The sequence below is a fragment of the Scaptodrosophila lebanonensis genome, unplaced genomic scaffold (assembly GCF_003285725.1).
Source record: "Scaptodrosophila lebanonensis strain 11010-0011.00,11010-0021.00 unplaced genomic scaffold, SlebRS2 tig00001412-arrow-pilon, whole genome shotgun sequence".
Lineage (NCBI taxonomy): Eukaryota > Metazoa > Arthropoda > Insecta > Diptera > Drosophilidae > Scaptodrosophila > Scaptodrosophila lebanonensis.
The window spans coordinates 12,823,971-12,884,918 of record NW_022060739.1 but is presented as its reverse complement, the minus strand read 5'-3'; the positions used below and the strand labels follow the sequence as shown (position 1 = coordinate 12,884,918).

General features: G+C 40.3%; 8 protein-coding genes across 9 annotated transcripts; 5 read left to right on the top strand and 3 right to left on the bottom strand.

The window, feature by feature from the left end:
- The first annotated feature begins 1,872 nt into the window (after positions 1-1,872).
- On the top strand, positions 1,873-5,716 carry LOC115631904 (WD repeat-containing and planar cell polarity effector protein fritz). Its single transcript, XM_030528752.1, has 8 exons — positions 1,873-2,295; positions 2,584-2,884; positions 2,947-3,271; positions 3,338-3,963; positions 4,024-4,535; positions 4,598-5,088; positions 5,156-5,315; positions 5,372-5,716. Exons 1-8 carry the CDS (start codon positions 1,893-1,895, stop codon positions 5,491-5,493), a joined length of 2,940 nt encoding a protein of 979 aa, XP_030384612.1. The 5' UTR covers positions 1,873-1,892; the 3' UTR covers positions 5,494-5,716.
- LOC115631907 (39S ribosomal protein L48, mitochondrial) lies at positions 5,609-6,462 on the bottom strand. The gene is made up of 3 exons (XM_030528757.1): positions 6,371-6,462; positions 6,220-6,315; positions 5,609-6,158 (listed from the first exon to the last, which is right to left on the bottom strand). Exons 1-3 carry the CDS (start codon positions 6,380-6,382, stop codon positions 5,727-5,729), a joined length of 540 nt encoding a protein of 179 aa, XP_030384617.1. The 5' UTR covers positions 6,383-6,462; the 3' UTR covers positions 5,609-5,726.
- A 317-nt stretch (positions 6,463-6,779) lies between these two features.
- Positions 6,780-8,533, top strand: LOC115631624 (F-actin-capping protein subunit beta). The gene is made up of 2 exons (XM_030528430.1): positions 6,780-6,941; positions 7,268-8,533. The coding sequence occupies exons 1-2, from the start codon at positions 6,939-6,941 to the stop codon at positions 8,087-8,089; spliced, it is 825 nt and encodes a 274-aa protein (XP_030384290.1). The 5' UTR covers positions 6,780-6,938; the 3' UTR covers positions 8,090-8,533.
- A 510-nt stretch (positions 8,534-9,043) lies between these two features.
- LOC115631623 (transmembrane protein 87A) lies at positions 9,044-12,009 on the bottom strand. Its single transcript, XM_030528429.1, has 11 exons — positions 11,786-12,009; positions 11,582-11,697; positions 11,457-11,517; positions 11,313-11,395; positions 11,050-11,220; positions 10,655-10,816; positions 10,307-10,590; positions 10,034-10,249; positions 9,855-9,975; positions 9,633-9,786; positions 9,044-9,583 (listed from the first exon to the last, which is right to left on the bottom strand). The coding sequence occupies exons 2-11, from the start codon at positions 11,687-11,689 to the stop codon at positions 9,354-9,356; spliced, it is 1,590 nt and encodes a 529-aa protein (XP_030384289.1). The 5' UTR covers positions 11,690-11,697; positions 11,786-12,009; the 3' UTR covers positions 9,044-9,353.
- A 500-nt stretch (positions 12,010-12,509) lies between these two features.
- On the top strand, positions 12,510-20,922 carry LOC115631090 (disks large homolog 5). Its single transcript, XM_030527738.1, has 10 exons — positions 12,510-12,646; positions 14,255-14,356; positions 14,424-18,305; positions 18,368-18,688; positions 18,746-19,000; positions 19,061-19,280; positions 19,339-19,577; positions 19,643-19,872; positions 19,932-20,148; positions 20,214-20,922. Exons 2-10 carry the CDS (start codon positions 14,302-14,304, stop codon positions 20,315-20,317), a joined length of 5,523 nt encoding a protein of 1,840 aa, XP_030383598.1. The 5' UTR covers positions 12,510-12,646; positions 14,255-14,301; the 3' UTR covers positions 20,318-20,922.
- A 186-nt stretch (positions 20,923-21,108) lies between these two features.
- On the bottom strand, positions 21,109-28,065 carry LOC115631716 (protein spaetzle 4). Its single transcript, XM_030528550.1, has 3 exons — positions 28,020-28,065; positions 22,611-23,689; positions 21,109-22,455 (listed from the first exon to the last, which is right to left on the bottom strand). Exons 1-3 carry the CDS (start codon positions 28,047-28,049, stop codon positions 21,984-21,986), a joined length of 1,581 nt encoding a protein of 526 aa, XP_030384410.1. The 5' UTR covers positions 28,050-28,065; the 3' UTR covers positions 21,109-21,983.
- A 1,651-nt stretch (positions 28,066-29,716) lies between these two features.
- Positions 29,717-31,799, top strand: LOC115631323 (equilibrative nucleoside transporter 1). Of its 2 annotated transcripts, none has more exons than XM_030528042.1 (2): positions 29,717-29,870; positions 30,043-31,799. In XM_030528042.1, exon 2 carries the CDS (start codon positions 30,173-30,175, stop codon positions 31,544-31,546), a length of 1,374 nt encoding a protein of 457 aa, XP_030383902.1. In that variant the 5' UTR covers positions 29,717-29,870; positions 30,043-30,172; the 3' UTR covers positions 31,547-31,799. The 2 variants fall into 2 exon arrangements, with proteins under 2 accessions (XP_030383902.1, XP_030383903.1); XM_030528043.1 differs by having other exon boundaries at positions 29,717-29,971.
- A 376-nt stretch (positions 31,800-32,175) lies between these two features.
- On the top strand, positions 32,176-34,289 carry LOC115631519 (conserved oligomeric Golgi complex subunit 8). Its single transcript, XM_030528288.1, has 5 exons — positions 32,176-32,329; positions 32,397-32,875; positions 32,944-33,160; positions 33,210-33,388; positions 33,447-34,289. The coding sequence occupies exons 1-5, from the start codon at positions 32,275-32,277 to the stop codon at positions 34,236-34,238; spliced, it is 1,722 nt and encodes a 573-aa protein (XP_030384148.1). The 5' UTR covers positions 32,176-32,274; the 3' UTR covers positions 34,239-34,289.
- Positions 34,290-60,948: the final 26,659 nt, after the last annotated feature.

Below are 60,948 nucleotides of genomic sequence, written 5' to 3'. Positions count from 1 at the left end.
CCAAATCCAAAGTCATTCACTTCAGCTCACGCAGAAGACAACTAAATTTGGTAAGCCAAGGTTTCCACATTAAGGAAGTTGCACAAATCAGCTATTTAGGCAGGAACATAACAGCAAATAACTCGGCATGCACCCATATTAGTCAGGCTATCTCAGAGGCCAATAAATCATGTGCGTTCATCAGGCTCTTTAGCGGCTGTCAATACGGTGTCAGTCCTAGGCAAGGAATCTTGTTGCACAAGGCTTTCGTCAGGAGCAGGCTGGAATACGCGTGCTCCTCTTTTAGCAACCTATCCAAGACAGCCCTAGCTAAGGTCAAAAGCCATACCAATATGCACCTGAGAAAAGCGTTAGGACTAATAAAATGTACCCCCATTCAAATCATCTACCACATGGCAGCAGAGATGCCACCGGATTTCAGGATTTTATTCCTCACAGCCAAAGAATTGGCAAAAGCATTTGCTTTCAATTTACCAGTCTGCGATTTGCTGTCATCCACCAGCACGATAAACACTAGTTATGCGAGGGTTTACAGGAGGTTTGCTAACATACTAGACCACATTGAAGAGATTCCTCTAATACCTCTCAAATGCGCAAAAATGAAAGGAGACACGGATTTTTTGAAGGGCTCAGCAAGAAACAAGCAGTCCATGGATAATTCAACCATGCGCCTGATTTTTAATGAGAAAGCCTCCAGTCTGAGAAGCAGAGGCTTTAAGCTATATTTTACCGACGGATCGGTCACCTCCAGCCACTCAAGCTCTGCTTTTTTGCAGGAAGAATCAGGGTTTGTAGATAGTTTCTATACAAACAAAATCCTCTCGTCTCTCTCCTCAGAGCTTATTGCAATTGAAAAGGCAGTTGATCATGCAATCTGGTTGAGAATTTCCCATGTGGCAATTTTAACGGACAGCCGAGGCAGCGTGCAAACACTAATAAATCATTCGCTTAACAATTCCATAGCAAACAACATTAAAAGAAAAATTAATAACTGTTCCAGTGTTTTAGCTGTAGAGTTACATTTCATACCGGGACATGTGGGTATTCCCCAAAATTCCGCGGTGGACACGGCAGCCAAAAGAGCAACAACAGACGGCACCTTCATGGTGCTAAAATGGAGCTTAAAGGATGCAGTGCGTACCATGTACAGTCTAATCCATGACGAATGGGAACTAGAGTACGCCAGATTCGTGGCAGAGAAAAACTGAGCGTACTGCGCACTTTTTCCGACCACGCTTGGAAAACCGTGGTTCCAAAATAAGAGCTGCAATTTTAACGCAAACAATACAAAACTAATTAATAGACTGCTTAGTGGATACACATTCGATAAAGTCACTCTTTCAAAAATGCATGTTATCGACGATAACAAATGTAACAGCTGCGGCGTTCCCGATAGCGCATCACACATCATATTTGAATGTCCAAAACATAATACAAATCGACAACGCGTCCCATCGCTAACCAAATATAACAATCTGCACTCTTTCTTTAAGCATGAGTCGGTTCAAGAATATAACGCAATAGTAAACTTCATAAATGACACAAAAGTCAAACTGTAATTTCAAGCAACATCCTACATTTATCTAGTGTGGCAATTTCCACTTCACCAATAAGTGGGCGGCCAAATAATTCCACAATACCCAAGGGCATCGTGGTAACTTAAACCCAAAAAAAAAAAAAAAAAAAAAAAAAAAAAGAAAACACGGTGAACAGGGAATAATAAACGTATTAAAAAAAAATTGTTCGTTGTTTACGACGTTTTGTTCATACTTTAAAGGCTGTCGTTGTGACAGTAGACGACATCGACGCGAATGTTTTTCGAAATCAAATTGCTGAAAGTGACACAAATCAAACGGCAGTGCATTTATTATATACATATGTAAAGCACGGGCATGTTGCTACTTAATGAAACCCACTTTTGGACCACACGCGAAGATGTGCGCGTAAAAAACACTGACTTGGGTGCATTTCGCTACATGCGCCAACACCCGCAAGCGCAGGATGTAATAGCGCTGGCAAAACGGGACTACACGGAGCGTCGAAATGGAAGAACTGTGCTGAAGAACAGTCGCAAAACGGCGGGCAGATTAAAAGACAATCTAAAGAAGCTAGAGGAACTGTTAAGGACTCACAAGCTTGTCCACTCGGAATGGCAGGATGCGGCGCAAGTGCTCCTCCTCTTTGCTAACGGGGTCATTGCGCATATATGCGTCGATGTTTACACGGGCGACATACTGCGCATGGTATTTGAGAAGTATCTCGTTGGGAAATTGGCCACCGAGGTCATTACCGATGGTGAGTGCGTTTCTTGTTTGCTGCACAATTATATGTTTATATGTACATATACAAATGTAAGTGTGTGCGCTTGCGCTGGAGAAATTTGCATTTGCACTCGCACTTTCCCACACACATACACAGAGACAGTCAGACGTGCGCATTCACATGTAGGCAGTTGCATGCAGTTATTGTAGTTTTTAATTAATCTACAGCTTGTTTGTTGCAAATAATTGTATGTGTGCCTTTTTTTCTGCATAATGTCCATGTTTGCCTTTTGCCGTACACCCGGCACTTTGTCTTCTTTAGCATTTTTTACACGTTCCCACATCGTCTTGGCCTACAATACAAATCAGTTGACTGTGGTGCATCTTCAGAAGCCGAATGTCCGACCGCAGGGGCCCGAAAAAATTGCGAACATGGATCCCCGTATATTTCATGTCATCATTCCAGGCGCCGCCGAGCGCAAGCTGGCACGCCATCTAACGGTAAATAGTAGCTTTGACTTGTTCGTCGTGTGGACACAGTCGTCCCAGAACGAGGTGTACCCCTGGCGGCCCACTATACGCGATCAGGATCGCGCCAACATACACGTATTCAAAATTCAGGGGTAAGAATTAGGTTCGTCTTCGATGTTCGCATCAATCGGCTAATCCAAATTTATTTCGGCAGCATGCAACTGGAATCGATTGCCTACTGCTGGTCTGAAAACGATCCGCTCTGTGTTGACTTTCTGCGCTCGTTGGAGAGTCAAATAATAACGTTAGAGCAGAAAATAACTCGCAAAGGAGAAATCTCCGCAGAAATCTGTTCGTACGAAGTGAATACAGGAAAGATGGCCCGCATCTCAACTACATCAATACCCATGGGCAGTCAAATTTGCTGCTTCGCGTTCAGTCCGGACCAGGAAAAGCTCTTCTTAGGCACAATTGCCAGCAACATCTGTCTGCATGACCTTGTACTGCAAACAACAAAATACGTGGCTCAAGTCGAGATCGTAAGTTCAGTTATGAGCAATAAGCTCAGTACTCTACCTTTCTAATTGTCTGTATACCCTTTGCAGGTACCCACACAATGTACTTGGCACTGTGATTCGGCGCTAATTATGATTGCAAACGAAAGTTCGCAGTTTCAATGCTTCGATCTGGCTCTCGCACCCGTTTGCAACCAGATGTTAAGTGAAGATGTGACACCGTTTAGTCTGCTGGACCTCTCGCATTTCTTTCCCACACAGCCAACTCTGCTGAGCATTACGTTCAGTCGCAAGCCCGAGCTCATTAATTTTGCGCACAAATACGCACAAACAGACTGCTTTCTGCTGCTGCTTTACGAGCATGGCCCCATTGGCTGCATGCGCCTTTTTTCAGGTGCTGGTATGCGTGGCGATATCCACAACTCGGGCATGACTGTGGACGTAATTGCCGACAAATATTTGCGACTGCATCAGCTGGAACGTGCCGTGAACGTCCTGGCCGCGCTGAACTGGGATACCTATGGAGCAATGTGCCTAATAACGCTGCACAAAATCGCTAACTATGTGTTCTTCTACGCCGATCATCGCCGCTTACGCATCGAGCTAATGGCCAAGGCCATTAGAACATTCACAGACTCTCTATCCGAGGAGACAAAGGACGAGTTTAGCGATCAAATGTTCGATCTGAAGCGGCGTTTTTGCTTCTTTCTGCTCCGGTAAGAAACATTTGTTCGGCTCGAATACTATATATTACTCAAGAGCAATGTATTATTTAGAAAAAATCTTTTCGCTGAGGCCTTTGAGATAGCCCAAGAGATCGAGGACTATGATCTGTTTATGGATATCTTCAACCTTTCAAAATGCATTTCCAGTCTAAGTGAGTTCGCGCAGGCCGCGTTCAGCCAGGCCGCTGCCATAATCCACGAGGAGGACCGCGCTAATGGCAATCTGAGTTTGGCTTGCGAGTTTCGCTCAGAATCGGCCTGTTCGCGATCCACTTGTTCCGAGCTCCGCAATCCCAGTCAGTCCTTGCAGCCAAACGCGCTGAAAAATTATGTGCCACCATTGCCCTCCTTCAAGTCAAAAGTGTTCAATGCGGAGATGATTAAAATCAACATACCGAAGCCAGAGTTGCGTGTAGACATGCTGCAGGAGCGTACACGCCAACCACAACTACCCGAAGTGCGGGCCATCATTCCGCCATCTTCAATGACGACATCTTTGGCAACGCTATCACAAAAAATTGTCGGCAATGTAATGGCAAGTCCATTAAATATAAACGACAATGGTAAGTGCTTTTCATGGCTTGATAGTATCAACATTGATTATACTTGATTGTTTTTATTGCAGGCAACTTTTTGTCCCAGGATGTGCCGGATCAAGCCGTGGGACTGCCTAGCATTAACAACGTCACTTTATCGAGCAGATTTTCGTTAACTACATTGCCGAGAGCTCCAGATGCGCCAATTTCCAGCGAACAGTGCCCGCTACCCATGCCGACTAGCAACAGCAAGAGCTTCTCTGCACTGCCACCGCCCACAAGTCACAGCTATCAGCCGAAATTCTACCAACACCCACTGGTGTCTGGCAATATACCCGCAGTCCTACCCACAGTGATCAATGAAGAGTACCAGAAGCGTTTGTTACTCAAGAAGCCAACTGCCTCCATCCTGTCCAACAGCTTGACTGGGGCCCCAACATGCACTTCAATTCAACCCGCTAATGCGCCGACTATAGCAAATGGCAATGGTAACAGCAAGGATGCGTCCATAGTTAAGTGTGGAAATGGCGAGAAAAACAAAGTCAAATTCTCAGACACAATACAGGTCGCTGTGGTGCCAGTAAGTTGTTCTAAAAGCTGGTTCTTCAATTTAGGGGCTTAGCAGTCGTATTTTTCAAATATTGCAGGAGATTCCACGCAAGGAGAAGCCTATGCCACCCAAACGCAATGGTTATTCACGCCCTGCTGTCCGTCATCTTACCAATCCGAAAAAGGAGTTGGCCGACAGTCTGCCACTATGTCATCCAAATGATGAATACCTTAAGGATTTCAATCCCATATCCACAAGTGAGTAATATCTTTAGATATCAGAAGCCCACATTTTAACCCAATTATGTTTACAGATATGACTCGACCGCCCGCGAGACGAAGAGATGAAGACCAGAGCAACAGTAAAGGCACGACAACGACACCGTCTGCCTCCTCAGCTCCATCCATTAAGGTGGTCCATTTTGGTGTGGTTTAGCAGCCGCAGCTAATTTATAGTGCAATTTCTCGCTAAGTTAAATCTAGATGCCCGTCTTCCCTAAGTTTAAAGATAACCGCTAATTAATTCCGTCCAAGCAGTAAAAAGCTTTAAATAGTGAACGGCGAAGTAAGCCATTGCTTGCATTATTGTTTTTTTCTTTGTTTATACAAATATTTGAACAAAGCCTAGTGGTAATTAAATGTTTTCCTAAATGGCAAAATCTGGTCCAACTATTTCTTTTTTACAACGCCACCCTGCATGCGCTCTAACTCCGCCTTCAAGTCCAACAAATCTCTGTCAGGCACATAACGCCGCTCCTCGCAGTCGTCCGTGTGCTGTTGCACGGTAAGCTTAACGCCTTCGGGCAGCGCTGCCTCTGCGATGCGTAGAAATTGGGGATAAACGGGCGCTTCAACGTTGTTTAGCTGCAGACTGCGCTCGTACGTTGTCAGCTTATACTCTGCTTCCACGACAGCAGAGTTTGGACGGAGCCGCTGTACTTGGGTTTGTTGTGGCGGAAGGGCGTAGCAATCCAAAACGTCAATGTCCAAATATTCAGCTACACTGTGCAAAAAGCTCTGGTAGCTTTCAAGTATGGGGTAATCATAACCCTTAATCTGCACATTTAAACTCTCAAATTGGGGGTATTTGGGTTTAAGCGACTGATTTATATAGAAGTGAGCATCAATTCTTATTAAACAATTCCAATCAGATCTAACTTACATCAAGATAATCCGGTTCGTAAATGCTGCTACTGCTCAATCTTATTGAGCTCAATGGTCTTTGAGCTTTCAGAATAATCTGCACCGTTGGTATAACCTGTTAAAAAATATGTTTGATAAGAAAACCCTCAGCAAAATGTAATATCATTTACTTTGCGAATCATTTTTGGTAACAGTACTTAAAGCTATTTATGTCACAACACCTAAAAATTTGTTCTGCCGAAAGTGTTGAAAAATGCTTAAGTCTTGTACATTTACAGTATTTTTCTCCGATGGTATAGATAACAGTTGCACTTTTGCTGATGGAATTGGTACAAAGCTTTGTATCTTTTTCTTACATTAATTTACATTCAAGGTGTTTTTTTTAAGGAAATATACGTTATATCCAGTAAAAATATTGGATGCAACTGTTTTCTATTGGAATATTTTATGGTGATGGTATTTAATCTCATGTTTTTCAAATATCGATGTATCGACATTACGGAAAACATCGTTACACTAAAAAATCGATGTTGCATGCATCGCCAGCACTGCATAAGTACTCGTATCTAAGAGATTTACAGATTTTGCCTTCGTTTGTTTTAAAGTCCAGGTTTACTGAAAAGCCAAATTGTATAAATAATAACTAAGACGAATAAACGGGCTTTGCGAAACGCGAATCCATTGAATTGTACATTACTCGGACCAGACTGAAAGTAAAGCTCCCAAAACTTCAACACAATGGTGAGTAATTCAAAAGATATGCAAACTAACAAAAAAGGAATTTTTCATGCGGGTGGTATCAGTTTTATTTTGTGGTAAACTGAATAAATGCATTGTTATCAGAGTGTAAGATAAAATTCTGGCAGCTCGAAGGCGGTAGTCACTGACCTCAAAAAATTGCTCATACATACATATGTACATATATAGATATTCACATACATATGTATGTATGTTGTACCGGACTTACATACACATATCTACAAGCAGTGCAGGAATGAGTATTATAGCAGCGTCTTATTCATTTATTATTACCTAAACAAAATGTTATGTGCGCATTCATTTTTTAGTCGGAAATGCAAATGGATTGCGCACTGGATCTAATGCGCCGGCTGCCGCCCCAACAAATCGAGAAGAATTTAATCGACTTAATAGATCTGGCACCAGACTTGTGTGAGGATTTGCTGTCTTCAGTGGATCAACCGTTGAAAATTGCAAAAGATAAAGAGCATGGGAAGGACTATTTGCTATGCGACTACAACCGGGACGGTGACTCGTATCGATCGCCCTGGTCGAATACTTACTATCCACCACTAGAAGATGGACAAATGCCGTCGGAACGTTTAAGGAAGCTGGAAATTGAAGCAAACTACGCTTTCGACCAGTACCGGGAGATGTACTACGAAGGCGGCGTGTCCTCGGTGTATCTGTGGGACTTGGATCACGGCTTTGCCGCTGTAATACTTATTAAAAAAGCCGGCGATGGCAGTAAAATGATTCGTGGCTGTTGGGACTCCATACATGTCGTGGAGGTGCAAGAGAAAACCACTGGACGCACGGCGCACTACAAACTGACGTCAACCGCCATGCTGTGGTTGCAAACAAACAAGCAGGGCTCCGGCACTATGAACTTGGGAGGATCTCTCACCCGCCAGACTGAACAGGATGCCAATGTCAGCGAATCGTCGCCCCACATTGCCAACATTGGCAAAATGGTAGAGGAAATGGAAAACAAAATCCGCAACACTCTCAACGAAATCTACTTCGGCAAAACGAAGGATATTGTGAACGGCTTGCGAAGCACGCAGTCGCTGGCCGATCAGCGTCAGCAGGCGGCTATGAAACAGGATTTGGCAGCCGCAATCCTAAGGCGCAATGTCAAGCCGGAATAAAACACAGCATGCAATTCAATTAAATGACAGAAACATTTACATTTACATGCAATTATTGATGTGGAGCAGGCCGAATGGCATACAAAATAGAATCAGAGCCCTTAGCATTATTTCATCCTTATATGTATTCTTAAATCAAAATGCATTGCAGTTTTTTTCCAAAACTTTGTTAACTGAAATTGTTAAATTCCCATAAACAACCAACACTTTAAATTGTGCATTTAGTTCTTCTAAACGAATTCAATTTATTCGAAGCACATTCATAAAAATATAGTGCTTTCGTTACTAGAATTTTAAAAAAGGCGAGCCCTAACAAATTGGACTACTCTTAAATATTCAGCACACCATGGTGCAAATTATGTCGGGGTTTGTTAAAAGAGCAAAGTAAGTTTTATTGTATTTTTAAACGTACAAGTAAAATAAAGTGCGGTATTTTTCTTTTAATTGAAACGTTCTAATTTCATACGCGAAACAGTTCTTATTGATGGAAACTAATAAACAGATCGTCACTAGATTGTGAAAATACCTTGAAATGGTAAAGGGAGTAATTAGCTAGCTTTCCAATCTTCACAATTTTCTAAATCGGTATAACCTTTTCAGTGTAGATCAAATAATTTTTCACATCAAATTTACATTTAATACATTGATGGTTCATCGCATTTGTATAAGAAAGATCATAGGTTTGCGCTTCTACTTTTTAAATAGTCTGTCTACCTTGTGTTGCCTTAAAAATACATACAATAAGTAAAATAGAAAATACATACATTCGTCGATATATAGTTGAATTTAATTTTGTTTTGCTTGCGTGTTGATGTCATTAATGGGACGTGTGCAAGTTATCTTTTTAACACACAGTCATGACTTCGTTTTTAAATACAAAATAAATAATGTAAGAATACATTTGGATTTGAATTCAATATTAATATATGATTGCATATATAACTAAACCCTAAATTAGTGATTACCAATAAATTAAATTTATTTAAACGAAAGTACGATTACATACAATATATTACATGGCTTAATAGCGCAAATAGACAAGCAAGCAGGCGTCGCAGGTTGTTGTAAGTCCTGAAAGAAATTAATCAAGCGTCGTCCAGCAATTGGTGCGTATTGTGGTCGTTTCGATGAAGGATGTGAGAGAACGCAAATAAATAAAACTCATATCCGTGCCAATGCAAGTTTTGAACTTCTCCGCTTGCTCGCTTAACAACAGATATGAAAGTCTTTAGTCTAGACCTAGTCCTTGTGCAAGAGCAGCGGTCTATTGCATTTTGGAGACTTCAAATTTGGTGTTTATGATCTCCTCATCAGAGTCTAACACCGGCAACGCAGGATCAGCCATTGATGAAGGAATGTTTTCCTCGACCCAGCGCAGATCGTCCTCCTCAGTGGTGGTGGCACGTGCATTCGCCGGCGGTTTGCTGGTTCCATTCTGATGTGAACTGCGCATCTTAACACCGTAAGTATCAGCCACAAACTGATCTTCTTCTTCTGTAATAAAAGCAGTTTGTAAATCTAGTTGAAAGGTTGCTGCTATTACCTTCTTCGTCCTCATCCTCAGGATTGTCTAGAAGCGGTGTAAACGCGTATCGCTGATTGTTGTTCGTAGGTCGCCACAATATCATAATGACAAGCAGTAGCACCGAGAAGAGTATGTGCCAGAACCCAGTGTCCACCCAGATATCACGCCAGCCCTGCGAAATGTGCAAATTATGGATAAGTCTAGTTAATTAGCGAGTTAAGCAGACAGTCCTTCACTTACTGGTGTACAGTTCTCAGTTCTACGCAAACGCAACGCAAACAGCATGAAGATGACAGAAGCAATGACAGCGAATATCAGTGTGTTTGTGAAATGTCGATATAGTGCTAGCTTGACCATGTTTCTAAGAGATAGCAGAGATAGATAAAGTGGGTAGAATATATCAAACGGCACATTTATACCTTCTGAGCCGCAGTGTCCTGGTCGTTTGCACCAAGGAGGTGAATATCCACCAGCAAATGCCAGTGTCGAGCACGGCAAGTGGTATACTGGCTACAAGCAGCTCGCTGCGTTCACTCTTCACATTAGTAATGCGCAAATAGCTCTCGATACAGGCGAGTATAAAATAAAGCAGACCTACACCCACTACTCGATGCAGCATGGGCCCAAGACGCGGTCTATTAAATAGAAGTTAAAGTAATGGGAAAGAGAAGAGTTCATCCTGTTTGTCTTACTTCACAATACCAAAGCCCAGGCTCATGATAATAACAAGCATGCGGGCCAGCGTGCGCTTAGCGCACGAGACAAACTCCGCTACCAGCTCAGCATGCTGTACCGTCACGCCCGTGCTGCTCAGGGTTTGATATTCGGCGTAGAAAAAGGCTTTCTCCAGCATACCCAACAAGATGACGCCACCTATCCAGAATTGTATGCGTAGCAGGTCCCGCCACTGCGCAAAAGAGACCAACAGCCAGATTATGCCAAAAATAACATACACAATGCACATTATCAAGTAGAACTATAAAAAAAGAGCAATTAACATTATTCCTCTATGTGTAGGAATGATGAAAAATTATGCTTACAGGCAGAAACGGCCAATCAATCGCCGATATATAGCCATGTGGTCCCAAGAACTCGATTCCCACAGTAGCTTTGAATGACTGGCCTGCTGGAATAGTCTGTATAATCAGTTCCAATTCGTATATGCCATCCTCCGTTATTTTAATGAACGGCTTTGTTGTGGCCTTAAAAAATCAGTAAATTTTTAAACAATACGGGTCATTAGTTATCATTCATTTTAAAACAACCATGTACATTCGCCAACAACACTAAAACGATAAAAGTACTTAATACTGACAGGTACATTAGTTTGTTTATGAAATTGCTGCCAGCTGAGTCATCATACACACACACATTTGTACAAACACATAAGAAACATGCGCGATAGCCCTATCTTAAAAGCATTTGAGCAAATTACCGAATATGGATGTTTGTTCTGCTTAATGGGGTGTAGATCGCCTGGGGGCGGTTTGATTGTGTCCTCCATTTTCTGACGCAGTGGAATCAGACTGACACATTTTGCTGTTGTGGTTACTGTGGAGATCACTTTACTAGCGTTTGCACTTGGAGTTTCGCTCATTAGACGCAGCTGAAATCACAATAAACCAAAAACATTGTTGACAAACAAGCAAATTACTTATTACCTATGCATGTGCGTATGCACGTTCTTGTCCCACTTACCATGTTGTCGTCATACAAACATGGGTGCTCCGTCAGCGTAAATTGTATTGACAATTCTGGCTCTGCATCGCTTGCACATTGTACTAAAAACATACTCAAATTGTATTTAAGAATTCTAAGCCAGTTGTGGCAATTCGAACTTACTTTTCACATAAATTTCTGTGTCGGCCAGCAGCGGACGCTGCTCCCTAACTTTTGAGAGTTCCTGCCAAAGTGAGAATTGTGCCTTTTAGATTAAAAATCATATGGCCAAATGGTTTACAACTTACCGCGTCTACAGCTATATCTATAAGACCGGGGTCGGATTTTCCGCTGACGGCGACCACCTCCAGACAGATAGCTGCCAACGCCAATAAAACACAAGTCAACGTGGGCATATTTTTTTCTGCGCGTTGCAAAATAGCGGATTAAAATGTATTGCAATTTATTTATTACATGCATATGTCAGTGCAAACCCCAAAATAAAAACCCACCATGGATCCAAAGCGACTGAATGATAAGTTATTGAATTGATAAGTGTTCGCATTGGTGGATATCGACGGTCAACGGCGTAGTCTGTTTTTATTACATCCAGTAGCAGGCATTTTTCAAACGGCCCAGGAAATATACTTTTCAGAAAAGCAATTACGTCTGAATACAAACACTAAAAGCTGAAGTAAATTTAACCATGTGATTTTATTGTTTAATTTGTGTGATTTTTTGTTGATTTTAGTACTACTGCTACTGTTATTACCGATATAAATAAAATGAGCAATTCATCGAAGAATAAAGCAGTGTTAAAAAATATTACAAAATATTAACAGCAGCTGGTTCGGTGAATAATCATTTAGCCTATCGACTTAAATACCAAAATAAATTATTCATCGTGAAAACTTATCGCATAAGTTATGTGTAGTATTTGTATTTGGTGTTCACGGTCAAAGCTTTGTTTTAATCTGATGTTGCTTGTTAAAAATCTCTGGAGTGTTTAAAATCGTGGTATATTTGAAGTTGATATAGTCGGAGATGTGTAGTTTTTAAATTGGGAGTGAAATATTTCTTATCGGTTTTGTGAAAGTATCACCCTTAGTTTAAAGTGACATCGATGCTGTTTTACATCTCTAGTGCAACGCAATAAAAACACATAATTAACAATTGTATTATACATATACGTACGTAAAACTGAATCAGTTAATTATGTTCAAATATAAATGATAGGATTTGCTAAAAGCGCTACTAAGTTATTTGAAATTTTGCTCTGTCGTCGCTGTAACCGTGCATGAAGATCGATCTCTAAAACCAAAAAAAAAAAAATGTGAGAGTAAAAAAAGCAGTGACGTCTGCATTGTGATTGTGTAGGTATTGTGTTGCATTAGTTGGCCCCTATCTTGTTTAAGGCTTTGATTATTGTATGTGCCTGAAATTTTTACCCCTTTCCTTAATTTCTGGATTTCGTTGACCTCACTGATGCGCCTTAACTGCTTTTTGTTGCTCCCCAAACACGGTAAACGTCGCGATCATTCGCCTGTTGCTCTTCCATTCTCGCGCATGAACAAATAATAAGAAGGAGATGCATTGCGCAGGTCCGTTAAACGGCTGAAATAAGAGCTTATTAAAATGACGTCAGATATTCACTCTTGTGACGTTTTTGAGATTAAATCAAGTAGTTGCAGGCTAAATGCTTACCCTATTATCAGCATATTAAACATACGTTTTTTTTTAATATGAATATATTTATATAAACAAATTTTATCATGTACAAAATAGTTGTCGCTGTTTAGAAATCTGCATTTTTAATAAACAAATTCACTATGTTTTGAAAAATAAACTTGAAGAATAATTGAAATCCGATAGGCTACGATAGCGGTGGGCACGACATTTTTAATCCGGAGTACTATAACGTCCACAACAAAAACCCCCGTTAGGATCATGTAAATCCTGCACAAAATCTATCAACGACACATGTACAACTTGTATTTTGTTTTTGCCTCAATCTGCTTTTGTGTTTGGGTTGCAAGTATTTTGTTTTTGTAAGCTCTCTCGTGATGTCGTTCGTCTAAAACAGCCAATTGATCTAAGTGGTAACAGCAAAAAGTTTCACCCTTAATCATGCCATCTCTTAACATCGAACAAAAAATTTCGTCGTACCTTAAGTTTTTTGTTGGGCTGGAAGGGACCGGAGAAAATAGACTTAATTTTTGGGAGCTAAATTAATATCAGAATATCTATAATTAAAACGGGTTGTTAAATTCTGTTTTTATATATTTGTGATCTGTATAATAATACAACTCAATCCAAACTTATTTCATCTGCCTGGTGTCGGCGTGGAACTATAGGCTGTTATTAATTTGCGGTCTCTGCTTCGTTGCTTCAATTAATGCGCTGGTTTTGTTACTATGGGCCTGCTTCTCTTTTAGTTAATTACGACACATTTTTGCACAACTAGCATCAACGCTGGCGTATAAAGTCATTAGCCCCTTGAAAGCTGAAAATTGTGTTTTTTGCTTTGCTACTCGAGTTCGTCGGTTTTGTCTTTAGCGATGGCCTCTTAGTTGTTGTGGTTGATGTATTGCACTTCAATTTGAACATTTAAAAAAATTTTTAATCTTTTTTCCGTTGATTATTATTTTAAGGTAAGGCTTTTATTTGGAAAGGAAATACTTTCTCAAAATTCTCTGTTTCTTTATCTTAAACCCTGTGAAACGAAGTAAATTGTCCCAAGTTAGATCTCTTAAAGTTTCAATAATTTGTATACTATTCAAAAGAATTTATACTGCTGGTGAAATAGTAATTTAATTTTAAACCATTTGATTCGAAATGTCGACTATTTCACACTATTCTCCTGTTTTAATAAATTGCTAGATTCTAACATACTTATAATAGTTATACTATCCAAATACTAAGCCAATGCATGATTGTTTCCCATTGTTAATAAAATACCATTTTATGCTCTTCGATACAAGAATTTTCCAAGCGCTGGATATATCTATTTAATTAACACAATGCTGTGATGGCGGAGATGACATCGGGAGACCTTTCCTTGACCAGCACAAGCAGTCAAGAAGGTGAGATATTTAGTGAAACTGAGATATGCCACAGAGGATTGACACCTTGCTAACTGGCTTATTTCAGAAGAGAGTTCGGAGTATGTGGGCTACGACAGCACACTCCGCGCGCCATCCAATTCCAGCACAGCGGCCACAAATATGGCCAACAATAATGGGGCCGGCAATGTGGTGAATAGCAACGTAAGCAGCGGAAATGCTGCAAAATATATGTTGGATCTCAACACACTCCGACACCAGCACTCAGATATGGAGCGTCGTTATTATTACGTGTCTGATCGTAATAAGTTTACGGATATTGCGGCCGAAAACGCACGCTTAAAACAAGACAATAAACTGTTGGAACACAAGGTTCTGCTGTTAGAGAATCAAAATGGGAATGCCCCGCCAGCCAGCAGCAATGCCTTCTACTTTAACAAGCCACCATGTGACGGAAGTTGCAGCGACAAGCTGGCCGAGCTCAAAAAAGAGCGAAATATGTGGGTGGTCGAGCGCGAGAAATATAAGAAGTCATACATTGAGTTGGAAAAGGAGCGCAACTTCTATCGCGATCGGGGCGATGAGATTCAGACGTTGAAAGTTATGCTCTCCAAGGAAAACAAAAATGTTGTATCCTTAACCGAAGAACTGAATCAGTTGCTATCAGAGAAGGACAATGTATTGCAAGAGCATCAGAAGATGTCCGATGATTTGGCATTGGCTAACAAGGAAATCGAACGGCTTAAAAAGGACGAACTAATTTGCAAAAGCGAAATCAAATCATTGCAGCTGGCCAATGCGGATCTGAAAAAGCGCGATTTGCTTAAGTCGCGTGAAAGCTCTTGGTCAAAGGAGTTTTCGGACAGTAAGGATGAAGGTAAGGAGTTGGAGAAACTCCGCAAGAATCTGGAAAAAGCTCTGTCCGAGGTGGACCGTGCCGTGCAGGATGCCGAGGAGGCGAAGCGCGTGCGGGACTGGGCGATATCGCAGAGGGAGAAAATCGTGCAGGAGCGTGATTCTGTGAAAACGCTTTGCGATAATCTGCGCAAGGAGCGTGACAAAGCTATATCCGATCTACTGCTCGCGATACGGGACAGCGAGAAAATTAAGAAGCAAAAGGACGAAGCTCAAAAGAAGATCGATCTGCTAAAGGAGCAGATCGAGAACCAGAACCTAGACAGTGCCTCGCGCCGCAGCTTCCGCATGAGTAGCTATGAGGCCGTCGACATGTTTGAAATAGAGCTCTCCAACTATCATGACGCCGATCTGGGCATAATTCTGGACGACACTAACAAACGGCAGCTTGTCTGTGGCGTCACCAACAGTTCTCCAGCCTTTGGTAAGCTCAAGATAAACGATGTCATTTGTAAAGTCAACAATCTTGACTGTCAGGCGTTGAGCAAACGAATGGTGCTCGACGAAATACGGGCTAGTGCGCCGCGTAGTTTGCTGCTTGTGTCCCGCACCCGTTACAGCAAGCGCCATGCCTACTCAGTACATCTGAACATGCGCGACAATGCGAACCACGGCCTGCAGCTTGACATGGGCGTTTTCATAGCCAAGATCGAGAAGAACTCGCTGGCCTCCTATGAGCCGGAGCTCGATGTAGGTGACCGCGTTCTGAGCATCAACAACAAGTCTATGGACTCGGTGCAGTCCATCGATGAGGTGATGCAGTTGTTGAACGATACTCGGAATGAGACCGTCTCAATTTTTGCACTCAAGTACGTGCAAAATCAGTTGGGTGGCTATGGCGAGGGCCAGAATCGTATGACCACCTCATACGCCCAAACAGATTCCATAGATTCAATGCAGCACGTGAGTAACAGTGGTAGTGCCAAACATCCGTCGAAGTTCGCCGACTTTCTGCGTAAGCTGAAGTTTAGCAAGCCGGGCACCACTGACGACAGTTTCGAACAGGAGCATGACGATGCCATCGCCGCCCTGGATTCAGTGCTGAGCGAAAACAGCTCAGAGAAAAGCAAGGAGAATCTCTTTAAGAACAAGAAGCGCACCAAAAAAGAGAAGGAGGATGCCGGCAAGAGTATGGGTACTTGGCCGCGTACCAACATATCGCATGAGAGTGCCACCGGCACCATTGTACAGCGCAGTGAGAAGAAGCGCGCCTTAATGTCGCTCTTCAGCGCGGGTCCTATTAATGTAGACAGGGACGACGACATTGGAGACAAGGAGGAGCCGCCTCCGTTACCTCCGCAGCTCTCCAAGCCGCTGGCACACATACGCCATAATGGCAATGGCAGCGCCATTAAGTCGCATCCAAATCGTAACTCCAATCCGGTCAGCTCAGCAGCTTCAACACTATTTCAGCCCAACCCCAACAACAGCAGTAACGCCACCAATAGCAGCGCCGCGGGCGGTGGCGCCAGCTATCCTCGCCATTCGTTATATGCCACAGCGGATATGCTGCCCGATCCTCACAAACCCTTGCAGCGTCCGGCACCCCTCATGGGCGCCAATGCACGCATTAAGCTGCCTTCCAATGAACGTTATGGCGCCGCCCGTCCGCACAACTCACATCGCTTCTCGTTGAACATCACACCAGCCGGCGATTTTTATCAGCCCAAAACCAGCGGCCAGCAGGCGCAGCAGCAGGTGATGAACAATACGACTCCTGGATCCGTGGCTAGCGAATTCTCAGCACGGAAGCAGCAAATGTTTGACATGTTCCAGCAGCAGCAGCCGGCGCCACCGCCAAAAGCGAATGCCGTCTTCATGCCGTTGAGTGCGGTCCACGCCAATTCAAGAGGTTCCGCCGGCAACCAGCCGGGTAGCGCCCACTCCGATGTTATTTCGCTAAAGTCGCAAAACTCCATCGAATCTATACTCTCCGCCAAGAGTCCACCCATTAGCGAGTACTCGGTGCTCTCGATGTACCCGAAGCGTATCGTGCCCATGCCGCAGGCGGTGAAGCACGTGCCCAAGTATCCCAGCGATAGTGAGAGCATTGGCTCCGGGGTTGGCAGCAATTATACGCAGCATGCTCTATCGCACATGCCAGGTAATCGGCATACACTTTTTCCCAGCTTCGGACCATCCAACCATCCAAGCCATGGGATACGTTATATGCGGCGTTCTAGCCCATTGACTCTACCCTCACCTCCACCCCTGGCTCCCGCAACACCGCATGATACGCAGAGTGGCAGCAACGCCATTGGCATACCAACCGATCTGGAATTTGTGTCACCGTCGGCTATTAATAGCCACAGCCAGGGTCATGGTCATGGGCTTGGCCATCAGCATCCGTCCAATCAGCATACACATCCGAGTTATCTGAGCGACTACGCCCATCCGCATTATCCGTACGGTCTGACCAGCATGGGCGGCATGGGAGTGGGCAGCACGAACGTCACGGGCGTCATCTACGAGGGCGGCACCTTTCCGCGCAAAAAGGATAACCAGCGTCTTCGCATACCCTCCAATCCGAGCGTCGCCAGCAAGAACACCAACATGGTGAAGAATAGCTCCGGTTCCATTGACCATCAGTATGCGTCATCGGGTATGGTGCCCGCGGACCGGCCGACAGCCGCCGCAATGATGTCATCGGTACCCTCGCCCCTAATCCATGCCAGCTTCGGAGCCAATGGCGGTGGCAGCGGACGGGGCTCCCCTATGCCGCAGGTGCACGTCGAGGTGCTCAGCCATGGCGGCAGTAAACGGAACGCAAATGTGCCGGCGGATTTTTTGTGCCCTGGAGACCTTAGAAGAGTCACGATCGACAAGAGCGACAAGTCGCTCGGCATCACCATTCAGTGCAATAACAACGGAGGTGGTATTTTTGTATCTACTGTAGCCGACAAGAGTACTGCCATGCGTGCGGGTCTTCAGGTGGGCGACCAACTCTTAGAAGTTTGCGGCATCAATATGCGTGCGGCTACAAACGACATTGCTGCCAATGTGCTACGCCAGTGCGGTAACTCCATCACGATGCTCGTGCAGTACAATCCGGAAAGTGAGTGATGCATTATAAATTCGAGTTATCCGCTATAATACGATAAACTCTGTTGTTTTCAGAATTTCACTCGGCGGAATACGAGGGCACAAACAATCTGGAACCAGAATCTTCAGTGAATCATTCTGGTTCACCGACACCACGCAATTCTCCCCGTCCGCCTGCCCGTAATGCACTCCTGGCCCTGCCTCCCAATGCGGAAAGTACGGAAAGAGCGTCGAGTAATCTGCTCCCGCAGAGCAATTCGCTGCTCTCACATCAGTCCATTAAGGATCAAAGCTTCACCGACAGTCTCGAAAATCAGTCGGACATAAGTAGCAACCAGGACATACACTCTTCCACGACCACAGCCTCGGACATAAAGCCGACGTCGACCAGCGAAAGTAAGTGAGCAAGTCATTTGATTCCGATGTCGATCCATTAACCGTAGCTCATTGTAGCGCTTCGCTATGTAACGCTTCACATGGATAAGTCAAAAAACCTGGGTATCAAGCTCTTTGGTGGCAACCAAGTTGGTATTTTTGTGCATGATGTGGCGGCCGGTTCGCCCTCCGACCACGCGGGCATACGCAAAGGAGACCAGATCCTGGATTACAACGGCGTCGATTTGCGTGGCGTCACAGCTGAGCAGGCAGCCAACGAAATTTCCAAGCTCACTGATACCGTAACAATGCTAGTGCAGAACAAATTGCAGAGTGAGTCCAACTCTTTCACAAAAGTACTGACGTCTCATAATTATCCGAAATTTACTACAGCACTAAAACAGATATGGGATAAACCCGGCGATTCGTTTTATATACGCGTGGGCTTCGACCGCACCGGAGAGCTGACCGAAGACGATTTGCGTTTTGTCAAGGACGAGGTGCTTTATGTGGACAACACAGTGTTCAATGGCACCTTTGGCTTGTGGCGCGCCTGGAAGCTAGACGCAATGGGCCATCGAAAGGAGTGCGGCATCATACCAAGCCAAATGAAGTGAGCTATCGTTGTGACAGGGGACTTAGCATTTTAATGGCATTTTACACTTTCGTAGGGTTGAGGAGGAGCTGCGTTCCGGAGAAGTGGTCGACTGTGATACTGGAACGGCAAGGCGTGGCAGCACCTCGGCGCGTCGCTCCTTTTTCCGCCGCAAGAAGAACCAACGCAGCTCATCCCGTGATTCCACAGAGATCGCTAGCTTCAGCAACACACAGCTAAGCTTTTTTCCCGACTCGGGCATCTTGAACGATGATGGGGGTGTGCTGAGTTACCAGCGCGTCGAATTATTGGACTGTAAGTTGCTCGATCAGATTAGCCATAATACCATGAACTCTAATATAGAATTGCAATTGTTGCAGCACCTATACGCCGCCCAGTGCTCATTATCGGCCCGCTTTCGGAATGCGTAATGGATCGCTTGAAAATCGACTTCTCCAATCTTTTTAAACTGTGCGAGGTAACGGCCATGGATTGTTCGCAGGAGGCCATGGAGGAGGGGCTCAAAGAGAACATTTTCGTTGACTATCGACGGCGAGGCAACAAATTCGAGTGCACTACCGTGGAGGCTATCAGCAATGCCTGCAAGAATGTAAGCATAAGCCAAAATCTTTTCAACTGCCTTTTTTATATATATTTTTTTATTAACAGGATCGGCGCCACTGTTTACTGGATGTGTCCATTTCAGCCGTGGAACGACTGCAGCGTTTGCAAATCTATCCAATTGTGCTGCTCTTGCGCTTTAAGTCGGCAAAGCAAATACGGGACATACGTGATTTCGGAATTGACAAAATATCCCCCAAGGCCGCCAAGGAGATGTATGAAAGAGCGCTGAAGCTAGAGTTCGACTACAAGCAGTATATTTCGGGTGAGTAGGATTGAACGATATTACAGTCAAAAGCTATAAACTTAGCTGTTTCGAACAAACTTCAGCTGTCATACCCGGCGTTAGTATCAAGCATATGTGCACGCAGATCAAGGATGCTGTCGATAAGGAGCAGGACAAGTTGCTTTGGGTACCAACATCGAATGCATAGATGATGGACTAATCCCTGAGCAATAAAATATAGTAGATAAACTCCTTTGCGTTTGGTACTTGGAGGCCAATCTTTCAATGTTATTTATCAGTTTCGTCTTAAAGTATTTATTGCTAGCTGGCCCGGACGGTGTGTCTAGATTTTGTTTTCTATTCGCTTCTATTAATTTCATTAACCAAATTAGACTAAGCTGTGTGTGTTTTGAAGCGCGGAAACAGATTAGACCCAAAATTGTAAAATGCTTAGCTTATGCACCTTATTTGGTTTAAAAGTATTGAAACATTTTTTTGATAACTTTTTATATACAACACCTTTTAAGCTTCACATTAAAAACCACGAGCTTTACTCACCATGTGCCTTCAATTACCTATATATGTACATATTTACAAATATGTAGCGAAACATACTTACGTGTGTATGTAGGAGAGGGAGTTACATCGTTTGAGATTTAATTGAGTGTTAATTGCCTTTATTCGTCAAAAATTGGAATTAAGAGTTATTTAATCAATGCTATCACTAGCCTTAAATTGTATTTTTGTGAAAACTGCAAATTGTCGTGTCTTCTAAAGAATAAACTGCTGCAGTAAGTTCACGCAGAAAGTATATTTATAAAAATATATATATATTTCTAAAATTGCATAACATTTAACATATTTTAATATCAAGGTATTAAATACAATAAATCTGCTTTATACAGATGAGAGAATATCATAAATACATACATACATACATACGTCATTTATATACATTCAAACATATGTAATACATAGAACATATAAAACGGTCGCGTGTATTTTTGCAATAAATCGGGTTTTTCGAAAACAAAATTTGGTTTTTTTATTTACAATGTTATGGCCTCTATGTTATATCTTATAGTGTATGTATACTCATAAACGTAGTTTACCTGGCTGTCCAGTTCCATTGCCTTACAAGTATTTCAAGGTACATGTGCTCTGTCAAGTTGATTCGAGAAAACATTATGTTGCGCTCTATATTTACAATAACATAATGACGCAGTTAAGTACACGAACCTTATGGATTTAAAGGACATGATGCATCTCACTTTGAGAAACGTCTTAAACTTATATATTTATCGCAGGACGAAATATTTAACCCTAACTTTTCATTTACTATAAATGCTATTATTTAACAGAAATGTTGCTCGAAGTTGAAATTGTGTTAATGCTTAGCCATCCCAAGTTCTGCATGAACTAAATTGGATTCCACAACTAATGACATTCAAGGTAATTTTGTTCACATCTCTTAGGTATTACCAGGAATGGTATATTTGACCTGTCTTGGTAAAACAATATAGTATAAAGCCTCGTTGCAAAATCTAAGCACAAGTTTTCAAAGTGACTGAAACAAAAAGACGGCTTTGTTAACATTGTGAAATCGATCCCCTTGTCTTGGATGTTAAATATAGGAATTGTAAAAAATAATTGAATGCTACTCATCGATTTCAATATTTTTTAAAAACTTTGATATTAGAAAGTTGGTTTCTTTCTGCTTCCAATGTTTTTCTTCAGTTAGTAAGATTGTTTCGAGAACTATTGTTGCCGCTCTTGTGTTCGTTTGCATTCGTAAATATCTATTTGCTAGCTTACAAGTCCGGATGTTTTGGCCCACAAACAATGTACGATCTCTAAGAACAAACATTTTGAAGCTAACCCTCAAAAGGTTCTACATCGTCTCGGGGTCGATACCATTGCTCGGTGGCGTGTTCGTAAATGGCGCGTTGGACCTCTGCCTCGGCGACATCTATGGGATGGGGCGATGGATGAGATGTGATAGGTTGCTTCTCGACGCTACTCTCGGATCGGGGGCTGCGCGAAGTGACCCGAAATTCGTGAGGAATATTATAGCACTTGCAAATGCAGCTGGAGGGGAAGCGGAACCAGTCGGAGAAGATGCCGCGACACTCATTGTGCGGATCATAGGCGAGCAGGCGATGAAGTCGATATTGTTGCTCGCAGCGGCAGCCTGAGGCGCAGAACATCTGTTTGAACTCGTGCGTGCACTTCTCCCAATGGACATACTGCTCGAAGGGATACAGATTGAGAAGCGCCAGCATCTCGCCACGAGTATTATTGGCCCAGAAGGGTGCCACCACCTCGTCTTTTACGGGACAGGCATTGCTGAAAAAGAAAGAAAAAGTTGCATATGAAGGAACATCATTAGTGCTTGGAAAGTATAGAGGAGCCTGTGATTAGATTTGTACGCCCTACCAGGGGTTGTTCGAACTGTTTTCTCAAAACAACCGATGGTAGTGTGAAGAAATGCTTTCACTTACACTCCTCGCATACTGCTGTTGACCACCACAGGCTCCTTTTTCATTGCATCCTGGAAGAGTTGGCCCTCGCGTAGCACGGGTCTTGCAGAGCTAGCACTACCAGCAGGCAACGCTGTGCTGGAGACGGGTTTTCGCACAGCCGTAGAGCTGCCGGAGAGCAGAGTTGCGAACGTAATAGGTGTGCTAACTGTGGTGGCGGTATTAGTGGCGTTTGCGCCTGTAGGGAGAATCCGTATGTGCGCAGGGGGGGTTGTGGTTGTGATATTAGCAGCCTGTGCTTCAGATATCCTGTTGAGTTTCTCTGGTGTGGATGCCACAGAAGGAGTTGTTTCCGTAGATACTGTTGGCTTGTCATTGGGCGTAGGATCGCTGGTATTTGAAGGTCGATTTTCCGATCCATTGCTGCTGATATTGTGTAGACCGAGTTTAGGAGAAGCGATGATTTGTATATTGTCGCCGGATGTGGGCGAATCTGAGGCGGGCTGTTGCTCATAAACGCTGTTTGACTCCACATTGGGACGATCCAGTTCTACTGCAGCAAGAGCTGATGCTGGTGTTGTCACAGGGCTGGGCGTTGTCGTAATTGTGGGTTTCTGCTTCGTGGTTGTTGGCGGCGTCGATATCGTTGTTACCGGGCGAAAGTGGGGTTCCATGATTACATCATTGCCGGCCTTGTAGCTGCCAAAGTCTTCCCGTCCGCGCATCATCAACTTGCCTGCACGCTTGCTATCCTTTAGGTAGCGTTCAGCTGCTTCCTGTATGTCATCCACGTCGACCTCATTATTTTGGATCTCGTCGCGCAGTATTGATATATGGCGGACGTCGCCATACATTCGTTTTATTAAGCCTTGATTCTCGTGAACAAATCGACGCACCGCATGCCAAGGATAAGCGGATCCGGGCAAATGGCAATATTCTTGTTTCGATAGGTCGCAAGGTATAGCTGCGAGCATCTGGGAGCGTCCACGACGTAACAATTTCCCATTCGGACTGCAAGAGTTGGCCGAATCGAAGCCAAAACTGGCAGTGGACACAGACCATGCCGTTGCAGTGATCAAGAGTAACAAAAGAGCTTTGGCCTGCAAAAAAGACAGAATTGTGATAAATATACATATTGACCCAATCAGATACCAATCATTATAATCAGTACAAAAATAGGAAATCAGTTCCTATGCTGTCTTTAAAAATGGGTGAATGGGTAATTCAACAATAAGAAAATAAACAGAATGGCCATGAGTGAATTGGATAAGGACTAGCTTGAAGAAATTTCAGCTGGTACAGGAAACTTGACACATTTTGCAGAAACGTCAGAAGACTGAATCCCACAAAATCTATAAAATAATACTTTCGAATAGTCTTGCTTGTTGATAAACGATAGGACTTGCACAGAGATGGGTTTCTTAACTATACAAATGAACGAGCTAAGACAAAAAGTGGACCGGCCAGTTGCTGTTTATCGAGTGGCTTCAATTTTACTTTCACGTACAACTCGTGGCACTTTACAATCACAAGTCAGAAAGATGATGGATGTGCTGCCGATCGTTGCTGGCATTTGCATGCAACTGCAACGAGAAAACGGCAACAAACGCCGCGGGGAGACCAGGAAAATGCGGCTGCCGGCATTAGACAGCGAACGAATGATGGACCGGTGAATCGGTGGAGTGAAATGGCTCGGGTAATCAAAAGCGAAATGGGTTACCACAGCAGCCCAAGTAAAAGTCAATTGCGCTGGGAAAATCCAACAAAATACAGTGGTTAATAGTTTATCGCAAAATGCACGCATGAGAACAGTGGACTAATGAGAGTATCCAGCGTATTTGCAGAAAATATGTGCAATGTCTTTCTTTACTCATGCGCTACAGTTAGATGTTATTTTGGTGAACGGAGTGATATCCCTATGTGATAGGTGGCTTAGGAGTCCATTAGAGACAAACAGACAAACAAGATTTGATATAAATTATTAAAGTTATCTCACTCGACGTGTCGTGTACATTTAGTTTTAAGCTGAAATTATTTGTACTGAAAATGTGATTTAATGCTGGAAATTGCTTTCAGCCCACTATTCGGTGCGACGATGACAAGCAAAGTGTGTGTGGAAAGAGAAAAGTTTCTTGCAGTGACGGGCCGGCCCTACAGACTTTCCATTTCGGCACGAGGAGTGTTCATTGGGTTTGGTTGGGGCGCGTGTTGCACAATTTATGGTCTCAATGCCTTTATCGATGCACACATACTTTAAATACACATATATAGAGATATACATGGCTATACTTGTACATGCATATATACATATATATGATTCACCTTTGCAGTAAGCGTTTCTTCAGTTTTGCTTTAAAACTTTAGTCGTTGAAAAGAAAGTGTTAAACGTTTAGTTGTAATGCGTGTTTCTTTTGTCGATGTGGTAGTTGGTTTGTTGAAATGAGCCCAACCTGTTTTGTTACGGCTGTGGTTAGGTAATGGTTTCGATAGTCGCTGAGATGATGATACTAAGCTGCAGGTTTGGAAAAATTACGGTTAATTCACACAAAAACTAACAGCGAACAATGTTGACCTTAGCTAAGACCAAATGCGTTGAATTAGGCTGAAATTAGAGGGGTGTGTAGACGAGTGTGGAAAGACGAAATGTTCTAACAGCTTTTGATGGTGCAGATTAGTGTTTATAATTCACAATGTCATAAGAACCGATAACTGTATAAATATCACTTTATCATATCATTAGCAGGTTCAAAAGCTTTACTGAGACCAACAAGGACTTAGAAAAACATGAAATAATTAACATAAAGAGTACATATTGAGAAAAGTAGTGTACTTGGGTAATAGAAATACTTGTATATCTAAGCCATGGCCTACTCTATCTCAGTGCATCTCTAGCCGTTTGATGTCTTACAGATATAATAAATCTTTTTACGAGTATAGTTTTTTAATTAGAAACATACTATACATTTAAGATTTAATATAAATGAAATGATTTCTTTGAAAAATTGGTTATCATCGAAATAGGACCAATCTGTTTTATCGCAAACGTCAAGTATATAGTCGATTTCGATACATCTACAACGGCGGGCTTTCGGGCCGAAAAGTTTGTTAATCAGGTCAAAAAGTGTAAACCGCAAAGAAGCGCCCGAAATGGAAAGCACATTTACTTTCGCTTTGTTTAACGAACACCACCGTCAGAGTGGTTGGTCTGCGGTTCCACACTCGCACTACCAGAAATATGTGTATATGCAGACAATGACAATTAAATCGTATTTCATGCAGGGCCGCAGGGGCTAATCAAACGTTTTATTATCATATATTTCTGTGAAGGATGGAAAAAGCGGGATGGAAAATTAGAGCAGCAGTCATCATCGTCATCGTCGGCGGCTTTGTCACCTTCTTGTCCGTTTGTTGGCTAACTTGTCAGTGGTACGAGTAGCTGAAGTCGCTGAAATTAACCATTATGTCCAATCAGTCGTGAGAGTTTGCCAGCCAATGAAAGGGGTTTTAAGCCAATTCGCATCGAGGAAGACATTTGTCACTCAACAACAGCAATAATAACGACAGCTGGCAGACGCTCTTAAATGAGTTGCAACACTTTAATGTACACAGTTGATGGGCCAGCAAACCAAATTGTTGCGCCATAAATATTTTTATACAAGAATATATAGAATATTTCTAAGCAGTGATCTTTTGGTTAGAGTTCGCCGAAAAATATGAATTTAAAAATATAACCTTATCTACTTACTACTTATGTATTCTACATAACTTTAATTTTTTAAACTTAAAGCGTATTCCGGTTTGGTGCCAATATGGTATTTTCTGGCCCACTGTGCAGCGTTCCCTGTCCCCACTTAATTGGCGAATCGCCATTGAAAACTGGACACAGCGGCTTCTACTTCTACTTCAAGTGCGACTGCGATTGCGACTGCGTCTACGACTTCGACTTTCTACGAAAAACGCATGAGAATCAGCAGCAGCCTGCTATATACATAGTATAGCTATATGGCTGCCCATCTGTTCAGTTTTGGTGCGTTCTTGGCGTCAGTTCAGAAACAGAAAGACGGCGGCGACAAGATGCTGTCTTCATTTCCTAAATACAATGTTGCACTAGTGAGTGAGACTGTCTGTCTGGCAATTGCCTCAATTTTCTTTCTTTTTATTGCCTCTCCTGCCTGCCTTTTTCCACTTAACGCAACGCCACTCGGCGACGATGCTCGGTATGAATTATTTATAAATTCAATTGGCACTTGAAACAAAGTTGATGTTACATATAACCAAATTCGGATTGGGCCACTTTATAGCCACTGGCATGGTATTGGCAGTGCCACCACAGCTGGCAAGCTAATTATTGCCAATAGACCGACGCGTCAGCAGATCTCAGCACTTTTGGTGAAATTTGCAGATGCAGAGAGAAAAACAAAAGACTTAGGCGACGAACTCGCAATGCATGCACTGCAATATTTGAAGACAAGATAAAAAACTAATGAATATTCATGCCGGAAAGCGAAGCTTTTCACTCGTTTTGGTTTTGCGCGCCAAATTATATATTTGTTGCAATATCTATTTCTCTCCTTCACCCTCCCCTTCGTACAATCTTCGTTCGTATTTTTGGGCACGCTATTCGCTTTGTTATTTACATTTCGAAAGAGACACCCATACGGTCGCGACTCGGCGCTCGAAGAAAGTGAAACTTTTTGTATGCCTTCTTTAAAATTTAATTCGTCTCTTTCACATTGAAGTTTGGCCCTACAACAACAGCAAAGGTAATAACAAATAATACACACATTTGTATGTATTTTTTTGAGCATTTATGATAACGTGGATAGGTATTGGATTATATATGTAGATATTAGTCATTTAGTAAGTCTGAAAATAAAAACTAATTGCATCATTCCATCTCTTTGGTGACACTCTCCCTGTCATATATAGTATATATACAAGTATCCACAGAGCATAAACGAAAATAACTTGGGTTATACAAAAATACAAAATGGGGCAGAGATTACATCCATGGGTAAAACTTTCCTTAAAATTTACCTAAAACCCGTTAAAAACTATTTTCTCTATAATTTCAATTTAAATGTAATTACATATTTCTATTTAATGATGCACCCATGATATACACCATTTTATACCACATAAGTCTTAATAATTCGCATACACAATTGACACGGGAATAAATCAAAAATGGACCTATCTGAAAACACAGAGAACATTTCCTTATGTGTTTATTAAATTTTAAGCTTTAGAACCGGAATAACTTTAACCATTACCTATATGTAAAAATATATATAGTACATTACACAGAAAATGGATTACCATAGCTAGAACGACTCTAGTTTCAATGCAGATTGGTTAAGGTTTTTTCCCCGCAAAATTGATATGCATGCATATGTATTTAATACATTCCCATAGGGTTTGAATACTTACTGTGATTATTTTGATGATTTGCAATTCCATAATTATACACTTTTGTGATAAGTTCCCACTTACACAAGCACAGTATATGCATATATGTTCTTACTTTAGTCAAATCGTCTTTAGATGTTGCCCTTTATTTGTTTATGGCCTGTAAGGATCAACCGTATTTCCCGCTAAAACTGCAGCACTTGCAGCCGAGCGCCGAACTGAGCCGTTCCCTCACATGACTTGCAACAATACTGAAATTTTTTATATTTCCATATGTGCGTTTGTATGTATGTCTCACTTGATTGAGGCTCGCGTGGTTCGATTGGTTTCGCCTGGCGTTGTTGCTGTTGTTGTTAATTTTCCCGACCACGACGTGACGCGACACTGCGGCGAGCTTTTCCTCCGTTTTGCCGTTTGTTCGGTTTCTCCACGCATGAAACCGAAGCCGAAAATCACGTACACACGCTTTGCACTCACGATTGCAACTGCGATCCAAGAGCTCGGATTTGAGCCGCGATGCTCAGCGAAAATACAAACATTGAAAACGACTGAGCCTGGCAATAAAAAGCATGAGCGAAAAGAAGCGGCTAAGACGGCAACAAGAAAACAAACCACAAATACAAAAAAGCGCCACACGCAACGCCACAACAAAACCACGACAAGCTGCCGTTGGAGACCAACAACAAATGCAAAACCAAAAACCAACAACAGCGACAACGACACGCCGCTCCAGTCCACTCCTCTCCTATCGGCTCCCCTTCGCGTTTTACCGAACCGAACCGCGCCCGCTTAGTAGGTCAGTAGTGGACGGCTCTTGTTGTTGTTGTTTTTTTTTATTTTGGGTTTTTGTTTTGATTCAATTGGTAATAATGTTGATGCGGCCAGTTGCGAAGTTGCTACAGCGAACTCTAAGGGTGGTGAGGAGCCACTGCATACTGATAGACAGAAAAGATTATAGAACGTATATAGTACGTATATACATACTTGTATGTAGAGCGCTTCCTCTTTTCGGACTATTAGCAAGTTGTAGAAATCTTTTAGAATGATTGAGTGACAATGTTTGCAATCAACTTTTACCAAAACAAAGTGCATTTGACAGATTTGTTTGAAATTGAAAACGGGAATAGGCTAGACTATCATCAACAATTTATCAACTCAATATAAAAGTCCAATTTAATATAAAAATATATGTATGATTGTATAACAGTTTGTATTAGTGTAAAAATATTACTAAAATTAAACTATAATTAAAAAAGATGAAGACTCCTAAACAAAGATACTGATACTGTGTGTTGTGTTTGTGATAAAGCTTTTCGTCGGCACTTTTAGCGGACACAGAAAACGTACATATGTATGTGTATGTACATACTGACGAAGCTGACCATTTTAGGCGAATATAGTTGTCATTGAAACAATATGATTTAATTATAATGATATGGGAACCAAATGAGAACATTTAAGTCTGACTTACATATATACATAGTTCCCTACCTATTCTTTAGACATAGGTTTCAGCGTTGACGAAGAAAGCTGAATTTCTAGCTCGTGATTTTCGTGAGTATTGTTGACATATTTACGAAAACAGTCTCTGTGCCCGTATTTTTGATAACATTTTCTGTTATGCGTCCTTGGTTTAAGACTGCTGTATATCGAATAAATAAATCGATATATCGATATTGCTGTTCAGTGCTGATTTATTTACCCATCGAGTATTCAGCCGGGGTTTGCATTTTGTGGATTTTCTTGGGCGTTGTTAAATATATCCTGTTACACACGGCACATGGACCAAGAACATTAACCTTACAAGTTAAAAGTTATGTCACATCCTCATATAACTAAGCCTAACTGATTCCAGCTTGCAGTACGCTCACGGTAAATATTTTCGTCCATTTGGCGTGCACCCGCACATGCGGATTGTTCGACGAACCGTAATTGTTAAGTAATTAAATACCTTAACAAATGTGGCAATTTTAGTACGTTTCTTACTGAGACTTCCAGCTCGCATATCAATTGTCTCTCTGAATAATTTCACTGTTTTTCTCAGGTTAATCTATAGAAAACATAGCGCCGACAGGAGTGTTGGAAAAGGGGTTAATTGGAAACGAAGGAACACCTGCTGAGACTATAGGCGAGGATCTTGAAATCTGTGCAGCGCTGTGAGATCACAATTCGAAATGAGTGATCCGAAATTGGAAAAAGCACCTTTTATATCCAACCAAATACCGGTAAAACTTAACCCATCATGGGAGTCCCGATTGACCCAGGAGCTTCATAATAAGGGTAGCAGGGTGTCCAATTTCTTTGCATCTTTGAAACCACCAAAAGATAAATATAAGATGGTGTTCTTTATATTTCTCCTCCATGGATTGGGAACCCTAATGCCGTGGAACATGTTTATAACAGCCAAGGATTACTTCGTGGAGTTTAAATTAGACTCAAACACAACGACAGCATCGGCCGGATCGTCATATGCTGGAAATTTCTTGCAATACATTGGCTTTGCATCCCAAATTCCAAACTTGCTTTTGAACTGGTTTAACATTTTCGTAAATCTTGGTGGAGATCTGACAAAACGCATCGTCTACAGCATTCTAATCGAAATAGTCATATTTGTGATCACAATTGTGCTCGCGATGTTGGATTCAAGCGAGTGGCCAGGTATATTTTTTTGGATAACTATGATCTGCGTTGTAATTTTAAATATGGCTAATGGAATATATCAGAATACTATTTACGGAATGGCGGCCAGTTTGCCGGTCAAATATACAGGAGCTGTAGTGTTAGGTTCGAACATCAGTGGGTTGTTTGCGACCGTTATTTCCATAGCCAGCAGATATTTGTTTGATTCTAAACGAACCGCTGCTATATACTATTTTTTGACCGCTATGTTAATATTACTGGTTTGCTTCGACACATACTTTGCATTACCCCTAAATAAATTCTTCAGACACTACGAAATGTTAAGTCAAAATGACGAAAGCAAGAAAGAATCCAGCAGTAATGTCAAACCGCCATATTGGCAGATAATTAAAGAGGCATTCCCTCAACTCTTGAACATATTTTTAATATTCTTTGTCACTTTATCGGTGTTCCCCGCAGTCCATTCAGATATCAAAAGATCGACGGCAGAATTTCCTATATCAGATGAGTATTTTACCCTAATTACTTGCTTCTTGACTTTCAACCTCTTTGCTATGCTGGGAAGTTTGACAACCTCGTGGGTCCAGTGGCCCAAACCGAAATATTTGGTAGTGCCTGTTGTACTACGCATTGCTTTCATCCCTTTGTTTCTTTTCTGCAACTATCTTCCAAAGGCCGTAATAAGGACCTTGCCAGTTTATATAACTAGTGATTGGATTTATTGGATTATTGGCATTTCAATGTCCTTTACTTCGGGATATTTAAGTTCACTTGGCATGATGTATGCCCCCAAGAATGTTAATCCCAAATATCAAGTCACAGCCGGAATGTTTGCCTCCGCTATGCTAATCACGGGTATTTTTGCAGGAGTTATGTTTGGATTTGTGTGTCCATTACTGGTACAGTAGAGCTCCTACAATTATTTTCAATGATTTTTACAATTTTAACGTTGTACTCTTTTTAAGGCAAATACACATTTTTTAATTTTTCATAATGGAAATGGAGATCGTTTTCTTAACAACCGGTTATATTTTCGAATTGAAATGTCGCCTAAGAAATTTATTTGGTGGTTAAGAACTCGAACCAACACATTTTGCATCAAAAATAATTTAATTATATGTTATATTATACAGTTTTAATAAATACAACTTGAATTTTCTATATAATTTTTATTATTTGTATTTATTTGATTTTGTTTCTACACACAATGTTCCCAATAATTCTGTTATCGTTGATGCGAAGATTGAAATTTATTATCAGCCCTATTGTGGTTTCTTGATAGTGTTACTGATTTCAAATCTAATCATTTAAATTTATACGGGTTGTGGATTAAATATGCTCTTCACGTGTTATATGACCATATTGTGTTATAATTGCGTTGATCTTTCCCATTGTGTAGCATTTTAGTATTATTAATCTTCAAATTACCAAAAATGCTGAGCAATTACATATAAATTGCATTATTTTCGGCAAATTTTTGAACTCGTGCTCAAGCACAAACTTATCGATTAACAGATTGGCAGCCATGTAGATACTGAATGTTGGACATCGATAAAACTCTACCATCGCTACGAACTACTGTCCAACAGCAACAATTTTTAAGGGATATTAAGTGCTCTCGAAATTAGATTAGAAAATGGACTTGGAATACGAAAGAGTGCTGAAACTCATATTTCCAGATGGGGTAGCAGGTAAATAAACGTTTTACGATGAATCGTGTCCTGCCATGGATTTAAACACCTTTTTCTATTGCGACAGACAAAGACAATCTGCGTGGCAACCCAGAGGTCTACAATTATTTAAATACGCTGGGAACCTATAAGGTAGATCAGTTGAAGAAGGAGCAGGCCCGGCTCTCAGATGAGGCAAGAAGTATTTTGGAGAAAACACAGGATTTGGCCATATCCAATTACAAAACGTTTATCGCAACAGCGGAGAATTCACGGTCAATTTTCCAGGAGTTTCAGAAAGCCGAGGAACAGGTGGAAACGCTAATAGAAAAACTGCCCACGTTCAGCGGCAAATGCGATAAGTTTATAAAGGACTCGGGTGAATTGAACGAGGATCGGCGCTTCAACTCCATTACGCTGCAGAAAAACGCACAGCTTCTGGAAATCCTAGAACTGCCGCAGCTAATGGAACGCTGTATTCGCGAGGCTCGCTACGAAGAAGCCCTCGAACTGGCCAGCTATGTGCAAAAATTGGGCCATCATCAAGGACACATACCGGTGGTGCATGTATGTGCCTGTAGGCTATTTTGCCGGACCCCACAACCTCTGAAATAGTATACTTTTTCTACTCGCAGAACATTGTGCGAGCTGTGGAGGCTCTGTGGCACACTATGCTGGTACAATTGGTTGCCCAACTGGTGCGCACAGACTTGCAACTTCCTAAATGCTTGCAACTTGTCGGCTACCTGCGTCGAATGCAAGCCTTTGGTGACAACGAGCTTAAGCTGAAATTTCTGCAAGCTCGTAATGCTTGGCTTACCAGATGCCTAAAGGCAATATCTGCAGTTGATGGTAAGCCTACAGGGTGGTTACAGCCAGAATAATAATGTTTATTTTCCAGCTCAGCAGCACCTGACGAAAACAATTGAGACGACACGTATCAATCTATTTAATATAATCACACAGTACCGAGCACTGTTCCCGGAAGAGGATGACAGCAGCAAAGCAGTCGCTTTAAATCCGTTACAGGACGTGACCTGTAATGGGGACCGCCTTTTCCAGTCCTGGTTGCACAACAAAGTACGGCCGTTCCATTGAACATCTCAGTTTTTACTGATCACAGTTTCTTTCCGCACAGATCGATGATTTTCTAAAGACACTCGAGTTAGATCTGGAGCGCGGCGTCAGCTCGTTAGAAACTGTCCTGGGGCAGTGTATGTACTTTGGTCTGTCATTTAGCCGCGTCGGCGCGGATTTCCGCGGTCTTATGGCACCCATATTTGTGCGTGCCATACGTAACAAATTCGAAAAGAGCATAGACCAGGTGAACCAGAATTTTCAGCTGGAATTGGAGAAGTTTACGCTCATCAACAAAGTAACGTTGCATACACGCAAGCAGTTAGATCCTGCATCTATAACGAGTTCTGAGCAGGAATCATATTCGCCGCCAGAGACTCTGTTGGACTTTTATCCACTAGCCATTCTCTGCAATGGTTATTTAAATGCACTTAACGATCTGCGACTTTGCGCTCCCCTTGCTCTGGCTACTGATGTAACGCATTGCCTACAGGAGTCCTTGCAGTTGGTCGCTGAACTTGTGCTAGTCTTTTACCGCCAAGAGCAACAAGCCTTCTCTAACAATGAGAGGGAAACGTTCGTAAAGCTTTGTTCGTGCTTCGCCTACGATCTGGTACCATACATTCAACGCTGCATACAAGCAATCTTTCCCCCTCAGTCGCTTACCGTACAGCTGGGTATAAGCTTGCTTCAGCTGGAGCAGCAACAGATTATTTATCTGCAGCATTCCATTATACTGCAGCCTTTGAAGCATCTCCTGCCCACCAAAGTTGATGTGCTGCTGCAACCTGCGTCAGTCCCAGAACCAAATACGGAAGAAACTAGCCAAACGGCTGTTGTTGCCTCAAGTTAACATTCTACAAAAGTTTTGTTATTAAAGTAAGCATTTTCAAATTCCCTTGAACTTTCATTTGATTTATTATACCTTTGCAAAGGGTTAATTGTGCTTGCAACTCCAGAACGAGGCGTGGCAGACTGCCACGAGACTATGACTATTTATTTCATAAATATACTTGTATGTTGTAATGCATTGTCAATCGTATAAGCGACTTAATGTGGCCTGGTCCGATGAAAAGTCATGAACTTACATTAAGAGCAGTTAGGGTATCGAGAACACATAAGCACAAAAGGTAATTTTCATAATTGAAAATACCAAGAGTTTTGGATGTTATGGAAAATCACTAACAGCGGGGGAGTGCAACAAAAAAAAGCCCAATCTCGTACTTTCTCAGGCTTATGAGAATCTGGATACCAAGTTTGGTTATTCTAACTCTTATACTTGCTGATACCCTTGCGTTCATACGGAGAGACAGACGCGGAAACCTTAACATTTCGAAACACCAAGAATATAGTTTATTTTGTATTTCTTCTGAGAGTTTGAGGTTAATCGGTTGAAAATTTCCGATTTTCCATACAAACGCTGGAGCCTATTTCCCGGATACATTATTTTTAGTATTATAATTATGCACTGCACCAAAAAGGACCAGGAGGAGGTTTTCCCGCAATAATCTAAACATTAAAATTTGCTACTTTTGTGGTAATGAGCGCAATTTACTGCGAATAACAGCAGTCGCGCCGATTCCACGAGTTAATAGGTGTTTCTGCACAAAGGCAACCAATTGGCTGGCACTTGGTTGGGGGATTGTCAGAGTGCAATAATATTTTAATACCCTGTAGCCAAAGGTTAAACGAATATGTTAGATTCTTCGAAGTGTTTGTACCAATTCAGGAAAGTCTATTCTAGCAGTTCTCGCAAACTTTTGAAATGTATACAAAAGTTATTTATTAGGTTCGCAAGGAACTGATGTTGTTAGATTAATTAGATTAAGTTTTATGAGGAGATACAACAAGTAATTGTTATTAAATCAAAAAAATGCAATATTTAATTAAAAAAATACAAAATAATACTTACAATTAATTGCAAAATGTTGGGCATTTGTTACCCGAACAGAGATGAACCGAATTTGTCTGAACTGACAACTTTTGCACATTCTTTGCTACAGAAATGTGTTTGAATACTGATTGTAGGGTATGTAGGAGTCGGCAATGCACGATTTTAATCACTTCCCATTACGTCAATGAAAAAGGGGGTGTACTGCGGTTGTGGAGCTTTGGCGGCTCCCAAAGCCGTCGCCAACACACATTTGGCCCAAACTAGAGAGTCGACATGGCAGGTCAGTTGAGTGCGGTTAGTTTCGGATGCTGGGCCGAGTATGATGGTTGGTGGTTGGGGGTGGTCGGTGATGCTGTATTTAAGCAATTTCGCGAACAATGACTAAATTCCGTGAGCGCCGAGCAACTATTTTTCTTTGTTGCTTTCGCACGCGTTTTTCGCCGTTTTGGTTGCATGCAACGCAGTGCAACGAAATTGGAAAACATTCGAAACGAATGTGAATGGCGCTCTCCAAACCCATCTCCCCCACCCCCCTCTGCAACTACCCATCATTCTGCACCAAAAATTTCCAACGCTTTTCAGTGCTTTTGTTTACGCGCCTCTGCCATGTATTGAGCGGATGTGGAGACGATTGTGTGTGTGTGTGTGTGTGTGGGGCGCCTCTGTATTTTTAAGTCCACCACTAAATACAAACGAAAGCACTCAAGCACAAGCTGCCTGCGAGTTGAGTTTCCATCGCTTGGGGGGTGTGGGAGTGTGTGGCAGGATGGGTTGGAGTGGAGGGATGGAAGGGGGCGTGTAGGTGAATTGCCGCTTTGACAAAAACGGCCTACTGGCCCGGCCGTCATAGTACAAATGGAATTTCGGATTTTGATTGCGAATCGAAATAGATTTTGTGGTATTTTTGAAAGCAGTGCAAAACAACGCACAGCCGGTGTGTGTTCCGCTTTCCTCTGTGTTTGAAAGGGTGTGTGTATGCGTGTGTGTGTACAAGGACCTGCGCATGTTGTTGGTTGTGTGTTCATTTGTTACTTTGGCGTAGCATGGACAACATTGCGTATACGCGCTTTATTCGTTTGTTGATTGATTGATTTTGGGGCTTTCGACTGCGTTTTAAAAGCAGTTCGTTTATTTTGCATTTTTTTTGCAATACACCCAGTGTGTGAATAGGTGTGTGTGAACGTGCTTTTCTAAGTGCTTTTATACGTTTTGTCCGGCGCTTAAATTCTTGACCAAGTTGAATTTGTAAGCCCAAAAGTCGATGCTCGTTCGTTGGGAAATTCAAATCTAAGACGTAATTTTCCCCTTTTTCAGTCAGTTTAGCAGCACCTCCAATTTGTTTTTCTTATTAGTTGCAAACTCTTAAAAAACTTAGCTATTTATAAATATTATTCTATTTGAATTATAGTATGCACCTAAGTGGTACAGGAGTGTATTAGGTAAGTAAATAATGTAACAGGTCTTCTCACTGTTACAAAAGTAACAGTATATGTTTGATCAGCATTTTCGTTTGGGTTGGATATAAGCAGGATATTTTAAGCATATTTTCAATTTCAAATTTCAATTTCAAAAAAATTCAAGGGATACGCCGCAATCCGAATGGGTCCATAAAATAATTGTAATAAATTAAAGCAAATTACTCTTTTCTGTGCTCTCCAAACTAAATGGTTTGTGCCATTATTAGGAAATAGTTTAAAAATCATGAAATGCCTTTACTTAAACATTCGCACTTGAATTAAATTAATTGGACGTCGCTTTACACATCTTTTATTGTCTTGTTTCAGCTCCTACTTCATTTCATCTTTCACGAAATTGTGTTAAGTTAAAATAATGCCTATTTTCAGCAAGGCTACAACTTCAGTCAATATAATGTGTTTATAATACCACAAAAATACTTTTTGAATTACGTACATACATATCTCAAACATTCAATAATTATTTCATTTCCACTTACTTAAAATGTGAAAAGAGTTATTTCTTGTGCTCAGCAAAATGTCGTAAGCTTGACATTAAAGAAGTTAATTAACAGCACCGCCATATTCATTTCTACGGATCGATTAATTCACAAAGAGAGATTAAAATATTAGTATACCTATAGGAGTACCTTTTCAAAAGATGGACACACGCTGCCGAAGCTCATTTATTGTATTTCTGTGTGAGTTGTGTGAAATTGATTGCATTTGGGCTCAAAATTTATGCTGCTGAAATGGGAGAAGAATCATCAAATATCGGCGGTGACGGGGGACAGTCGTTCCGATTTTGCTCAGTTCGTGGCTGCTGTGCCATCATTGTCCTGCCCGGCTGCTAATTTAACGGGATAATTGCCAAATGACCAAATGGGGAGTTTTATTACACCAGCTGCAGAAATGATGACTAAAGCACAAAATGGCCAGCAATTGTCCGAATCAGATGGAAGAGGAAAGGCGGTGGCAAGGGGACGCATTATCCTCAGACTGTGTGTGCTATGTGTGGGACGCATGTGGTCGTCCTCCCTGATTTTGCTGTCACAGCCACAGACACAGCCACGGCTGCTGTTGTATTTTTAGTTGTAATTCATAAATTACATTATTTACTGTGCTGAACGTGCGTGTGACTGTGGGTGTAGGTGTGTGTGTGTGAGTGTGAGTCTGGGGTTAATGATTTTTCCACCATCAATGGCTGGTTATAGATACCCTGATGTACGAGTGTGTTTGCAGTGCAAAAATACCCCAAGATGACGGATCATAAATGTCACTTTCTGGCTCTAAACTGTAAAGTGTAAGCGAAATTGAATTTGCCACTTAGTGGCTAAGGATACAGCGTATCGAAGCCGGTATTCAATGTTATTTATGCCCCATGGAGCCTGCCTGCCTGAAGGTGTGCAAACAACAACAAAAGTTGAGTGGAGGAGTGAAGAGCTATGAGTAGGGTTGGCATCAAGGCAGTCGATTCAATTTTCTACAGAGATTCAATTTGGATAATTTTACTTATACTTTATGCAAAATTATTGCCGCAACGTATCGGAGCTGTGACGGCAGCTCAACCAGATGGAAAACACATGCTGGGGAGTGTAAATTTGTGTGGCTGGCTGGCGTACCGAGAGCCCATAATAATGGCAGCGGGCTTGTATATGTAAATTCGCAAACAAATCACTTTCGCTGGAATACCCTTAAGGGAATGCTTTAGTTATCCTTCAGCGATTTTTCAAATAGAACACCCAACACATTTTTTTCATTTGCCTCCGTTTGGGAAAATGTTAGAAACATATCAGATTTCTATGAACTCTTTTTTTTCTCTCTTTAGCCGCTTTTGTTGGCCTGATTTCATTTTATTGTCATCGTGGAGTGCGCCCGTCAACGATTCGACAACGATGTCAAAGCGCGCCTTCAGGACATTTGGTGACAAGCGCAAATTTTGGATGCCACTTCTGTTATGGCAAGGCTAATGGGCTCTCGCCGCGGGCCCAATCCGCTCGACTTTTTCAAATTCTACTTTACATTTTGTTAGCTATGCCCGATTAGCATGCAAACGTGCCCAATTTCTGTATCAACCTTGGAGTGGTGGCATAAATATATTGATACAGCTCTGTTACGAAAGTTTACATACTTTTGGATAATTGTGGCACGTTGATTTTAGCGAATTAGCTGTGGTTGTTTAGTAAATGGGAAAAAGGAAATAGTTCTTATGTTATTAATTTACTAAGACGTCCGACAAAATGAGCATTCTTATGTTATTACATTTACTTATATACACAATTATGTGCGAATTTTTTGATGTAAGATGTAATTTTTGATGTGATTTGTAATTTTTCCGGTTTTGCCAGTTGGAAGCCAAGGTTTACATTTTGAAACCTTTTCTATGGCTTTTTAAACTTAAAGTTAAAAATAACAAAAACATAAATTTTTTAAATAAATATATTAATTATATAAATTTTGTATGGCTTCCCATTTGTGAGGATTTCCTAGATATTCCAAACTAAACCAGCAAAACAGTGATATATACTTTTCAAAATACTTTCAACAGTCGATGTGCTTTAATAAGAATATTACAGACATAACTTCAAAATGCTTTCAATAGCCGATGTGCTTTAATAAGAATACTATAGACCGCATAAGGAAATCATTTTCTAAGCCTGTGTGACTTAGAGCGCATTAAGGCCTGGTTAAATAGTTCGCATGCTATTAAAATTACACCATGGATCAAGATAAGCTATGTTTTTTGCGGATGCATCTTGTTTTTATATTTATTATTCAAATTCCTGAATTTTTAAAAAAATCTAATTAACATATTTTATGAAAAAATCTAGCAGCATGTTCATCAGAGGGACAGACTCGTTCAATCAATGTGTAAAAGGCTGTTAGAAAAAAAGAGAAATGCCTTCGATGGCGCGATATTATGACAATGCAATTAATCCCCACTTTCCGCACCCCAAAAAAAACTTCAATCCCAACAAACTCATGCAATGCCAGGATAATAGAGAAGAGAAAACGTAGCAGAAATGTCGCGCTGAACAGAACAAAATGAAATCTGTTAGCTTGCACTCGCCGATTCTTTCATACCTCCCTCCAACCGCTCACCACTCCTTTTCGTCGTATTTCTCAAAAGACTGCTCAGTCACGTTTTTTGCTGCTCTTGCTTTTTATTTCACAATTTTTATTTCATATACCTAGATATGTGTGTAAGTGTATATATATATATGTGTGTATATATATATTTTATTATATTATTGCAACGCGAACCAATAACCATCGACCGGGCAGTTAGAGATGTCTCTGCTTCTGCATGCCATTGGTTCGTCCTTCTCCGTCGCTGTGTGTGTGTGCGGAATGGAAGACCGGATGGTCTCTGCTCGCTGCGGTGACCCGATTCACCTGTCCGCCATCGTCCTGTCGCTACACGCCTGCCTCCTCCTTCAACCTTGTCGTTTCGTTTACCGCACCTTTTCTTCTTTTTATTGTGGTTATGATAGCGAAGGTGCCAGCAAGTCGACTCACAACTTGCGCACACACAATGCCCCTCAGGTCAGCTAGTGTTGGCTGTTGGGTGAGGGTGGAAGGGGGAGGGGAGTGGGTGTGCTGATGCTGGACGCAAAACCATTTTCATCCGGGCATGAGCATCCTTGCTGCCTTTAAATATAATTTATTGAAGCTCCGGCATTTTTTAAAATGAAATTCTTTTTAACCCTGCGTGTGTAACGTTCTCGAAAGGAAAGGAAGCTCCTTTTTGCAACATTTTCGTAAACCTGGAGTATTTGAGAAACTGGCATGTCATATAACGCTTTTTCAATCATCTTAATTGATTATCGGTAGTATGTGAAATATTTGTAAATATCATAAATATTAGTTGAAGTACCTATTAAAATGAGGTTATTTTCTCTCCACATTTAACTGTAGAATTTAAATAATAAAGATGCACAAATGTTTTTGCCTTTTGAAAAAACTTCGCCTAGTGTTTTTGTCAAAAAACACAAGCACGAATAATATACAATTTAATAAAAATTTGGCGCTAAACTGTGCAATTTATGTTTTTTCATTCCATTTCATTTTTTTATTCAATCCAAAATATAAGAAACTATAAACAAAACAATCTTTTTGTTTCTCTCATTTATTACAAATGCCAGTTTGGCGTAGGAAGATTTGAATAATCCAAATAATTGTGATGGGGTCAATAAAGCTGCTGTCTTTCTGGGGTTAAGGTTGACCGCGCCAAGGAATGTAATTGCATGGGCTCTGCGCTTGGATCCCAATTGTTATGCGACCGTGTCGGGCATGCTTGGTTTGGGTTCGGTTGGGCAACACTTTCTAGCAGTCCATCGAATGCCATATTATTGGTCGATTGAAAAGTAAAACATTTTTTATTATCCGCACGTGTGCAGCCTCCCAGGCCTCCCTGGACTGTCGGGCCAACCCCGCAGCCAACTAATACAATGTGCCGTTTTATGACTGCAAAAAAAATACCTGTGACTGTGTGTGTAAGTCCAAGCTTGACGCGCCCATAAAACTTTCAACTTAACTACCCTTAGGTAGTCAGTCGTTCAAGTCGAAGTGAGCTCACGGTTTTTATGATGTCCGGCCCAGGGGCCAGTCCCAAGCCCGGGCCCAGGACCGACCAGTACCGACCGAGCCCGACCAATTTTCTGCTCCTTCATATTTGATAAGCAAGTTTTGCTTTTACTGTTGCGCGCCATCAATACCCTTCACCTTACGAGACCCCCTACCCCCCGGGAGAGCATGAAGACAAAAGAGAATGGTGGCCGACGCTATTCGTACGTTATAAAAATATTTCACTCAATTTTTCATTCCGTTTTGTGCTTGCTCACTCTTTTCCATCCTGGCGTTGTTGCTTTTCCTTCCATTTCACTTGCGCTCGTTTTTCTTGTCAGCGATTTATTTGCCGAGCCAGCGGATGAAAGATCCGACACACAGACGCTCGGACACCGACCACCACACGGACATGGTTTTTCATTTTTTCCTTTTCCCATAGTTCTTTTCAGCGGCCACAGGTCGGCAGCCACATCGGTGTCCATCGTCTTTGTCGACTTCAGCTTTATCTTCATAATTTCTCACCATGCTTGGCATGCTCATTCTCTCTCCCGCTCTTCGCAATGGGCAGGAAGGAGATGGGCCGGGCTAAGCTAAACTTTTGTGCTTACGCTGCACTTGAACAGCACAAAGAAAGAGAGGTTGCAAGCCCGACTGTAAAATACTCTTTACCCAAAATCCTCAGCTGTATTTTCTGAATAGGAAGAACGAACGAAACGACTGTTTTGGTTTTGGTAGGGTATAGGTTCTTACGAATAAGCAATTTGGATGACATTTGAAATGAAAATTTAAATATTTGCAATTAAATAACTAAGTTGTAAATATTGTTGATGATATTCTGTGGCGAAGAAAAGGGGAAAATCAAATGAATAATTGCTAAAAATTAGGAGAATCTATATAACACGTTTTTTGACTATTGAGTAAGTCGTTTCCGAAATCCAGCGGATGTCAGACTAGCTGGATAATGGAAATAATCCGATTATGAGAGTATGTCTACTTTAAAGGATTAGTTCCCTCTGCTTGTTACTTGAATGCATTCTACCATTCGGCTAAAGAGTACACGAAATTTCGCACTTTGCATTAACGTACCAAACACACATACATATATACGCCGGCTGCGACTGCGACAGCGAATGGACTGAGCTCAGACTACTGCCACGACTGTGACGTCTTCGATGGCGTCGTCGCGAGAGCATTGGTCAAGTTGAGGTCTCAGCTCTACTCTTCTTGGGCGCCATTCTGTTGAGCACGTTTTTATTCGGCTCTCTTGACTGTTGGCCATGTTTGCTTGAACTTTTATAACAATGATAGCGATTTCGCGTTTCAATGTATGTGGCGGAGGAGAGGGGATAGGGTGACCTCCCAGCTCCGTTGCTGACTGCTGCACCGTTTCCTGCTTCGTCTCCGCATTGCTCCCTTTTTACTTTACGAGTATATGCGTGGAATTGTTGGTCTGTGGTTGTAACTAAAATATGATGTCATGCTGTTATAGATAGGTTGTATACATACATATGTATGTACTTAGTTACCTGTAGCTGTCTTCATGCATGAGGTAAATAAGTAGAGTTGTTTGGTATACTATAAAGAAAATATTTTCTGTACTACAACACCTGGTTGGTCTATAAATAAAACCTTTTTGCTTCCAGAAATATTATAAACAAACTTCCCTATTTCCTGACATCTAAGCATTCCATGTTCCAAAAAGAATAAAAAACACGAATGGTGTTTCAGCTAATTATATTGTTGAAGGGTGCAGAGGTCTTTAATAAATCAAAGCTCCGAAAAAGGAGCTAATAGCTATAGTAACTAAAGATATTCTTTTCCCAAGAACCGAAGCTTTTATGCATTTGTTGTTGATTTTACGTTTTTATACGTGACGTAGAGCAGACAATAGAGAAGACAAAATGGCGAGACCAGCTGTTTCGGTTTTCTATTTTGACATTTAGATTGCATACTTTTAGGGTTGCATTTAGCTGAATTCGTTGCAATAGAATGATTTTAAGTGAAATAAATAAATAATAATAAATAGTACTAATTTTAAGGATTTTGTGTTATCACACAACATGCGAAGAAAAACATAAATAAAACGAATAACTAACGCTATTAATTAATTAATAAAACAAAAACTAGTTCTCAAACGATAGTAAGATCAAATCACATGCAAAAAAAAAAAAAAAATGACTGCAGAGTATCTAAAACAATATATTGAATAACAGAAGAAACGATCAGGTAAACTTTACCAGAAACACACAATACCTGAAACCAGAATCCATTAAAAATCTGTGATTGCAATTGTTTTATTTAGATATAGAGGTAAAAAATATATAGCGTGCTTCCCTTATAAACTTTATATCTATATGTAATGTGTTTTATATAAACAGTATAATATGTAATATAATAAACAAGTTCGAGTTACTATAGTGGGCCGATATTAAAATGAAAATGTCCTTGTAGGGATCCTTGGCTAGTTTCTTCCAATTTATTTATGTCATTAAAAGTGTATGATAAAGCGGGCCATTAATTGTGTTGCTTAATTATGTTTTTAACGCATTTCATCGGCAAAAACAGAGCAAAACAGAATAGAATAGAGCAGGAGAGGGGCATGTGTGTGGCAAAGTTTGCTCGTGGGGAAACATTTCTGCCTCCCCCACATGTGCTCTAATGGCAAAGCTCTCCCCAGAGGGGTAGTTCAATTTGTCTATTATGTTTTTATTAGTTTCAAAGAGAAGTGCGGGAGCAGTGCGAAAAATCGATGTCAGACACTGGACATGGGCCAACAAAGCAGATACACAAGTCAGTGTCCGTCAGTCTAATTGCGGTCGTACGAAGGGCAATTCGAGTACGTACGGGTATAGGGACTGCCATTTCTTTTGTTGTTGCAACACAAAATAGTCTGAGAATTAACACAAAAATGGAAAATAGGACTATTTAAATTTTAACGTTTTTCAATAAGTACTTGTATGTACAGCTGCTAACCAAAGAAAATAATGATGATTAAAAGGAACAATTTATTTGAAATATCTGGCAAACTGAAAAATCTAGGTTTACTGAATTTTTTCTCAACGCAATGTATCTTATTTATTAATTATTTTATAATTCTGTTTGAATGTAGGACTAGTTTTTCAGATTGTTGTGGCCAAACCTCCAAAACAATGGACGACACTGAGCTTTAGTTTTAGTCTTTATTCTGTGTATGAATTTGGCCCAACTTTCCATTTCTAAAACTACTGCTATGAGTATTTATCTTCTTTTATAATTATCGATTTTGTAACACTTTTACGACTAGCTACCAGTTCAAGTACGTTTTATTTTAGCTTAAGAGTTATTTAATCATGGTTTAATTCCTACCGACCAGACAGCAAAACTATACTTAAAAGCAAACATACAAAAACAGTTAAAGTATGTTTTTACTTATTTTTCGCGTTTTTATTCATAATCAAGCAAAAGTTATAATCTAGTTCTCGGTCATAAAAACATTTCTTAAATTTAAGTCAAATTGTTTTAAAAAGACATAATTTCTCAAGCAGAGCGCTCATAAATCTGAGTAGTGAAATTTGTAATAGGCAAGCAGTTGTAATATTTTATTTCTTTATTTATATTTACATATTTTACTTATAAGGAAATCTTCGTCCCCATTCAAAAAAGAAAACAAAAATAGAAAAGGCCTTATTTTTATTCGATAAAATTGTATTCAAAAATAAAAACTCACTAGTCAGTCCTCGTGCGCATGAAATGCAAAAGTGGAGGACACAATCATCGAACATAAATTGAATTTCATAAAGGATATTTCCACTAGGTCTACTATAAATGTGAATGTGTGTCTGTACAGCCCAACTATAAGAATCTTTATATGAACGTACAACATTCACGTAAATTGATAGACAAACGGACTAAAATTTTCTACAAAGCAGGAATGAAAAGGGCCTGTGGGAAGTGGGGGAAGCTTATGCCTTGTGGGCGCTCATATCTTAACGTCTTCCGTTTATTTTTGTATATTTGTTTATGTATGTGTGTCAGTGTATGAGTTTGTGTGTGCGTACGTGCGTATATCAATGACCGGGTGTGTTTATACTCATACATACATATGTGTGTGAGTGTAACGGTTTGTGGGGTCTGTGGGGGTATAGCTTAAGTATATATGATTTTTATTGTTATTGTTTTGTCCTTTTTATGATGCTGCACGTACATTTTTTCCCCACATACTCGTATATATATACATACATATGTATGTACATGTGTGTGCATAAGCTTTGCTACCAAGATAAGTACAAACACACACTTGCACATAACATATGTATACTATGTAGAAGTATTTATGTATGTCTGTGTAAAGATAGAAAAATCGAATGGGAAAGCAAAGAAGGAAAAAATAACGAAATAAAAGATCCACAAACCGACACCCAGACGGGCAGACTCAACCATCATCCACAAATAAGCCGCCTCTTGCCACCCACCTCACTTCACCTCCCCTAACCATCCCACACATTCACAATCTCACACACGCTCGGACATATAAGTATATATATATAATATATATATAGTAGGTATGTATGAGTATACGGTTATAATTGGGTGGCATTGACGTGCCAAGGGTGTTGCTTGCCTGTGCCTTTTGGGGTGGCGCTCGCTTGCTTGCTCTGGCGTTGAATTTCACCCCCAAAACGAGTCCTGCTGTTGCTTATTTTGTTTTGCTTCTTTGTTGATTTAAGCGCCCGTCCTCCCGTACACCCGTCCGCATGTCTTACCCCATAATATCGCGCTCTATACTTGTATCTGTGTGTGTTTGTGTGTGTGTGTGTCAGCGCTCGTTTCGGTTTTAAGGGCTGCTTTTGTTTGCTTTCGAGTTTCTTGTCCAAAGCTCCCCTTGGCGTTTTGCTGTACGTCAGTGTTTTCCAACTGCGTTCTTTCCTTCTGTTTGTGGTTGTAATTTGAAGCCAACAGCAGCAACAACAACAAGTGCGCTGTTGACTCACTGTCTGCTTGCTCTGTGCCCATATCCGCCCTATATATGAAACGTTATGGATTATGATATTTTTGTTTCACATAATTTTATGTAATACTCGAATCTGCGCATGTATTTGGCGTTCTCTGTGAGGATGGTGGGCGTTTTGCCCGCCGCTGGTTGGCTGTTTAGAGCGCATTTCTCATGCCACATTCATAATTTGTTGCTTTCTTTGTGGTTAGTATTTCGTGGGTGCTTCATATTTTTCGATATGAATTGTTGTTGCGCAACAAAATGGTGCCCCACAACGGTGCGTATGCGCAATGCCTAGGAGAACGATAAGGCTATAGAACTTAGTGTGGTCTTTCGTTAAAAGAGCGGATGTGAAAGTTTCTAACTTTCTTTTGCTGATAAGTATGACCATTTCATATATTTTGTTATTAGAGTCTAGAATAGGGCTTGTATTTAAAGAAATGTACAAAAAAAAAATTAGAGATGGTGGTTGAGACAGCCAGGATGCTGGTTAGAGCTTCTCTGCAGTGTGATGCGCCCGCTGGCTGACAACTGTTGGGACGCAGAAGAGGAACTAAATAAAAGGAAAAAGAAAAATTAATTTTATCCTTTCCATTTCGGTTCACTCTATGCGGCTTGCCATGTGTTTGTGCGAGGGAGAGCGCTTTTTCACTTTGTGTGGGTGTGATTTTTTTTCTTTAAAACTATTTTTGGTTTGTTTTCCCTGTTCTCATTCATTTTTCCCGATCCCTCCCATTCGTCAGTTTCCCACCGCGCCATGTAAGTTTTCTCATTTTCTTTCTTTCTCCTCTATTGTTATAAATCTTGTGGTTGTGCCCACAATTGGACGCTATTTTTTTACCTTTGACACAGCACCATCCAACCATCGGCAACTACTACGTGAGTTCGTCGTAAAACTGATTATACCCTAAGACAGTAGGTGAAAGGGTATAATGAATTCGGATGTGTGTAAGTAACAGATGGAAAAATACCACATATGCATGTTTTTCATCAAAACTAAAAAATTAAGACGTATGCTAAAAAGCTTCAATCCCTAGAACTTTCTTTTTCTTTTGAGCAATTTGGTAATTTTAATTGCACTATCAGTCAATTGTTAAATCCAAAATGAAAGCATTGAATAAAGTAGGAATCGGCAGCACTTTGAAAAGAGCAGACCGCAATGAAATAGGTACAAGCGATCAGTTTAAGATATTCAGGTAAGGAATGAACAAATTAAATTAAGAGGTAAGCTACCCAATTTCTGGTATGTTGTTGTTTAAATAGATCCCAGTTAGAATAAGGAGAATATTCCAAAAAATACTGCTGTTTCGCTTATTGCGGAAAGGGTATTTACTAGTCAAGTTCGCTGTAAAATACTTTTTCTGCAACACTGTCAGTTCTTTTGGTCAGAGTGTATCGCCTGAGACTGAGCAATGGCAGAGACTGCAACCTAATGGGACCACCAGCTTAAAAGCAAATTTAAAAAGTGAGAACAAAAATAAAATATTAGGTAAGCAGGTAAAAGTCGAAAGGGCCTTGGGAATAGCTTTTCACGAATAAACCACTACAGTGCATAATTAAGCGACAAAGTAAATTAAAGTGAAGGAAAATATAATGCAAATACAAATAATAATCAAATGTTAAAATGTTTTTTGTTCATTTAAAGAGATAAGCAGAAGAAATATTTATATTAATAAAGAATTTACTATTTTAGTCTACCCCATACTAGTAGTCAAATACATACTAAAACCATACACATACTTCTATATATAAATGTGCTCGATCAGCAAAAATATGAAATTTAATGTCGTTTGTTGGTATTTGATTGTGGCACCGCTTTTATGATTCCACTTAACGCTCACCCAATTACAAAATTAAATTGTTCGTGGTGGGTAGTGAAAACTAGCACTTTACATTAAGCTGCGAGCGTCATCGAAAATGTTCCACTTGAAAGTCATTATGAAGATAACAGAACTGCTCATCTCACACCTCGCAGCAAAGGCTTCCAAAACGGAGCCCAAGATGGACCTCCATTCATACGGCAATCTTGGCATTGCTACACATAAAGGCGTCGTCTGTCAAGGTCCACCCGTCTCATACTCTACTCCTTTCCTTCAAGACTAGCGGGAGTTTCTTATCTATCTGTCTGTCTGATTGTCTGCCTGCCTTTCTGACTGGCGGCTTGACGCCCTCCGCCCACATTCCGGCAGCACTTTTTGATGTAATTTTGGCATAAGCCAAAAAATGCCTCGCTAGATGTCTGTGTTGCGATAGCAGCTCCCGGAACGATGGATGGGGTGAGTTAAACCTTCGAAGGGGTAAAGTGGTGGGCGTCAGAACGTGGCGGAGCGCACGCAAGTGGTTTCCGAATGTGACGCGCTTTGACAAATTTATTTGTCTTTATGGAAAAAGTGGCGGGAAATTAAGAAAATTTCGCCGTGGAAATGAACAAGCCAGCCTTGAATGGGTTCTATAGCTATGGCCTGTCTACACAAAGTGGTGAAAAGCAGTCGCTTATGCTTAGATTCAAATTTGAAATTAAAATTTTCACGTTGCGCACATAATTGTGCGAAAGGCTGACACGTAAAAAGTTTAAATGGCGGCAAATGAATAAAATGACTGAATGGTTGAATGGCAAAGGGGTGGCTGGTTGCCAAGTCAGGCAGATGAACTTGCCAAAGAAACTTTTGACAGAGAATCTGGAAGAATGATTTCAATGACAAAGACAAGGCGTCCCTTTTTGAGCTTAAGGAGTTACATTTTGCCAACAAATTTGTAAGCAAGGAAATCGCAATTAAATGTTTAAGCACCTCTGATGGTGAGATAAGTCTGCCTTTGTAACAAGCTTAGGGAAGAAGTGCCTTTTTGATTAATTTTAAATTTGAAGGAGCTACGTTGGTCATTTGAATCGGAGTGAGTCTGAGTTACAAAATGTTGTTTCTTAAACTATGTATTCTAAAAGCTAGCTCTAAAATGTTCAGTGGCAGATACTAGAAATATATTAATAAATGGAAGACTAGGCGCAAAGATTTTAAGCAGTGGGTGGAGTGAAAATTTAAGCGGAGTGACCAACGAAAATTAAGAGCGTATAGTAAATATTATGCAGGGCATTTGGTCATCCCCAAAATGGAATAGAAATTGTTACTACTTTGAAAACTAACAGTTGAGGACTCGAAATTAATATGCCGAGCAGGCAGCTGATTGGATAAGTTAAGATGATGTCATGATGTTGCACAAAAACAGACGTAAATAAAAAATAAAAGGACGAGCTGCACAAAAAAACTCCCTCGCAGGTCACCAAAATGTCCAGTGAAAATCAATTTAATTTTATACGCCTGTCCATTGTGAGACAAACATGATGGACGGTTGTCCCTTACAGTAACTTGTGATGCCTTTACTGCTCTCACGTTGGAAATTTCACTTAAGTCACTCGAAGTTCCAACTTTCGCATGTGGTGTTGCCTATCGGGCTCTGCTGAAGATGCAGAGAAAGTTATGGTTTGGGTCGTTGGCTCGTTCCCGGGGGAGTGGCCATTAGAGGCCATATTTACATGTGCACCATTTGGGTTGTTCCTACATGAGTGCGATGGCCTTGTACGCTGGAGGCAGAAACTTTTAGTTTTAGCTTTGTTCATGAAACTCAGCTGGTGTGTTTACATTTGGCTTTTTTCTACGTATGACAAAATGAAGGCTAGGAAAAACAAAACTAAGACAAAGTTTCATTCAATACTCAAAGAAAACTGTCTTTGAAAAATTCAATTGTTTGAGAAAAGTCCACATATACTTGAATGTAATATGTATGTATTTTAGTAAACCTTCATCGTGTATAAATGTGTCTGTGGGTGGTGAGAACTTATATGTGAAAGCCATATTAGAGTGGAATTACAAACGTCAGATATTTTTGCAACAGAAATTACACAGTAAATATTTATTGTTTTTATAATTTAATCCCAAAAAGTTAAATAGGAAGTTATACTATTTTCTGTTGAAAACGATTCTGCTGTATTTCCCGATGAGAGAATACATCAAATTCTTGTCTAGTTCTTACGAGTATATGCGGGTGAAAGTTCCCTCATATAATGACATTTAAATGAAATTAAGAAAACATAACAATTAGGACAGTTCAGGTTCAGGGAACAGACCCTTTCTAATGACAATATAATATTTACATATATACACTTTTTTCTAGTGCATGTAGAAAACTGACGCAACAGCCCGTATTTGCAAAAATCTTACTCCTTCTATTATATATTCTATATACTGAGACATCGGCTTTTGTAGTTTTGGCCTAACAGGATGTGGAAAGGTATGTAAATGCAGTAAGAAGTTTTCTTCTCCCAAACCCTGGCTGTGCTGAACAAAGAGAAATATTTATATGTTAGCCCGTTTTCGTTGTCGCTTACACTGTATCGCCCTGCAGGCCTGAATCCAAATCCAAAGCCAAAGCTCCCAAATTCAAATTCAATTTGAAAGCAAAACGGACCAACGTGGACACTGGCAGCACGGACCGTACCAGTTTATGATGGAAAATGTTCAAAATTGCTTTCTGAGTGCTGGTCATTTGCCTTTCAAGCATTGGGGGTGGTACACACACATTTATGTGTGTTTTCTCGTTTTGTATCCTGCGTGCATCCTTCAGCCTTTTTACATTACTCAAAAAGGGTGCATGGACTCTAGATGGGCATTAATATTTAATAAAATGAATTGTTGATGCAAACATTTCAAGTAGTCTCTGCCAATGGTCAATGCTCATTTCATTTCAGAGACTTCGCTTTGATTTGGCTTAGCTAAATGGCATTAGGATTGGGGCTATAGCCAGAAATGGAGGCTAACTTTTGCAAACGAAATCTAACAAATGCATATTTGATTCTCAATACATATTAACTAAGTTTCATACCAATATAAATAAAAGACTCGTAGCCACTTTTCCAAATGCAATCAAACATTGTCTCCATTTTCATAATACATTTATAATGAAATACTCAAAAAGGGCATGGAAAAGGATACCTATTACACTATTACACATTACTTTGGAAAGAGGCTGTTGCTTAAATGCGAAATTTAAACATTCTACAGTCTACGTCCCTTGCTTGGCATGTATTTCAATAATGCTCATGATCTTGGTGTCCACAGACCTCGACGAGTATGTATATTTGTTTTGGCCCTTTATCTGTTCCTTGCAGTGCAATAATAAATTATAATCCTCTTCTCGTAAATAGTTGCACAATTTTTAATCTTATTTATTTATATTATATTTAAACGTTAACTCATAATTGTTTCACGAAATAGTCGGGTTAGAATTGGATTTTAAAGGGTTCCTTAATAATGTTAAAAGACCGAATAGTTATTTAAAACAAGATCGCCAATAAATCTTAATACGATACTAATCACGATTTACTTTGCACTTTTAATTTTGTTCTTAAAGGTTGTGGGGAATCCTTCTTAATTAGCTTTGCAGGCACCCCCTGAAATTCTCCTCCGACTTTCACGCGTTATTTTTTCATTTGTGAACTTCCGGCTGACGTCGTCTTTGGGCTTAGAGGGCTCCGATTCCTTTGGAATTCGCCATTTCATTTTAATAACGTGCATGCTGCGCATTCAGGATAACATCTGAATTTATGTAATGGCGCACCAGCAAAGATGGCTGCGACGGTAAGCATTTGTTAAACAAAATAAAAAACAAAAAGAAAGCGGCGACAAAAACAAAACAAGCTGAAAAAATCATCGCACGACATGAAGACAATGTCCAGGGGTTGGTGACGAGGCGCCCAAAGCGTCAGACCGACTCCCCCCAGCGACTAAGATTCAAATGAAAGCTGATGCGGATTAGTATTTAAAATAATGTTCTGCAGGGATATAACTTTTCCCTTGTCCCAACCATTTTCTCCATCTCTGACTCTGTCTCTGTTTCTGCCGCAGTCACTGACTTTTTTTCATCTCAATTTATTTATTTTTGTATTTCTTCATTGCTTGTTTTTTAATTTCTTCGTGTATTCCATTTTTCGCTGTTTCGGGAATGTTTCTTCAAATTTATATTTGCGGATAGGTTTCGCCTCTGGGCGGGGGTTGAACATTTTTCTTACAACAAAATTAACATATTTTCCTTTTTAACATTCCTCAGCGTCTTGGCTTTATCGTGCCATATGAATATGTCCACAATTTCTTATTTCGCCCTAATGTTAATTTTTATTACACTTGCATTGCTTGAATCGACATTCCATTCCCACCCACCACTTCCTACTTTGAAATTCAAGTTTGTTTGTTTATGCAGCTAGAAATGTCCTTTCACCTAGAATGTAAATGATAATATTAGGGAGTCAAAGTTCGGAGTATCCTAAATATAAATAAATTCTATTCCAAAGGTTATACAGAGAGGACTGGTCAGATATCTTCAGAACATGTACAAAATTCATTATGTATCAGAGAATATTACATTATTATTAATATAATTATAATTATATTGAATATTAAATCGACGCATAGGTGTTTTATAAATAAAATTTTCAATAGTTCAGCATCAGAGTCTTAAGGAGTGCAATTATTTTATTCATTTCAAAATGCAACATTAAAAAAATTCAATATGACGTGATTATGAAATCATCATATTTATTCTGATTACTGAAAATTTGTTTGTGCCATTGTCAAAACAATGCCCACTGTCATTTTAGTGGGAGGGGATGAGAACACAGGATAAAAATAATGCGTTTAAAATCGAAAAATAATAAAAATCGAAAGCTACTACTGCATTTGCTTTTCTCATCAAAACGACAGCACCACATTAGTGGCTGCTCGGGGGTGCGCTTCCTTTTGTTTTTGCCTCATTTTTCCGTTTTCGTCCGTTACTCTCATTATGTATTCCTCAAGCAAATTCTATTAATTATCGTTATGTCCTGATTGGTGATTGGACGGCTTCCTGCTGTTTGCCTTAGTCATTTGTTTGTTATTCAAAACCCACGCCGAAGCTTTTTTGTGTTGTACTTAATTTATTTCCCGACAAACACGTACCTATGAAGCATCGCATTTAGAACTGAAAGAACAGAACAGGACAGAACAGTTTTATGAGCCATTCTCTATGACGAATACATTTAAATCTCAATTTAATTCAAACAGAAACGAGGATGTGGACTCCGAATAGTTTTGTTTAAATGTTTGGGGGAAAGGCGGAGGCAGAGGCAGAAATGATTACTTTAATGCAGAAATGTAAGTGATGACGTAAGCAGGTCCTTTTGTGCTGAAAGGCAAAAAATTTATTACAAACGAAATGTGAAAATTCCAAATTAAAATCATTCAACGAAAATTATTACATTTCATTTAAATCCCAGCGCCAGCATACACACAATTTAGACACATCATAATTAATCCCACCCTATCTATGTGGTAGAAAGGATGTGTGAGATGGGATGTGCACGATGTTGTTACCAAATGAGTGCTCATGTCATATAAATTCCATAATACGACGTAATTAAATTTGCCTTTAACTAACGCCGTAACGTAATGCGATGTATGTACTCGTAGAACATAGAATGCGCATCGCCGTATAAAGCTCCCCATAATTGAGGGCTGCCGAGACGCTGCTGGCATTTGACAATTTAGAATCATAAATAAATACGCACATATAAGTACTTGTTTATGCATATATACTATACTATATGTATGTATGTACGTCTATGTGTATATATATGTGTATATTGAGAGAGAGAGAGAGAGAGTGCATAGTACACGTACACTCAGGGCAAGTTAGACTGAAATGTGCCTCACCGATTTGGCTTAAATACATAATACATTAAACTATATTGTTTTTGGAATTGACTTGCAAATAAATAAATGTTATATATAAATAATACATTGTGTATAAAATGGTTTTAAAGTTAGGTTATCCAAACATTTTATCTAATGGGTCGAAAAAGCTTTTCTACCACTAATGTATTTTGTCCTTTATTGAATACTAAATACAATATAGGCGAACGCTACACCAGAACGAATATTATTATACATACATATGTATTTATAGAATCACGTCAGTTCTGTTATAAACCAGATTTTCTATCCATTATAAACTGATTGGATATTTAAAAAAACATCGCCAAATCTTGAACTTTGTGCTTATTTTGCACTTACCCAACAATTGTTGTTATTTTCTCTGCGTGTACACATACATACATGAATTCATAAACAATGAGAGTAATGAGGCTGCATATGCGTGTGTGTGTGCGCGCGTTAGTTGTGGATAAAAAGGCATTATCCTATCCCAACTCAACCCAGGACTCAATTTTCTTGCTCGCGTCGGCCACATTTCAGCAAAGTATTTCAAAATAAAAATAACATTTTTCAACGTATTTTTTTCCCCAGTATGTTGGCGTTTTATTGGTTATAATTTACGTCGAGCCATTGTAGATGAAGTACAAGCGGCCGGACCTCTTCACCCTCCTCCTCGTGGACCTTCATGTCATAGTGGCGATCCGACGCGACATGGCCAAGGGAACTGTTTTCCCCGGTGAAGCGGCAACCTTTGTCCGTCACACAGCCCCCCAGCCCGCGCAGCCAATCCCTCTGACCAGTGTCCCTCGGCAGAGCTCATTACGAAATGTTCTGGTGTGTCTCCGTCGTTGTCTCCACCTCCGGCGACGTCCTGCTGTCAGTTACACATGGACATTGCACAATTTCTGCCTTATTACGGAAAATTTACAGAGCCACTGTGAATGAGACAGTAACAACGACAACAATAAATGCAAAAAAAAAAACCAAGAGCGGCTCAAGTCCCTCCAACGGCCCCATCCTCATACGCCATTTCAGAAAATTTCCAGTACCATGTACTTGGCATTTTTCCTTTTCGCTCATTTTAATTTGTTGCTCCGTGTTCGCCTTTGGTTCCGCTAACGCTTTTTATTCTAATTAAATTTTTTCATTTTTCCCCCAGTTTTTGTTTTTTGTTTCGAACCAACGCAAGGAAAGTCGCAAGGATGAGTGCTGAAGGGTCGCATGGGCGTCAGCAGGAGAGAGAGACAAATTTATTCTTTTGTGAAAACAAGAAAAATTACGCAAAATAAATAAATTTACATAAGCCTGGAGGAGGCCAGAAAAAATGTTGTAAATAACAATAAATAAAATTCTATTTATTTATTTTCATTTCGTTTCCTTTCGCTTCGCTTCGTTTGTCTCAGGCTTGGCAAACCTTGTAAACATTTCGTTGTTTCGTTTTGTTTTTTGGTAAAACAAAACCAAAAAGAGGTTGTCGGTGCATAGCTCGCCATGAACATTGTTCATTGTTATTCAAAAGTAATTAAATACCTAGTTGCTACTGTTGCCGAAACTAAATCAAAATGTAAGATAATTTAAGCAAAGTTTTACGCACAGTTTTGTGCTTTCATCACAATAATATTTTGTTTGATGGACGGGAATAGTTAGATGAGAAGGAAGCGAGCGTTTTAGTAGACGGCTGAGTTCGTAACGTTTAACTAGAGGGAGGCGTGGGACATAGATGTCAAAAGACCAACTGATCAAATTTGACCAGGAATCCAAATTTCCATACTCCCGTTATAACATTGTTCGGGATGGCCTTTAATTTCTTTATTAATCCTCGACACATATCGCATTTTCTCGAACGGCTAGTTGAGTTTCGAAAACAGAAAGAAGTCGCAAGGAGTCAAATCTGGCGAATACGGTGGCTGAGTGATGACTTTTGTGTTGAGTTTAGCCAATCGAAAAAATAAAGAACTTTGCTTGAGCCGACATTAAAATCACAATTCAGCCGATTTTAGTGAAATAAGTTGGCCGGCAAGTTTTAATGCCAAAAAAGAAATAAATATAAGAGTACGTGGACATTAAAATGAAAGCACAATTCAAGTTAAATAATTAATGGGAGGAGGCGGCTCGGACGTTTGGTTGGATGGTTGGTGCTTGGGAAGCGAAATCGTGCAAATGGAAATTAATTTAATCTATATAGTACGAGTAAATTTCGCATTTTAATTTAATTACATGGATTTTGCCTACGTGAGCGACAGCCGGCCAAAAAATGCCCAAGGAAATGTTGTTTTTTCTTCGTTTTGCTGTCCGCTGTTGAGGCAGACAGCGGACAATGGATTGCGACATTCGCATTAAAACTAAAAGTCTAAATTACCGATGCAACTACGTTCTATTATTTTGTTATGTATGCCTCTGTGTATCTATCTGTGTGTGTGTCTGTGGCAGTTTTAATCTGGCTCGGCAATTATTTTAAGCTGCATCGGTCATTTTGCTTAGAAGTTATGAAGGTTTGCCCGCTGGGGACCATAATGAACCTCGTCCTTGGGCGAGCAAATTAATTAGACGGTTTCTTTTTTGTTCGCTTAAGCCTGCTGCGTACGCTCGTCTGCGAAACTGGCGCTTATTAAATTAAAATGTCGTTCTCATTTAAATGAGCCTAGTTTTTTTTTTGTACGAGTACGTCCTTCTAAAGTCTACCCTAACCCATCGGGTTGCCTTAACGCATACTTCGGAGATGCTTTGTGGCATATTTATGGCCCAGAATATTGTCTTAATGAGGTAGAAATGAAGAAACCACATTTCCATATACTTGATAAGAATAATAAATTCGGGTTTTCCGCTGACCTTTCGGATCTAACTTTTCTGCTAATGAAGAATATAAAAAAAAAAAAAATAACTGAAACACAAGACATATATTTGTCTTATGTTTCAGTTATTTTTTTTTATATTCTTCATCTATCTAAAATGTATAATAAAAGTGTTTGAATTGATTTATTTTGACGATCAATTAAATATAAATTATATATAATTGAACAACCATTTTGTCCAATCGTATATTACAGAACGTGGGTTTTCCTTAAATACGAAGAGTAAGTTAGTTCAAATTTTAAAGTGTATTTCTAAAGTGCCTTCCATTTTCTACTATATATTCTGTTTAATTATCCACAGTGAGCGTACGAATGGAAAAGAAAATAGCGCTTGCATAAATAGCAAAGTAAGCCGTAATGAAAAAAAGAAATCAGGAAATAGCCGAGACACACGCGCTTGAATTGTATATAAAAATAAAAAATTAATTAGCAAATTGCAATTACTCGCTGCTTAATGGTTATTTCAGTTCAGTTCAGTTCAGCCGTCAAGTGAAATTTTCTTTGAAATGAACAGCAGGAATCGGCGGACAAGGGGGCCTGACATTTAATCCATAATGTTATTGGATAAGTTAAGCCGAATGGGTTTCTACTCATAAGGATGACAAAAAAAAAAACAAACACATATACAGGGTGCGCCATCTTTTATGTTGGTATGTAAACGTTGAATATCTTTGAAAATAAACAACCGATTTTCAAGTATGAGATATTTTTATTTAATTTGGTTCTGTACAATTTCTTCAGACTAATTTTTCAACACTGGTCTACTTAAGTCAATCGGTTCACTAATGACAAAATTATTCAATATTTACATACCGACATATAAGATGGCGCACCCTGTATATATACTATATATATATATATATAAATATATACTTGTATATATATTTTTTTTGTATATATACTCTGCACATATTTCAAACATCTGAGTATATTTTTTTTATGTATACTTTAGGTATGTATATATTTTTTTATATATATTTTATGTATGTATATATTTTCAATCCTTGGTGTGATTAACTTTGCACGTGTAAATCGTTTACCTAATGCTATCTATTTCACATCAAATATTGACCACAAAATTATACTAAAATTATGTCATAAAATACATAATACATATTGTTACTAAAAATTTTCTGTAGCATACTTTTGGGGTGAGTTTTGAAACATCATAAAGCCACACTTTCTTTTGTTAATAGCTTAACTATGGCATGAAAATGGCATAAACCATTCTTGGCAACCCCATCACATATTTTATTTCTAGAGCTGTAACCTTCAACTCCTCAACCTTGAACTTAAAATGAGTGGAAACGGACATAGAAGTTTTGTGTCGTAAGTTGGTAGTAAGCTCCTTTGTATGTTTTGCAATTGCGTAACTTGCCCAAAGACCTTTTCCAAATTGTACAGCTTTTAATTCCAGAAATGACTTGCTTTGTTTATAAGTACGTGAATACATAATATTTATGTATGTATTTATATGATGTGGCTCAGCTTTCGGTAGGTACAGAATTATAAGCAAAAATGCAGAGCCCAGCAAAGACGGGCAAACCCTGCTAGTAACCATAAGACTTATTTTCGTATAATTTTCTTTTAGGCGCGAAAACTTGATTGTGGAGGATTTAATCTTAAAAATGTACGATTCCGAGCAGTGTGTCGTGTAAGGTAGTATTCAGTCAGCGGGCAGACCGGCCAAGCAGATACGGTCATAATGTATGACTGCCATTTTATATGCGCCTTTGAAAAATGTGCTGACACTTCTCGCGTCAGAGGCAGGCCCCAGGCATTGGTGTTTCTGATGGTATTGTTGTTGTTGCTGTTGGTGTGAAAGGGTTGGCCCCAAACAGCAATTGACCACACATGCACGGCTTGGCTGGCCGTCCACCCTAAACGTCCACTTGCTCCGATGTGTGTTGTGTGCGGTAAAATCCTTTTATCATTTAAATGGCATATGGCAAAAGGCTGTTTTTATTTTTATAATCCCAAAAGCTTTGCACCGTTTTCCCTGGTAGGTGGAGCGGGCTCGGCTGGGGTCCAGTAATGTCGGCCAATGCCCGCATTAGAATAGAGAGCTGCGTCAAGACGTGCCACGGAACGAAATTAATAAATGTTCATTGTCAAGCAATTTCCGTAGCACGGTCTTCTGGCAAGGTTGAGCTCAACTCCGTCGGTCCGTTTATTAATTTGCCTCGCTGTTATAACCGTCCGAGCGTAATCCCAGCCAGCCAATGGGTAACGCCCTGCGACCAACCCCATCCACTATCACGACACCCCAACCCAACCCCAACCCATATTGACGTCGACATGTCTGCCGATTTTGCGTTTTTCAATAAAGCAAGGGACAATTTGTCGCGCAGCAGGTGGAAATGTTGGAAAGGCAGATCAGAGGAGGGACGAGACACAAACGTGTACGCAGCGTTATTGAAAAGGCCCCCGTGGCGGCGATTTCGGGTCACTTTCTGGCTTTATTTTACACAGATTCAGGAAAATCGCCTCACTTATTGTTACAAAATAGCCAATTTAATCTGAAAACTTCCCAAAGAAATACTATGTAGGCGCTTGATGAATAAAATTAGGCATCGAAAATTGTACTACAAAGTGAGAATTTATATAATTGACTGAAGGAGGACCCCGAAAACTGAAGTTACTCTAAAATCGGGGAACTCTATCATAAAGTTGTCCAAAGAGGGATGCACTTTCTTTTAAAAGCTGTATTCATTAATATATTTGATTTACCCCCTTCTAGATGTTAATACAAATATATCTATAGTATGTCTGTTGTAGCTTTATGAAAAACTCTTCGTAAAAACAAAACATTAACATAACAAAAACATTAATCACCACCCACTTTTATTGCCAGCGCGTCCACGGATCTTCCACGGCAATATGCTTAATAAAACAGCACGAACAAGTAAAAATATCAAAACAGATGCAACAACATTAGCCCGTGACACACAAAAAAGGCATCCATGTACCTTGCCAATTGAACGCAACCGGTTAAACGCAGACCATCCGAACCCATTCCCCAACCCTCTGGTCTATGCGAGTTACTAACATGACTTTACGCCTGCCTTCGGACTCAATAAAAAATGACAGAGCGCGTAATTCACTTAACACACCAACGCCAGCAAATTTGACAATGAAAATCATATGTCATTATTATTAACACTGAAATGATTTTGTTTCCCCGCTTGTGACCGCACATATGGCTCTCTTCTTCTCACTTCTCACTTTCTCGCCCATCGCTCCAGGCAACTAAGCGGATAATTTCGAAATAATATCATAATCATAAACACAGCAGTGAGCAGCGAAATGTGGCCCTGGTGGCGCATTCAACCCTTATTTGACAATTTGGACGAAAAGTCAACCTGCCGCCTGCGTTTGAAGTTGCGCGCTTCCTGCCACCTTGTGGCGATGATGATGATGAAGATGGTGTGTTTGTCTCACCCCCGAAGCTCATTTGAAATTTCAAACTGCAGAGGGAAATTATGGTAAGTGCAAAAATGAAAATGAAAATATGTCAAAATGTGTGTTGCTCGTAACCCCCGTCACTTGAGGGCGTCGGAAGTCGTGCGGGATGAAGTCAGCATCAGCATCACAGCGTTCCAGTGTCCCCCTTTTTGCATATTAAATTAAAATAACGAAATTTTGAAACGCTTCCGAGCGAAATCTTTTACGTTGATTTTGTGCTTTTATGAAATGTTGTTGTTTACATTGTATAACAATAAAAGAACGACTGCTGCTGCGAGGGGTGGGAAAAATCACCCTGAAAGTCACAAATAAGACAAAGCAATTGGAAAATTATGCACTTGTTCGCCCTAAAGTGCGCATTTAATAATAAGCAAGTGTTAAGCAAGAGAGGGTTCAGGAAGGCGTGGTGGCAATGCTTTTTATTTCCCCCTGCCGACAATAGTTCAAATATTTGCATAGGATATAGGAATGGGGACTTAGCGGAGAATACTTCATTGGGTGTTTTTTTTTTTTTGGTTGTATGGCTTCAATGGTTTGATTTAAATAAATAATTATACCTAAATAGTCAAAAGCATATTTAAATATTTTTCCATCGTGCTTTGAATGTGAAATATTTTATTT

What these genes read in the sequence shown, in the direction of transcription:
- LOC115631907 (XM_030528757.1), bottom strand. An exon ending in ACGAACCGGATTATCTTGAT is followed by an intron (nt 6,159 to 6,219) that starts GTAAGTTAGATC and finishes TATATAAATCAG; the next exon opens with TCGCTTAAACCCAAATACCC.
- LOC115631623 (XM_030528429.1), bottom strand. Translation starts at nt 11,689, where the DNA reads ATGCCCACGTTGACTTGTGTTTTATTGGCGTTGGCAGCTATCTGTCTG. An exon ending in TTGATTGGCCGTTTCTGCCT is followed by an intron (nt 10,591 to 10,654) that starts GTAAGCATAATT and finishes CTTTTTTTATAG; the next exon opens with TTCTACTTGATAATGTGCAT. An exon ending in TGAGGATGAGGACGAAGAAG is followed by an intron (nt 9,584 to 9,632) that starts GTAATAGCAGCA and finishes CTTTTATTACAG; the next exon opens with AAGAAGAAGATCAGTTTGTG.
- LOC115631323 (XM_030528042.1), top strand. Translation starts at nt 30,173, where the DNA reads ATGAGTGATCCGAAATTGGAAAAAGCACCTTTTATATCCAACCAAATA.
- LOC115631904 (XM_030528752.1), top strand. Translation starts at nt 1,893, where the DNA reads ATGTTGCTACTTAATGAAACCCACTTTTGGACCACACGCGAAGATGTG. An exon ending in CACCGAGGTCATTACCGATG is followed by an intron (nt 2,296 to 2,583) that starts GTGAGTGCGTTT and finishes TGTCTTCTTTAG; the next exon opens with CATTTTTTACACGTTCCCAC. An exon ending in ATTAAATATAAACGACAATG is followed by an intron (nt 4,536 to 4,597) that starts GTAAGTGCTTTT and finishes TTTTTATTGCAG; the next exon opens with GCAACTTTTTGTCCCAGGAT.
- LOC115631519 (XM_030528288.1), top strand. Translation starts at nt 32,275, where the DNA reads ATGGACTTGGAATACGAAAGAGTGCTGAAACTCATATTTCCAGATGGG. An exon ending in GACACATACCGGTGGTGCAT is followed by an intron (nt 32,876 to 32,943) that starts GTATGTGCCTGT and finishes TTCTACTCGCAG; the next exon opens with AACATTGTGCGAGCTGTGGA. An exon ending in GGCAATATCTGCAGTTGATG is followed by an intron (nt 33,161 to 33,209) that starts GTAAGCCTACAG and finishes TTTATTTTCCAG; the next exon opens with CTCAGCAGCACCTGACGAAA.
- LOC115631090 (XM_030527738.1), top strand. Translation starts at nt 14,302, where the DNA reads ATGGCGGAGATGACATCGGGAGACCTTTCCTTGACCAGCACAAGCAGT. An exon ending in CAGCACAAGCAGTCAAGAAG is followed by an intron (nt 14,357 to 14,423) that starts GTGAGATATTTA and finishes GGCTTATTTCAG; the next exon opens with AAGAGAGTTCGGAGTATGTG. An exon ending in AGTGCAGAACAAATTGCAGA is followed by an intron (nt 19,001 to 19,060) that starts GTGAGTCCAACT and finishes AATTTACTACAG; the next exon opens with CACTAAAACAGATATGGGAT.
- LOC115631716 (XM_030528550.1), bottom strand. Translation starts at nt 28,049, where the DNA reads ATGGAATTGCAAATCATCAAAATAATCACA. An exon ending in AAATCATCAAAATAATCACA is followed by an intron (nt 23,690 to 28,019) that starts GTAAGTATTCAA and finishes TCTTTTTTGCAG; the next exon opens with GCCAAAGCTCTTTTGTTACT. An exon ending in AACAGCAGTATGCGAGGAGT is followed by an intron (nt 22,456 to 22,610) that starts GTAAGTGAAAGC and finishes TTTCTTTTTCAG; the next exon opens with CAATGCCTGTCCCGTAAAAG.